The sequence below is a fragment of the Arachis stenosperma genome, chromosome 10 (genome assembly GCF_014773155.1).
Source record: "Arachis stenosperma cultivar V10309 chromosome 10, arast.V10309.gnm1.PFL2, whole genome shotgun sequence".
NCBI classification, from domain to species: domain Eukaryota; kingdom Viridiplantae; phylum Streptophyta; class Magnoliopsida; order Fabales; family Fabaceae; genus Arachis; species Arachis stenosperma.
Genome location: NC_080386.1, coordinates 3,812,928 through 3,883,467, shown reverse-complemented (window position 1 = coordinate 3,883,467; position 70,540 = coordinate 3,812,928). Strand labels below are relative to the sequence as shown.

The 70,540-nt window shown below is 33.5% G+C and overlaps 6 protein-coding genes and 1 long non-coding RNA gene across 21 annotated transcripts; 2 read left to right on the top strand and 5 right to left on the bottom strand.

The window, feature by feature from the left end:
* Nucleotides 1-2,824: 2,824 nt before the first annotated feature.
* LOC130955937 (receptor-like serine/threonine-protein kinase SD1-8) lies at nt 2,825-6,312 on the bottom strand. 3 transcript variants are annotated; one of them, XM_057882949.1, is made up of 7 exons: nt 4,919-6,310; nt 4,678-4,806; nt 4,362-4,564; nt 4,021-4,231; nt 3,669-3,909; nt 3,429-3,579; nt 2,825-3,332 (listed from the first exon to the last, which is right to left on the bottom strand). In XM_057882949.1, the coding sequence occupies exons 1-7, from the start codon at nt 6,198-6,200 to the stop codon at nt 3,039-3,041; spliced, it is 2,511 nt and encodes an 836-aa protein (XP_057738932.1). In that variant the 5' UTR covers nt 6,201-6,310; the 3' UTR covers nt 2,825-3,038. The 3 variants fall into 3 exon arrangements, with proteins under 3 accessions (XP_057738932.1, XP_057738933.1, XP_057738934.1); XM_057882950.1 differs by having other exon boundaries at nt 2,826-3,332; nt 4,362-4,561; nt 4,919-6,309; XM_057882951.1 differs by lacking the exon at nt 3,429-3,579 and having other exon boundaries at nt 3,095-3,332; nt 4,919-6,312.
* Nucleotides 6,313-12,459: 6,147 nt separating this feature from the next.
* LOC130955933 (receptor-like serine/threonine-protein kinase SD1-8) lies at nt 12,460-53,921 on the bottom strand. 5 transcript variants are annotated; one of them, XM_057882938.1, is made up of 7 exons: nt 52,331-53,921; nt 14,324-14,452; nt 14,015-14,214; nt 13,669-13,879; nt 13,317-13,557; nt 13,077-13,227; nt 12,460-12,978 (listed from the first exon to the last, which is right to left on the bottom strand). In XM_057882938.1, the coding sequence occupies exons 1-7, from the start codon at nt 53,613-53,615 to the stop codon at nt 12,667-12,669; spliced, it is 2,529 nt and encodes an 842-aa protein (XP_057738921.1). In that variant the 5' UTR covers nt 53,616-53,921; the 3' UTR covers nt 12,460-12,666. The 5 variants fall into 5 exon arrangements, with proteins under 5 accessions (XP_057738921.1, XP_057738922.1, XP_057738924.1 ...); XM_057882939.1 differs by lacking the exon at nt 52,331-53,921 and adding an exon at nt 14,559-15,881; XM_057882941.1 differs by lacking the exon at nt 52,331-53,921 and adding an exon at nt 14,559-14,628 and having other exon boundaries at nt 14,324-14,462.
* On the bottom strand, nt 16,227-19,945 carry LOC130955934 (receptor-like serine/threonine-protein kinase SD1-8). 5 transcript variants are annotated; one of them, XM_057882943.1, is made up of 7 exons: nt 18,641-19,945; nt 18,208-18,336; nt 17,936-18,135; nt 17,608-17,818; nt 17,262-17,511; nt 17,022-17,172; nt 16,227-16,921 (listed from the first exon to the last, which is right to left on the bottom strand). In XM_057882943.1, exons 1-7 carry the CDS (start codon nt 19,914-19,916, stop codon nt 16,610-16,612), a joined length of 2,529 nt encoding a protein of 842 aa, XP_057738926.1. In that variant the 5' UTR covers nt 19,917-19,945; the 3' UTR covers nt 16,227-16,609. The 5 variants fall into 5 exon arrangements, with proteins under 5 accessions (XP_057738926.1, XP_057738927.1, XP_057738928.1 ...); XM_057882944.1 differs by having other exon boundaries at nt 16,228-16,921; nt 17,262-17,499; XM_057882945.1 differs by having other exon boundaries at nt 16,228-16,921; nt 17,936-18,123.
* LOC130954532 (uncharacterized) lies at nt 24,255-28,122 on the top strand. The gene is made up of 3 exons (XM_057881282.1): nt 24,255-26,720; nt 26,779-27,385; nt 27,803-28,122. The coding sequence occupies exons 1-3, from the start codon at nt 24,255-24,257 to the stop codon at nt 28,120-28,122; spliced, it is 3,393 nt and encodes a 1,130-aa protein (XP_057737265.1).
* Nucleotides 29,529-32,769, top strand: LOC130955946 (uncharacterized). Its single transcript, XR_009076948.1, has 4 exons — nt 29,529-29,815; nt 29,898-29,953; nt 30,062-30,284; nt 31,926-32,769. It is a non-coding gene; the product is annotated as an uncharacterized LOC130955946 (long non-coding RNA).
* Nucleotides 31,787-35,645, bottom strand: LOC130955927 (receptor-like serine/threonine-protein kinase SD1-8). 4 transcript variants are annotated; one of them, XM_057882931.1, is made up of 7 exons: nt 34,210-35,644; nt 33,483-33,605; nt 33,195-33,394; nt 32,871-33,081; nt 32,531-32,768; nt 32,291-32,441; nt 31,787-32,191 (listed from the first exon to the last, which is right to left on the bottom strand). In XM_057882931.1, exons 1-7 carry the CDS (start codon nt 35,489-35,491, stop codon nt 31,880-31,882), a joined length of 2,517 nt encoding a protein of 838 aa, XP_057738914.1. In that variant the 5' UTR covers nt 35,492-35,644; the 3' UTR covers nt 31,787-31,879. The 4 variants fall into 4 exon arrangements, with proteins under 4 accessions (XP_057738914.1, XP_057738915.1, XP_057738912.1 ...); XM_057882932.1 differs by having other exon boundaries at nt 33,195-33,382; XM_057882929.1 differs by having other exon boundaries at nt 32,531-33,081; nt 34,210-35,645.
* A 10,672-nt stretch (nt 53,922-64,593) lies between the features above and the next one.
* On the bottom strand, nt 64,594-68,572 carry LOC130955930 (G-type lectin S-receptor-like serine/threonine-protein kinase B120). Of its 2 annotated transcripts, none has more exons than XM_057882935.1 (7): nt 66,933-68,572; nt 66,419-66,535; nt 66,054-66,283; nt 65,749-65,959; nt 65,417-65,654; nt 65,178-65,325; nt 64,594-65,061 (listed from the first exon to the last, which is right to left on the bottom strand). In XM_057882935.1, exons 1-7 carry the CDS (start codon nt 68,218-68,220, stop codon nt 64,759-64,761), a joined length of 2,535 nt encoding a protein of 844 aa, XP_057738918.1. In that variant the 5' UTR covers nt 68,221-68,572; the 3' UTR covers nt 64,594-64,758. The 2 variants fall into 2 exon arrangements, with proteins under 2 accessions (XP_057738918.1, XP_057738919.1); XM_057882936.1 differs by having other exon boundaries at nt 66,928-67,017.
* Nucleotides 68,573-70,540: the final 1,968 nt, after the last annotated feature.

Sequence of the window (70,540 nt, the reverse complement as noted above, 5' to 3'; positions counted from 1 at the left end):
TACCCGCGGGTAGGGTATGAATTGCCAGCCCTAGGTGAGGCGTTGGGATAAAAAGGTTAGGTTTGAATTTGGGAATGAGAACTTTGATTGGGAAAAAAGGGTTAGGATTTTTAATCTGGAAATTAGGGTTTTGATGAAAAAAAGAGCTAGGACTAATATAGATATTTTTAATAAAATTAGAATAATAAATAATAATTTAAAATTAAATTTAATCAAATAATAATATTTATAGAAATATTATTTAATTATTAATTTATAATTTATTTTTTAAATAAAGATTTTAATCTAATAATTCGATATAATTAAATTAATTTTTTTAAAATTATAAAATAAAATTTAAAATTTAATTATTTAAATTAGTGTATATAAAATTTTTATTATTTTTAAATTATTAAAATTTTAAATTAATAATAAAAAATTTAATTAATATAAAAATTTCTAAAAATATATTTTTAAATAAATAAAATAAATTATAAATAATTTATTATTTAGGAGAGCAATGTTAGGGGCCAGTAATATTTGTGATTGGTAGCCATCAACTAGCCATCAATGATGATTTGATGGTGTAAGATTGGTTTGAGATTTTATTCAATAACTCACCTTTCTCTGCTGGTTACATGTTGCCCAAAATGCAATAAAATTGCTGGCTCGTATACTTTTCCTTTTTAAAATCCGAGGTCTTACAAGAAGTGTTGACAGACTTGAGTAACTGATATAATGTTTTAAGTTTTTTAGCTTATAAAATTTGTATTATTTTGAGGATGGGTTTTACATAAGTTTCTCTTTTTTTTTCTTTTAACTTAATAAGATCTTAACCCTTACGGATGCGACGAAATTTATTGATGAGGCCCAATGAACATATCAGGACATATCGGGTTCGAGTCCTACCAACTGCAACCGAGAAGAAAAATTGGTAAGTATATGAGAAATGTGTGGGTGTGTATTGTATACCTAGGATTGGGGGTTGTCCAATCCATTAGGGTACCTAAGATTGGGGGTTGTCCAATCTACCGACCAAAAAAAAAAAAACATGTTAGTTTTGAATATATTAGGAAGATGACCATTATTTTACAAGACGTGACTTATCAACTAGGTCTTAATGTTGATGAAAATCTTGTTAATGGCTACATTGGTAAATGGGAGCAGTTTTACAATAGACATTCTATAAAAGACTTATGTCAGCACCTGCTAAGATATGTACTAGGTTCCAATCACAAACAAACGTAGAATAGGCAGACCATCAGCTTATCGTGATTCAAAGATATTATATGTGAATTTGAAAGAAGATACAATGGAAGAGCAACAACTATAGTACACCTGAGGATACATCATGCATATACGGCATTTTATTTCCAGATGGCGTCAAACTCCCACGTCCACATGAGATGGCTACCTCTTTTGGAGGATCTGGATTGCTGTGATCATCTGTCTTGGAATTTAACTATACTTATGTGATTGTTCCTTCAAATGTGTCATGCTACCAATAATAGGCAACTGAATTTGGATGAATGTGGGAAATTGCTTATGTCTTGAGCATATCATTACTTCCCTATGTGTCGACCCTACGGATTTGAGCAGCGACAATTTCTTTTGATTAAGAGGTATTATATACCTTTAAAGAATTTTGTTTCATTGTTATTTAAGTTAATGTTTATGATGTGTAAATTTTAATAGAGCAATGCTAGGGGGTCAGCAATTTTTGTGATTGTTAACCATTAACTAACCATCAATGATGATTTGATGGTGTGAGATTGATATGAGATTTTATCCAATGACTCACCTTCCCCTGCTGGTTACATGCTGGCCAAAATTCAATAAAACTGCTGGCCCCTAGACTTTTCCTTTATTTTAATATATCATTATATTGTAGGTAGGTGGAGAGCCGCGCAACAACAGTATGACACTGCGGAGACAACCGGACTAGAATTTTGGAGACAAATTTTGAACCATATTAAAAGTTATAACATATGTAATTAATTGCATTTTTAGTTAAATATCTTTATATATATTGTGTATCGACTATATTTTGCTATTATTTTGATATTAACTATATTGTTTTATTATTATACACAGATCTACTGAAATTTATATGTTAATTTTATTTGGTAGATGATTTTATATTTGTTCGGATTTTTTTTTTTTACAATAAAAAACAAAAAATGTTATATAGTTGGCATTACTTTTACGATTACAATTTATAAAAAATTATAAACTAATAGTATTATGAGATTTTTTTTATTATATTACTTAATTTTACATATTAAATACTAATTTATTAATTTAAATTCTATTGAAAAGTTTATAACAGATTAATAAATTACTGCATACATATAATATGATTATAGTAAGAGGATTTTAATCTCTTCAATATAGGGCATTTTTCACTTAATTCAACTAATTTTTTCCTTCTTATGTTAATGAGCATTATTTAGAATTCACACGACAACAACTAACTTTGTTCCATGTAGGTTGATTTTCTAATAAGGTTCTGTCCTTAATACAACTCCGATCCATAAAGTAGAGGAAGTCTGCACCCTTTAATTTGCTTTATTATATGCGAACTGTTGCATTAAGGTAAGATTTTAGGAATCATTGGAGGTTTGGGATTGTTACATATAAGTAGGCGGCTTATATTATTAAACTATGAGAAAACTATGAAATGTTTGACCAACATTGATATTTCAATATAATAAAGATCAATGCTGACATGCTGTTAAAACACCTTATAATATTCCTCAACAATGTTGTGTATGTATGTATGTCTTCTTTTTGTTTCAATAACGAAGTTCTCTCTTCTTACGTGCTACACCAAACAAGACCAAAGTAGATAGATATCAAAATAGAAGCTATAAGTTTGTCTCTGTATTCTGATGGAATCATCATTTTTATTACAAAAAGATTTATTAATTAATCAAATTTAACTTGATTAAAGAATAAAAAAGGCTACAACTTAAATAGAAGTAGAATTTGTCTTTCTTTTTTGTATGTTTCTGAGAATATATACAAAAATAGTGAATGATATCATCATTCTTCTTTAACTACCTAGCATCTAACATTGTGACGGTAACTTGATTTACACTACTTGAAGATGACTCGGTCTTTGGTTGATTTTTCTTTATGGAAAATCCAGGAGTTTTAGGATTTGGCAAAGATGGAGCTTCACTACTTAACATTAAGATCACGGAAGACATTGTTGGTCTATCTTCTGCATGTTCTTGGACACATAAGAGCCCAATATGTATGCATCTTACAACTTCAGCTTCTGTGTATGAATTGCCGATTGATGGATCAAGAAGTGTCAATGCAGTTCCTTCATGCCAATGTCTCCATACCTAAAAGAACATATAGTAATCATTATAATATAGCGATCAGTGTTTATTTTTACAGTTAAGAAGTACTCTTATTAAAGAGAAAATTTTTTCACCAACATTTCCCAGAAGATTCAATTCATCGTTATCACTGTAAAACTCTCTATTCTTCTTTCCAGTTATGATCTCTAATACCATAACACCAAAACTAAAAACATCAGATTTTACTGAAAAGTTTCCATCCATAGCATATTCAGGAGACATATAACCACTGCAAAATAAAAATATGTATAAATTAAAAATGAAACTACATATTTGGTTTTTCAAAAAACAAGTTAGTGAATTATCATGTATACTCACTATGTTCCAACAACTCTTAATGTTTTTGCTTGTGTTTGATCTTTGTCAAATATTCTTGCCATTCCAAAATCTGATATCTTGGGAATCATTTCACTATCTAGTAATATGTTACTTATCTTAAGATCTCTATGAATAATTCGAAATCTTGAATCTTGATGCAAATAAAGAAGTCCTCTAGCTATTCCATATATGATATTAAAACGCCTTTCCCAGTCAAGCAAAACTCTACTTTCTGATTTGTCTGCAACATTGTTATATAAAAATTAAGGATAACAAGCAAAACAAATGTATATGATAATTAAAAAAAAAAACTGAAAACATTCAATATACTGAAATAAATAATGCAAGTTACCAAACAAAATGGAATCAAGGCCTCTATTTTCCATATACTCATACACCAACATCTTTTCATCATTTTCAATACAGCAACCAAGCAATCGAACAAGATTTCGATGTTGGAGTTTGACAATTAGCTTGGCTTCATTCTTAAACTCCTCAATTCCTTGTCCAGAATTTTTTGATAATCTCTTCACAGCAATTTTTCGACCTTCAATCAATCTACCCTAGTATTATTATAGGCACAATTTGTTCGTTAGTGTATATATACATAATACAACGTACATTTACATTATGATCTGATATTTAATTTTAGTAACGCAGCTATGTACAAACTAAAGTATTAAAACAACTTACCATATAAACACTACCGAAGCCTCCTTCTCCAAGTTTATTATCTTGAGAGAAATTGTTTGTAGCCATTGTTAAGGTATCACAATCAAACAATGGCAGCTCTATATCATCCATGCTCCTTTCATCACCTAAGTATCCTCTTGAAGACACCAACTCATTCATCAAACTATCAGGACTTCTGTGGACAAAACCTGCTGGAATAGCTGCTATTGATAATAACCAAGGTAAATGATTTATTTATGCAGCACAAAAACCATATACACTACAGTACCATATATACTATATAAAGAGACATATGGGGGAGTTTATTATACATTACCTCTAGAACTTTGTTGTCTCTTCTTCCTTAAGTAACAAACAGCAACCAATCCCAAAACTAAAACAAGTGCAGTAAGTGTGATGCCAATAGCCAGAACCGCTCTATGATTCTTGTTGGAGCTAGTAGATCCTGTGTGTCAATAAATTGATCAGAATGAACTACTCAATCAATTAGGAAGGAACTTGCAATAATGTCCCCATCATGGCAAAAATGTGCAACCACTTAATCAATTAGACAGTACCTATATCAGCAGCTGCCAATCTGACAAAGAGATCTTGGCCATAGGTAGCGTAGACTCTAATGTCAATGAGTTGACCAAGCCACATAACACAGCCACTTCCTCCATTTCTAATATCGATGTTTGCATATGCAGTGCATGAACAATTCCTCTTACACAAACTCCCACATTCATCAAGTGTCATACTCTTATTTATAAACACGCTGCTTGTCTCCGGCAGCTTCATGTTCTCAAGATGCAAGAACTTATCAGTCGAACAATTCAAACCCGTGTTCCTTACACACCCATCAGATCCATCTCTCAGATTCCAAGCCTGAGGGTTCTTAGGGCTGAACCCTTTCATACATGTGCAAACCGGCGATGCATTATTGTCACACACTCCGTACGGACCACACTCCCTGTAATGGTCGCATTGATCCGCCGGTGCGTACCAGAACTCGTTCCAAGATTCGCTGCTCTCTGTCCACGTCCACCGTTGAAGTTCTCCGCCTGAATCTGACGTCATCGTTAGCCTCGATAACAAAGAGGCGTTCCCGATGGAGAAATAGTAGAACACGCCGTGCGCGTCATCGGAGAAGCTGAACACAATGGAATCAGTATCGGTGTTCATCTTTGGAACCCCGCTGAATCTCTCACCATTCCAAGGACCAGTTCGGTATATGATAGTCTGGTTTCTCCTCATAAAAATCTCAGGTAAACCGCGGTAATCTAGCTTGTAAGTGTAGTCACCGGAAGAAGGGTCTTCACCTGCGACCTTCCACGATGTTAAGTACTTCTCAATTCCCGTGTCGAAGTCCCAACCCAACTTCATCCCAGGTAGCAAGGTATCTGTTGGGTAATCGAAGCTCTGCCATAGGTAGTTATTGCTCTGTTCTGAATCTTTGAGAACAAGGTTACCGGTATCGAGGAGCTGGAGAACTGGATTCTTGGCGCTCGTTTGGTTGGAGGACCATGCGGGGTTGCCGGATGAATTGAGGAGGACAAAGTTTCCGTTTTCTCCAATCTTGAGATAGCCTGTAGAGTTGGCAATGGGGTTGTCTCTGTTTGCAACCCAAATTATTGTTTGAGGAATGATGTTGTTGTACCATATTCCGAGGTAATAGTTGGTGTTGGAACCTATGAAGAAGCCCAGCACGAAGGATTGGTTTGGTGATAATAGCGTTTGGTTGGTTGTGAGGTTTTGTGTTCCGGTTAAAGTATCCGAAGAGGTTGATGGAATGATGAAGAAGAAGAAGCTAATAACAATGATGATGAGGTAGTTAAGGTGAATGATGAAGATTCTCATGTTTGTGGAAAGTACAGAATAGTGTGTGATTGTTGTTGTGAGTTTAGAGGGTAATAATGTCGAACACGCCGAGTTCTTTTGACCGTTTCACTTACGTCTCATTCTCGAATAAAAAAGCAGAACAATCTAAGCTGACCGGCAACCATTTGCCTCTTTTTTATATATTCTTTTGCGGTTGACTTAATTTTATTATTTTTTTATTTTAAATTTTAAATTTTAATTTTTGTATTTTATATTTTTAATTTGGGAAAGTATGGGAAGCCAATAGAATATCTGGAGGTTTAGGGGGTATTGTTACCTTTTTTTATCAGTGTAAACCTCTAGGATGAGTGGTATAATGATATAGTATTAGAATTCTAAATTTAAAATTCTAAAATCAGCTTAAACTTTTGGGATGAGTGATTTTATGAATATTATGGGTGATGTTCATTTTGTAACTCATAAAACACAATTGTACAAATAAGCCATTATTTCTCTAACGAACTCTTTTAATTTTAATTCAAAATGTTAAATTTTTCAAAATAAAAAATATAATAAAAAAGAATAATGTTATAAAATTAAAATAATTTATTTCTTGTCAATAATTGTTTAATAATGTTTAAATGTATTGACTAAAAAAATAATATTAAACTATTAGACTAACCGTATTAGTTAATATAAATTAAATTGTATTTTTAAAATTTTCTCTTAAAAGAATAATTAACATTGATTATTTAAAAAAGTAATTCTCTGCATTTTTTTATTTCTTTTAATCATATATCAGACACTAATTATTGTATGATTAACTACTATTATTATTATATGACTGCTATCCCTGTTAACTAAGTTATTCTATTTAAATAATTAACTAATGCCCAATTATAAATTTTGGACACTTCGAAGGATATAAGGTATGGTGATTATTATGGTTTTTAAAATAGGAGACCATTTTAATAAAGACATTAAAAATATTTTTTTTTAAGATGTTTACATGTGTCATATTATTATTGGATATTTTTATTAAATCGATTAATAATTTATTTTTTAATAAATAAAAACAAAATCGATTTATTATAGTAACAATAATAAACCTAATTGTCGGCATTATAATTATTAGACCTAATTTGATCTGATCGAATTACACAATTTAAATCGAATATCTTTAAATTTTTTGATAAAAAGACAAATATATCGCTGACTTTTTGTTCGCGAACATTTAAATTCCTAAAAATTTAAAAATACAATTAAATTCCTAAAAAAATTAGGTTTATTATTATTGTTATAAAAAAATCGATTTTATTCTAATTTGTTAAGAAATTCAAAAATAACCGATTCATTAATACGTCTAATAATAATGCGACACGTAAACATCTTTATAAAAAGATGTTTTATGCATCTTTATAGGAGCATCTCCCTTTAAAATATAGTGTCTAGCTTGTTAAAAAAATATAATATTTAGTTTAAAAATTTTAAAAATAACAATTTTTAAATATTTAAAATTTATTATAAAAAATAAATTAAAAAAATTAGATACCAATTTATAAACACCACAAAATTTATCAATAGAGTATATTAATATTAAATTTGTAATGTGACCTCAAGTTGTGATACTTTGACCCTTTGAGGCTGCTTTTCTAGATCCTCAATAGTCACGACCAAAACGTGTGGTGAAAGTGTGAAACTCTTGAACCATTCCAAGAAGGATTTTTTTCTATAATAAAATAAAAAATTAGTATTTTAAAAAATAAATTAATCTAACAGTATACATTAGGATTTTTTTTTTTCAAATTTTTCCAACAAAACAGTGAATTTATGCAAGTGTATTAAAGTTCGCTTAATATATCGACAAATTTTTGAAAGTTGGATAAAATTTACTTAATTCAGGGGCAAATGTTAAACAAATTTTAGAATTTGTCTAATCATTCGACGAATTCGTCCAACTGTATAAACGATCCTCTCTTCTTCTCCCTCTTATTTTCATTTACCACGAAAAATTACTCCTCTTAAAATTTTACACTCCTTTTCTTTAAATAGACATCAACTTCTAAATAAGTTTTTTAAACGATTTTTTTTGTTTATATTTTTTTATGTATTTTTTATAATATTATTTTATTTAAATATTTAGAATATATTTTTTTTAGGAATCAGTATTAAATATTAGTATAGAGATAATTATTTAAATAATAATAAGGTAGATAATAATTAGAAAATATATCTACTTGAGATAATATATTGTTTAATTTAAATTATATTATATTAGATAATTTTACATATTGATGTATTTAAAGGATATTTAGTTTAATATTTCTTTTAAATTTTTTATGTAGATTTAATATGTTTTAATTTTTTTATTTTTAGTTTATGATTAATATGTTATAATTGTCTTGTCCCATTTGTTGGTTGTATTTATCATGGGTTCGTTTTTTAGATTAGCTTACTTTAATTATTGTTATTTGTAAAATATTTATTTTAGTTGAAAGTTATTGATAATAATCTTTTAGTATTTTATTTTAGTTATTTTTATGGAGCAAAACTTGCTAAGTTATGGGGAACTTTTATAAATTAGACTAGGAGGAATATATTACGGACAGACTTGAGTAATTGATATAATGCTTACATTTTTTTTAGTCTATAAAATTTGTATTATTTTGAGTATGAGTTTTAACATAAGTTTTTTTTTTAACTTAATAAGATCTTAATTCTCACGGATGCGACCGAATTTATTGATGAGACCCCGTAAATATATCAGGACGTATCTCAAACGTGGCATGCATGAGTTGAGTGGGATCATAATTGAGTAATAATTTTTATGTTGGTGGAGAGATTGCAGACAAAGTCTCATATTTTTCACCTATCCTGTGAAAAGATGATTATTACCCTACAAGATGTGGCTTATCAGTAGGTCTTAATGTTAATGAAAATTCTGTTAGTAACTATATTGGTGAATGGGATGAAGCAGTTCTATGATAGATGTTTCATGGAGGACCTATGTCAACAATTGTTAAAACATGTACTAAGTCTCAATCACAGATAGGCGTAAAAAATAGGCGGACCATCACTTACCGTAGTTCAGAAATATTATATATCGGAATTTGAAAGTAGATACGACGAATATACCTGAGAGTACATCATGCATAGATTATACGGGGCATTTTATTTCCAGATCCGTCAAACTCTCGCAGTCTCGCTTGGACATGAGATAGCTATCTCTTTTGGAGGATTGTGACCAGCTGTCTTGTGATTCAACTATACTTACGTGGTTGTTTCTTCAAATATGTCATGCCACCAATTATAGGCAACTAAATTGGGTAAATGCGAGAAATTGCTTATGTCTTCGGGATATCATTCCTTCCCTATGTGTTGACGTGATGGATTTGCCACAATTTCCTTTGACTAAGAGGTATTATATATTTATATGCCTTTAAAGAATTTTGTTTTATTGTTATTTAAGTTAATATTTGTGATTGTGTAAATTTTAATATATCATTATATTGTAGGTAGGGGTGGCAAGCGGGGAAGCCCGCCCTGCCCCACCCCGCCCCGCCCCGCCTAGCCTAATGAAACGGTCTTAGAATTTCAGTCCGTCCCGCCAATTTTTTTTTTATTTTTATTTATTAAATAATATATATAAAGGCATAAAAAAATCTTTTCTATTTTTTACTTTTAAATATTATAATTTTTAAAAATATAAACAAATTATAATTTTTATATTCACAAATATTAAAGTTTTTGTAATTATAAATATCTAATAAACATAATTATAAACCAAGTTTTCATCCAAAATATAATTATAAATATTGTTTCCGAAGTAAAATAAACATAATTCAAAACATAATTATAAATATTGTCTCTGAAACAAAATAAACATAATCCAAAACACTCAATTTTCATCTTCATTCTCTTGTAAGTTGGGTTGGGGGAAGTTGGGTTTTGACAAAAAATTGTAAAAGTATCCCTTGCAAAAAAAATACTAAGCCCGGCGGAGAAGCCCGCCTCACCCCGCCAAAGTCCGTCAAAATCTGCGGTTTAAGCGGTGTGGGTTAAGCGGGCTTTTACTATTTGATGGTCCCAATTTTCAAGTTCACCCCGCCTTTTTTGGCGGGTTACACGGACCGACCCGACAGGTTTAGGCCCGTTTACCACCCCTAATTGTAAGTAGGTGGGTCACCAGCCGCGCAATGATACTGCGGAGACCAAACTAAGATTTTGGAGACAAATTATAGGTAAATATCTTTATGGTGTACATCGACTTTATTTTGTTATTATTTTGATATTAACTATATTATTTTGTCACTATACACAGATCAATTGGATTCCATATGTTAATTTTATTTGGTAGATGATTTTATATTTGTTCGGATTATATTTTTTATAATAAAAAACAAAAAGTATTATATAATTGACATTACTTTTATAATTACAATTTTAAAAAAATTATAAATTAATAGTATTATGAGAATTTTTTTATGAGAAAGTATGAGGAGTCAATGGAATATTTGTATAATGTGTACAATAGAAATTTAGGGAATATTAGAGATATAATCATTAATGTTACCTTTTCTCATCAGCTGAAGTTATTGGGATGAATGATATATGGTATTAGAGCTCTAGATCCGAAAGGTCAAGAGTAATTTAAGTTTTTGGGAAGATGTTTATTATTTCTAGTACCCGGAGATGTTCATTTTGTAACTCAATAACCTATTGTACACATTGTATAAATAGTCCATTGTCTCCCTAACGGGATCCTTTTTTTATTATATCTTTAAATTTTACATATTAAATATTAATTTATTGATTTTAAGTTTATTAAAAAGTCTATCACAGACTAATAAATTATTACATACATCTAATAAGATTATAGTAAGAGGATTTTGATTGCCTCAATTTAGGGCATTTTTCACTTAGGCCAGTTTGGATAAATAACTTAAATAAGTTCTTTTAAAAAAAGAACTTAAAGCATAAGAACTTTTATTAATAGCAGCTTTTAAATAAGTTATTTTGTGTTTGAATTTTTAGTTATAAAAATACTTATTTTAAAGTTGTAACGTTTGGATAAATAACTCAAAAAATAATTTTTTTAAAAAAGAGAAGAAATATTAAAATAACGATAATAACAAATAATTTTTAATATTAAATGTTGATTTTACATAACCTAATCACTAATATTGTGTATGATATGGTAGGTAAAAATAAAAAAATAAATATAAAATGTGTGTCAATGTATATTTTGTTGCTATTTTTTATTTTTTTACTCCTATTAGAACTCCCTTCTCCTTTATTGAGGTCAAGAACTTGCTATAATTAACTATGAAAATAATAACAAGCTATAAAATCACATGTGAAAAAAATAAAATTAAAACTGAAATTTCATACCACAATCAAATACAAATTTAATAATAAAAAATAGAGTGATAAAATGATAAAAAAATACTTAGAAAGAATATATGCATTAGGTTGTTCAGATACAAAATTGTCTGAAAACGGTGGCGGAAGATCAATGGAAGAGGTTTGGAACATTGTGTGAGAATGATGGTGTAAGGCCAGTGCTTCTAGTAGACCTTGCGTGAAAATGGTGATGAAGTGTCAGTATTTTTCACAGAGTCAAAAAGAAAAGTAGATTTTTTTGTTTTGAAATTAATTTTTTTTAAATAAGTAGTAGAATGACTTATCGAAAAGTAGAGAAGCCATCTATTTTTACTTCTTCAAAAAGCTGAAAAATTAACTTTTTTAAAAGTTAAAAGTTTTTTTTTAAATTATACCAAACACACAGATTATAACTTTTCATAATTCAAAAGTAAAAAAAAGTTGCTTCTGCTACTTTTCAAATGGGCTCTTAATGCAACTAATTTTCTCCTTCTTATGCTAATGAGCATTATTTAGAATTCACCCGACAACAACTAATTTTGTTCCATGTAGGTTGATTTTATGGTAAGGTTCTGTCCTTATTACAATTGCATAAAGTAGAGGTAGTCTGCTGCAGTGACTCTGCACCCCTTTAATTTGCTTTATTATATGCGAACTGTTGCATTGAGGTAGGATTTTATGAATCATCGGAGGTTTGGGATTGTTACATATAAGTACGCTGCTTATATTATTAAACTATGAGAAAACTATCAAATGTTTGACCAACATTGATATTTTAATATAATAAAGATCAATGCTGTTAAAACACCTTATAATCTTCCTCACCTATGTTGTGTATGTCTGTCTTCTTTTTCTTTCAATAATAAAGTTCTCTCTTCTTAGGTGCTACACCAAACAAGACCAAAGTAGATAGATATTAAAATAGAAGCTATAAGTTTGCCTCTGTATTCTGATGGAATCATCATTTTTATTACTAAAAGATTTATTAACTAATCAAATTTAACTTGATTAAAGAATAAGAAAGGCTACAACTTAAATATATAGGAGTAGAATTTGTCTTTTTTTTTTTCAGTTTCTGAGAATATATACAAAAATAGTGAATGATGTCATCATTCTTCTTTAACTACCTAGCATCTAACATTGTGACTGTAACTTGATTTACGCTCCATGTTTCATCATTCTTACTTGAAGATGACTCAGTCTTTGGATGATTTTTCTTTATGGAAAATCCAGGAGTTTTAGGATTTGGCAAAGATGGAGTTTCACTACTTAACATTAAGATCACTGAAGACATTGTTGGTCTATCTTCTACATGTTCTTGGACACATAAGAGCCCAATATGTATGCATCTTACAACTTCAGCTTCTGTGTATGAATTGCCGATTGATGGATCAAGAAGTGTCAATGCAGTTCCTTCATGCCAATGTCTCCATACCTAAAAGAACATATAGTAATCATTATAATATAGCGATCATAGTGTTTATTTTTTCAGTTAAGAAGTACTCTTATTAAAGAGAAAATTTTTTTACTTACATTTCCCAGAAGATTCAATTCATCGTTATCACTATAAAACTCTCTATTCTTCTTTCCAGTTATGATTTCCAATACCATAACACCAAAACTAAAAACATCAGATTTTACTGAAAAGTTTCCGTCCATAGCATATTCAGGAGACATATAACCACTGCAAAATAAAAATATGCATAAATTAAAAATGAAGCCACATATCTGGTTTTTCAAAAAACAAGTTATGAATTATCATGGTATACTTACTATGTTCCAACAACTCTTAATGTTTTTGCTTGCGTTTGATCTTTGTCAAATATTCTTGCCATTCCAAAATCTGATATCTTGGGAATCATTTCATTATCTAGTAATATGTTACTTATCTTAAGATCTCTATGAATAATTCGAAATCTTGAATCTTGATGCAAATAAAGAAGTCCTCTAGCTATTCCATATATGATATTAAAACGCCTTTCCCAGTCAAGCAAAACTCTACTTTTTGATTTGTCTGCAACATTGTTATGTAAAAATTAAGGATAACAAGCAAAACAACTGTATATGATAATTTAAAAAAAAAAAACTGAACATTCAATATACTAAAATAAATAATAAAAGTTACCAAACAAAATGGAATCAAGGCCTCTGTTTTCCATATACTCATACACCAACATCTTTTCATCATTTTCAATACAGCAACCAAGCAATCGAACAAGATTTCGATGTTGGAGTTTGACAATTAGCTTGACTTCATTCTTAAACTCCTCAATTCCTTGTCCAGAATATTTTGATAATCTCTTCACAGCAATTTTTTGACCTTCAATCAATCTGCCCTAGTATTATTATAGGCACGATTTCTTCGTTAGTGTATATACACATAATACATAAGTACATTTACATTATGATCTGATATTTATTTTTAGTAACGATGGCAGCTATGTACAAATTAAAGTATTAAAACAACTTACCATATAAACACTACCGAAGCCTCCTTCTCCAAGTTTATTATCTTGAGAGAAATTGTTTGTAGCCATTGTTAAGGTATCACAATCAAACAATGGCAGCTCTATATCATCCATGTTCCTTTCATCACCTAAGTATCCTCTAGAAGATACCACCTCATTCATCAAACTATCATGACTTCTGTGGACAAAACCTGGAATAGCGGCTATTGATAATAACCAAGGTAAATGATTTATTTATGCAGCACAAAAACCATATACACTACAGTACCATACTATATAAAGAGACATATGGGGAAGTTTATTATACATTACCTCTAGAACTTTGTTGTCTCTTCTTCCTTAAGTAACAAATAGCAACCAATCCCAAAACTAAAACAAGTGCACAAACTGTGATGCCAACAGCCAGAACTGCTCTATGATTCTTGTTGGAGCTAGTAGATCCTGTGTGTCACTAAATTGATCAGAAAGAACTACTTAATCAATTAAGGAACCTGCAATATCATCATCATAGCAAAAATGTGCAACCACTTAATCAATTAGATAGTACCTATATCAGCAGCTGCCAATCTGACATAGAGATCTTGACCGTCTGTACGGTGGACATTCATGTCAATGAGTTGGCCAAGCCACATAACACAGCCACTTCCTCCATTTCTGATATCAATGTTTGCATATGCAGTGCATGAACAATTCCTCTTACACAAACTCCCACATTCATCAAGTGTCATACTCTTATTCACAAACGCGTTCGTTGTATCCGGCAGCTTCATGTGCTCAAGTTGCAAGAACTTGTCAGTGGAACAATTCAAACCCGTGTTCCTCACACACCCATCGGATCCATCTCTCAAGTTCCAAGCTTCTTGGTTCTTTGGTCTGAACCCCTGAATACAAGAGCATACCGGCGAAGCATTATTATCACAAACTCCATAGGAACCACACACTCCATAGAAATCGCATTGATCCTTTGGTGCGTAGGAGAACTTGTTCCATCTTCCTTGTATCCACATGTAGCGTTGATACTGGCCATCAGAATCAGATGACAGAATTATCCTTGACAACAAGGAAGGGTCTGTAACGGAGAAAGAGAACCACACCCCATGCTCATCATAAGTGAAATTGTACTTGAGATCATTGGTGTCGTCTTTCATCCCTGGGATCCCACTGAATCTCTCACCATTCCAAGGACCAGTTCGGTATGTTATAGTTTGGTTTCTCCTGAGGAAGCCCTCAGGTAAACCATGGTAATCTATCTTCAAAGTGTAGTCACCGCTTGAAGGGTCTTCACCTTCGACCTTCCATGATGTTAAGTGCTTCTCCGTTCCTGTATCCAGGTCCCAACCGACCTTCATCCCCGGTAACAAGGTATCCGTTGGGTAATCGAAGCTCTGCCATAAGTAGTTATTATTGGTCTTGTCTGATGAATCCTTGAGAACAAGGTTACCTGTATCGAGGAGCTGGAGAACTGGATTCTTGGAGTTGGTTTGATTGGAGGACCATGCGGGGTTCCCGAATGAATTGAGAAGGACAAAGCTTCCGTTGTCTCCGATCTTGAGATAGCCTGAACTATTGTCGATGGGGTTGTCTCTGTTTGCAGTCCAAACTATTGTTTGAGGACTGATGTTGTTGTACCATATTCCGAGGTAATAGTTGGTGTTGGAATCTCTGAAGAAGCCCAGCACGAAGGATCGGTTTTGTGATAATAGCGTTTGGTTAGTTGCGAGGATTTGTGTGGCGGTTAAAGTATCAGAAGCGGTTGATGGAGTGATGAAGAAGAAGCTAATAACAAAGATGAAGAGGTAGTTAAGGTGAGTGAAGAAGACTCTCATGATGGCGAAAAGTTAAGAGTAGTTTGTGATTGTTGGAGGGTAATATAGAAGAAGCCAAGTTTTTTTTACTTTTCATGAAATTCTTGATAGAATTGTGCATCAAGGAAGAGCAGAACAAGCTAAGTTGACCCGCATCCACTTGCCTCTTCATAAATGTGTGTTGACTTTTGAACATGGTAAACGTTTCCCATATTATATATCAGAGATATAGTATATTCAAAGGGTAACTCAAAGAACCCAAGCTGTGATACGTTGACAAAAACGGTGGTGAAACTTGGTCCATTCCAAGTAGGAAGCTTAATATGCTGAACAAAATGACTATTGAAAAATAGAATTTTTGTTTTAACATTCTTAAATTCACCCACCAGCAACTGATTTTGTTCAGGGTAGGTTGATTTTATGTTGAGACGCTATCATTAATGAGTGGCAGAACTTGAAGAGATATATATGACCAACTGAGATGATCAAATTCTTTAAACTAACTTTATTATTTATTTATAAAAAATTTGGAAGGGCCAATAACCCCATTGTTTATGAGGAAAGTTCCACCATTGTCCTTTAAAACATGGGGTAGTCATGCACCTCAAATTTCCTTTTATTGTATGCGAAATGTTGCATCCAAATTTATTATATTCAGGTTTAATCATCCAAATTTAATTTTTAACTTGATTAAAGAATAAAATCCGCCGTAGCTTAAATAGAAATTCCTTTTTTATTTTCTATGACTATGAGAATATATATAAAAATAATGGATAATGCCATTTTTCTTTAACTATCTACCATCTAACATTGTGATAGTGACTTGATTTACACTCCATGTTGTATCTTGTTTGCTTGGAGATAAATCTATCTTTAAATGATTCTTTTTAATGGAAAATCCAGGGTTCTTAGGAGATGGCATTGACAGAGCTTCACTGCTCAACATTAAGACTACTGAAGACATTGTTGGTCTATCTTCTGCACATTCTTGAACACATAAGAGACCAACATGTATGCATTTTATAACTTTAGATTCTGTGTATGAATTGCCAATAGATGGATCAATCAGTGTCAATACAGTTCCTTCATGCCAATGCCTCCATACCTGCACGAACATATATAGTGCAATTATTATAATATATCACTTAAAATATTATTTTTCAATTAAGAAGTACTTGGATTTAGGAGGAAATTCTTTCGCCTACGTATCCCAGAAGATTCAATTCATCGTCATCACTATAAAATTCTCTATTCTTCTTTCCAGTTATGATCTCCAATACAATAACTCCAAAGCTAAAAACGTCAGATTTTGTTGAGAAGTTTCCGTCCATAGCATATTCAGGAGACATATAACCACTGCAAAATAGTAACACATAAATTAAAAATGAAGCCATCGTATTTAGTTTTTCAAGTAATATTGTGATGAATGATCATGTTATACTCACTATGTTCCAACAATTCTTAATGTTTTTGCTTGGATTTGATCTTTGTTAAGAATTCTAGCCAATCCAAAGTCTGATATCTTTGGATTCATTTCGTTATCTAGTAATATGTTACTTGTCTTAAGATCTCTATGAATAATTCGAAATCTTGAATCTTGATGCAAATAAAGAAGTCCTTTGGCTATTCCATAAATAATATGAAAACGCCTTTCCCAATCAAGCAATGATCTTTTTGATTTGTCTGCAACATTAGCTATTATTAATGAGTAAAAACTACGGTTAACAAGCAAAACAAGTATACATAATAATTAGAAAAGGAAAATATTGAAATAAATAATGCAAAAGTTACCAAACAAAATGGAATCAAGGCCTCTATTTTCCATATATTCGTACACCAACATCTTCTCATTTTTCTTAATGCAGCAACCAAGCAACCGAACAAGATTTCGGTGTTGCAGCTTGACAATTAATTTGACTTCATTTTTAAATTCTTCAATTCCTTGTCCAGAGTCTTCTGACAATCTTTTCACAGTAATTTCTTGGCCTTCAATCAATCTGCCCTGATTATACCATATGCACGATCTGTTAGTGTGTATATATAAGTGTGTTTATGTTATGATTTGAGACTTAATTTTAGTGATGATGGCAGCTATGCATAAAGTATTAGAACAACTTACCCTATAAACACTACCGAAGCCTCCTTCTCCAAGTTTATTATCTTGAGAGAAATTGTTTGTAGCCATCATTAAGGTATCAAAATCAAACATTGGCAACTCTAGATCATCCATGTTCTTTTCATCACCCAAGTATCTTCTAGAAGGCACCACCTCATTCATTAACCAATCATGATTTCTGTGGACAAAACCTGAAATAGCAGCTATTGATATACAATTCAGTACCATACTATACATAAGCATTCATATGAGAGAGATTAATTATTGTACATTACCTCTAGATCTTTGTTTTCCCTTCTTCCATAAGTAACAAATAGCAACTAATCCAAAAACTAAAACAAGTGCAGCAAGTGTGATGCCAATAGCCTGTACTATTCTATGATTCTTGTTGGAGAAAGTAGATCCTGTGTGTCACCAAATTGATGGGAAAGAACTCCACCTTAAATACTTAATTAATGAGGAAGGAACTTGCAATATCATCATCTTAGCAAAAATGTGCATAACCACTACTATTTAATGTTCATGTTATAACAATTATATGTGATTATTTAGGCGGTTGAATTATTTTGAAACCAAAGGACTTAATTAGGCACTTTGTAATAATTTCAATATAGTTATTGGATAAAAAACTTAAAACTCCCCTCATTGAAAAGTCAATTAAAACCAATTAAAATTCAATATTGAATTAGTGTTCAAATAGAGAGATACCTATATCAGCTGCAGCCAATCTGACATAGAGATCTTGGCCATCCGTAGGGTAGACACTCATGTCAAAGAGTTGACCAATCCACATAACACAGCCACTTCCTCCCTTTGTGATATCAATGTTTGCATATGCAGTACATGAACAATTCCTCTTACACAAACTCCCACATTCATCAAGTGTCATAGTCTTATTTATAAACACGCTGCTTGTCTCCGGCAGCTTCATGTTCTCAAGATGCAAAAACTTGTCAGTCGAACAATTCAAACCCGTGTTCCTCACACACCCATCAGATCCATCTCTCAGGTTCCAAGCCTGAGGGTTCTTAGGGCTGAACCCTTTCATACATGTGCAAACCGGCGATGCATTATTGTCACACACTCCGTACGGACCACACTCCCTGTACTGGTCGCATTGATCCGACGGTTTGTACCAGAACTTGTTCCATCTTCCTTGTATCCACAGGTAGCGTCGAAACTCGCCATCAGAATCAGATGTCACAATTATCCTCGACAAGGAAGGTCTTGTAACGGAAAAAGAGTACCACACACCATGATCATCATAAGTGAAATTGAACTTGAGACCATCAGTGTTGTCTTTCATCGCCGGGTTCCCACTGAATCTCTCACCATTCCAAGGACCAGCTCGGTACGTTATAGTTTGGTTTCTCCTGAAGAAGCCCTCAGGTAAACCATGGTAATCTATCTTCAAAGTGTATTCACCGCTTGAAGGGTCTTCACCTTCGACCTTCCATGATGTTAAGTGCTTCTCCGTTCCTGTATCCAGGTTCCAACCGAACTTCATGCCCGGTAACAAGGTATCCGTTGGGTAATCAAAGCTCTGCCATAAGTAGTTATTATTGGTCTTGTCTGATGAATCTTTGAGAACAAGGTTACCGGTATCAAGGAGCTGGAGAACTGGATTCTTGGCGTGGGTTTGGTTGGAGGACCATGCAGGGTTCCCGGATGAATTGAGAAGGACAAAGTTTCCATTGTCTCCAATCTTGAGATAGCCTGTGGAGGTTTCAATGGGATTGTCTCTGTTTGCAACCCAAACTATGGTTTGAGGATTGATGTTGTTGTACCATATTCCGAGGTAATAGTTGGTGTTGGAACCTCTGAAGAAGCCCAGCACGAAGGATTGGTTTTGTGACAATAGCGTTTGGTTGGTCGTGAGGATTTGTGTTCGGGTTAAAGTATCGAAAGAGGTTGATGGAGTGATGAAGAAGAAAGCAATAACAATGATGATGTAGTCAATATGGTGAGTGAAGAAGATTCTCATGTTTGCGGAAGGTCAAGAGTAGTGTGTGATTGTTGTTGTGAGTTTAGAGGGTATTATAGAACAAACTCAGTGCCTTTAAATTATTTATCAAGCTAAGAAGAGCAGAACAAACTGACCGGCATCCATTTGCCTTTTTTGTACGTTCCTTTTGATCATGTGTTTTGACTTTTGAACAAAGGGATAGCGAGTTTCCCATATTTGAAAAATTAATTATTATCACTTGATGATGCTACTCAATTCTTATATTAGTATATTCAAAATGAAAAAGTTTATGCGCACAATTTTTATTAAAATTTCGTCGGTATTTAATTAATAAAAAAAATAATTTTATATTATTAAATATAATTTTATTTTATTAAAAATATTAATAATGATTAATTAATAAATATAAATTATAAAATTTGTTGATTTAATTTATTTTTAATATATATTTATATTTCAATACGTATTTTATACTGGTAGTTAATTTTAGTAATCAATTTTAGTGTATATATAACATAATCATATATAAATAATTATTATATTAATTATATTATGTATATACTAAAATCACCTACTAAAATTAGCTATCAGTATAACATATATATTAAAATATAAATATATATTAAAAACAAACTTTTAATTTTCTACTAAACCAGTCCATTGTTTGAATAAAAGTTAGTCCATTTATTAAATTTCTAATTTATTATTTTTTCAAAGATTATTCATAAGAAGCGCTTGACTACTTATATATTATATATATTTGTATATATACTTGTTTTTCTACATTGTTTTTATATATCATTTTAATTTATTTTATAATTTATTAATTGAATGTTTAGAATTAGCAAAAACTGAAAACTAATTAAGGTGCTAATTAAGATGAGGTCTAGAGATTAGAGTTGTATATATCCATGTAAAATTTTATAATATGCGAGCGAGATTATAAAAAAGATAAACTCTTAAGAACAGTAACATTTAGTATTTTTTTACAATAATTTGATTAATATAAATATTAATTTTTTTAATAAATAAATTTTATTAATTTATGTGTATAAATTTTAAAAATATAAGTATAAATCATATTGATTTATGTGTATAAATTTTGATAAATATAAATAAAAATTATATATTTTTGTGTATAAAATTCTTATAAATATAAGTATAAATTATTGTTGGTTATGTAATATTAATTGATGAAAAAATTGATTATAGACAAATTAGTGAATCATATATTAGATATTTTATAAAACTAGTAATTTATGTATCTCTAGATATTATCAATAAATTTTTTGATTTAATTTGGAACTTTTAATTCTTAAATCACAGAATCAGATGGAATTAAGATGTGCTTTTTTGTTGTTATTGTCATGTAATTAGAATTGGGGACCTAAATTTTATAAAGCTAATTATTCATACCCTGATCCAACACTAAGACCTAGGATTAAATAAGACAAAGAGGCCCAATCCAAAGATTAGCCTCCCTTCGCAACCGACCTCCATCCAAGAGGTCGGACTCGACGCAAACCCCGCTTAAAGGAAGTCGGGAGTTAGATTAGCTGGCAGATAATATTTATTCAAATAAGTAGCTGCTCCTAAAATCTCTCAACCCACTTCTAGGAGTCAAAACTCAACCTCCCTAAGGACGGTTATCCTCCTTAAAAGGGGAACCACTCCAACGGTGGTTATGAGTTCACCACTATAAGTACACTGACAATCCTCAGGTATTTCGAAGTCTCCATACTCTCTAAACTTGCTTAGACCCTTGCTGACTTAAGCATCGGAATGTCTTTGCAGGTACCACTCCCCATTCTCTCTCATACGTAAGTCGGAAGGAGGCTCCCAGGAGCGAGCCCGCTCGAAGGCTTCTTTCACTAGACGATTGGGCCAACTTAACAAGTCCAGCACATAAATCTCCGGTTACCCACCGTAACACTAATGATGAAGAATCGTGTTTTTTCCATAAAAAAACAGAGCGACTACCAATATAATTAATGAATAATTATAACAATACCCAAACTAATTTCTATATTAACAAATTGAACCAAAATCGTCGTATTTTTTTATTTCTTTTTGCTCAGTTCTTGTCGTTTTTGAAATTCTTTGAATATCAAATTTATGTTTTTCAATTTTACCGCTTTCTTTACTTTTTGAACGTTTTCTTTTAATAACAAAAGGTAAGGATGTTCGACCTAAATAGTATAAATATGATAACAAATAAAAGAACACTAAAAAATTGAGCCATAGAAGTTCAAAATTATGATGAAATGCACTTCTTAAAATAAATACCTTCATTAGATTTAATAACATAACAATTAGAATAAAAATTCTAACACCACAGACAACATTTATAGTTGGTCCATCCTATGTGACAAATTTTTTAGTTTTCTTTTTATTATCTGAATTATTTACAAGGTTTGAAAAACCAGATCGGTTATCAAACTGCTTTAGTTACTGATTCATTGGTTTACTGGTTCAACCGGTACAACTGGTGGTTCAACCAAAAAAACCGTTTTAGAATAAAATAATAAATAAATTATAGATAAACATCCTAAAATATCTTCCAAATTTAAAACACTACACAAAAAATCATCAACCAAATTTATATAATCTTATCAAAATACAAACTCAAAAGTTAGATAGTAAAAAGAAATATCTAAATATTAAATTTTGACCTTGAGGGTTAACATGATCACTTAACATCTCAAATTCTAATTTAGAAATATCAGGAGACAAAAGATTATCAATTTCAAAAGAATGTTGAGCTAATTCAGTTAGAAAATGTTGATCATTATGTGGTATTATGCTAACTGAACATGAACCTGAATCTTGCAAGATGACCTTTTCGGTCTAATCTTAGGCAGCATTGCGCTCATCTGTTGTAAGAAAGCTCTCTTAGCAACAGATTCTTCTTACTGAGCAAGCCATAAACATGATGTAGTGTTGTTTCTAAGTTGAGGTATCAACATAACAAGTAGTCATTGAATAAGAAAGCATAACATATCACCACCCTACTCATTCAACAACAACCAGCATTTGATTTGATTTTCATTTTTAGCATTCAGCAACAACCAATACAAAACAGCAGCATAACAATAACAGTGCCATAACAAAACAGCAGCATAACAACAACAGCAGCTTAACAAGTCATTAATTACAAATTCCAAATTCCAAATACTGATCAGTGATCACACAATCACAGTGTCATAACAAAACAGCGGCATAATAACAGCAGCTTAACAAGTCACTAATCAAAAATTTCAAATTCAAAATACTGATCAGTGATTGAAGAATCACAGTGCCATAATAAAACAGCAGCATAACAACAACAGCAGCACAATAAGGGAGAAAAGAACAATGAGAGTCACAAAAGAAATTGGCAATCCTATTCCTGTTTGTACATTTAATTACTCATAAACAAAACTCAACTCCACCCGAATTGTTAATTTAACCTTGGTCTTATGGAATTATAAATAGGAATACATTACATTGCTCTTTCTTCTAAAATTCAAGCAAAAACAAAAAAGAATGGTTTTAGTAGTTTAATTCTTTGCAGATCTCACTGCTCAGAATACATTGTAGAGGAACAAGGCAGCCTTCTCTAATCATTGATCACAACAGGTAATCAGATAAATAAGAACAAGTTTACAGAGTTGAGTGAGAAAACTTCTTGTTGAAGTCATCGACTTGGGCTAAGTGAAATCCTCCACATTAGAAATATAAGGAGAGGGTAAGCAGATCAAACTACATTTGCAGCTTAATGTCACGGTAAATTTTTAGAATGTTAGATTTAACAGTGTTTGTATAGTTTTCTAGAGTATTTGAGAATACTCTAGATGGTTCCGGAACATTCTAGAATGTTCTAGAAGGTCCCAAAATACCCTAGAAGGTTCTAGAAGACTTTAGAAGATCATAGAATATTCTAGAAGAGTGTGGATTGATATAAAAGTATGAAGAGTTGTATGGAACAATCTAGAAGTATTTAGAAAGTTATGGTAGGATAGATTTGTAAAGAAGGTTCTGGATGATTAATCTGGACCGTTAATTAGATTTAATCCTAACCATCCATTGAGAAGGTGGATGGCTATAAATAGGAGGTAAGAGTTAGTGTGAGGGTGTGTGAATCATTTGTAACAAACACTTGAGTAATAAAGTGTTCTTCCACCAAAGCTTCCTTTCTCTTGTGTTCTCCTGTGTTCTTAGCTTTCTTGCTAAGTATTGAGGGTTAGGCTGACTTGGTCTTAGCTCAAGAGGTTGAGTAAGTCCGAGTGCCGGCACGGTAGCATTGGAGTGTGTCCAAGGCCGTGACAATTTGGTATCCGAGCAAGGTTCGAGAGGGAGCACAAGTGGTTTGTGGGTATGGCTTCTAATATCACCATGGAGCATGTTGAGTCTCAAAGGGGAAGGGATGCTATTCCTTCTCAATGGGGAGGCAAGAAGATCCGTTCTTCAAGTGAGCCTAGAGGTAAGGACTCTAACTTCTTAGAAGAAAGAGTTTCTATGTTGGAAGATGTTCTATCCTCTATGGATGAGCAGTTCCAAAGGATAGAACATGACAAGGAGACCCTCGAGGCTCACGTGTTAGGAGAACTAGATGCTTTCAAAGAAAGCATGCTCCAAATCGAAGAGAAGCTTGAGAATTCCTTGAAGCTATTTGAGGAAGTTCGAGTTTGGTTCGAGGAGGCAAAATCTCGACCAACCATTATAAGGGAGACGACAAAGATTGATCTCCCCAAGCCAAAGGAATTCAAGGGCGTAAGGGACGCTCGTGAGGTGGAGAACTTCCTATGGCAAATGGAGAGGTACTTCGAAGGCCAAGGGGTAGTCGAAGAAACAATAAAGGTACGCACTGCAGCTCTCTACCTTTCTGATAATGCTACTTTGTGGTGGAGGAGAAAGTGCGTAGATATGGAGAAGGGTACTTGCAACATAACCACATGGGAAGATTTCAAAAGGGAGTTGAAAAGACAATTCTTCCCTGAAAATGTGGTTTATGAAGCAAGGAAGAAGTTGAGGGAGTTGAAGCACAAGAGTACGATTAGCGACTATGTAAAGGAGTTCACTACTCTCACACTTCAAATCCCCAACTTAGCATCAGAGGATGCATTGTTCTTCTTCATTGATGGACTCCAACCTTGGGCAAAGCAAGAACTACAAAGAAGGAATGTTAAGGATGTCGATGAGGCCATCGTGGTGGCCGAATCACTCACTGAGTATCATAGGGGAGACTCTAAACCCAAGTCTTCTTCCAAGCCTAGTTCTACTAAAAGTGGGGGAGACAAGGGGAAGAGTTTCTCAACCAAGAAGGAAGGAAAATACTCTTCAAAGAAAGAGTACGAGGAAAAGAAGAAGGCTTTCGTACCTAAAGGAGGATGCTTCGTGTGCAAGGGACCACACCAAATGAAGGACTGTCCCAAGTTAGGGACTCTGGCATCTATCGCCAAGGAACGAGAGGCCCAAACTCAAGTAACTGAGTGTGTTGGATCCATCCAACACATAAATGCTGTGAAGGGCAAAGAGGCAAGCACTGCAGAAAAGAAAGGCTTGATGTATGTCAAAGCCTTTATCAATGAAAAACCTGTCATGGCTATGATCGACACTGGTGCTACACACAACTTCATCACGCCTGATGAAGCAAAGAGGCTTGGGTTGAAGATCACCGAAAAGAATGGTTGGTTCAAACCCGTGAACACCAAGGGTGAACCCCTTAAGGGAGTAGCAAAAGGGGTTGAGATGACTCTTGGTTCTTGGAAGGGCCTTGTAGATTTCTCAGTAGCACCCATGGATGATTTTAAAATAGTCATCGGGCTCGATTTGCAAAGGAAGGCAAATATAATACCTATGCCATACTACGACGTAGTATGTGTCATGGAGAAAGGGTCTCCATGCATGGTCCCTACAGTATCTAAAGTTGGAGGACCACCGATACTCTCTGCTATGCAACTCAAGAAAGGGTTCAAAAAGGGAGAGATTACATATTTGGCTCTATTACAAGAGGAGTCAACATCTGAAAGAGAAGACGTTCCTCCCAAAATCAAGGAAATCCTTGAAGAAAATAAGGATGTGATGCCTCCCGAGTTGCCAAAACAACTACCACCTAGGAGGAAGGTGGACCACAAGATCGAATTGGAGTCAGGAGCAAAACCGCCCGCCTCAACTCCTTATAGGATGGCACCGCCAGAACTTGAGGAGTTGAAGAAGCAACTCAAGGATTTGCTAGATGCTGGATTCATCCGTCCATCAAAGGCACCTTATGGCGCACCAGTCTTGTTCCAAAAGAAGCATGATGGTTCATTGAGACTATGCATCGACTATCGAGCACTTAACAAGGTAACCATCAAGAACAAATACCCTATTCCTTTGATAGCCGATTTGTTTGATCAACTTGGTAGAGCCAAGTGGTTCTCAAAGCTAGATTTGAGATCAGGATATCACCAAGTGAGAATTGCTGATGGTGATGAGCCTAAGACCACGTGTGTCACGAGGTATGGATCGTATGAGTGGTTGGTAATGCCTTTTGGCTTGACCAATGCTCCTGCGACCTTCTGTACCTTGATGAACGAGATCTTTCGACCTTACCTTGATCGGTTTGTAGTGGTCTACTTGGATGACATTGTTGTCTATAGCAATACTTTGGAGGAACATGTAGAACACTTACGAACCGTGTTCAAGATCTTACGAGAGAATAACCTATATGTGAAGAAGGAAAAGTGTTCCTTTGCAAGGGACGAAGTCCACTTCTTAGGACACATCATTAAAGGTGGAACTCTCTGCATGGATCAAGGAAAGGTGAAGGCTATCAAAGAGTGGGAGCCGCCAAACAAGGTAATCTGAATTGAGGTCATTCCTTGGGTTGGCTAATTACTATCGGAGGTTTATCAAGGGATACTCCGCCAAGGCTGCACCATTAACTGATCTTCTCAAGAAGAATCACTCTTGGGAATGGTCAAAGGAGTGTCAAAAGGCCTTTGATGAGTTGAAGGCTGCTATCACAAAAGGACCAGTACTAGCATTACCCGACTATTCAAAGGTGTTTGAAGTCCACACTGATGCTTCTGACTACGCTATTGGAGGAGTTCTGATGCAAAAAGGACATCCTATTGCCTTTGAGAGTCGCAAGTTGAATGATACAGAAAGGCGATACACTGTCCAAGAGAAGGAAATGACCGCAGTGGTGCATTGTCTGAGAACTTGGCGTCACTACTTGCTTGGTTCACACTTCATCGTCAAGACAGACAATGTGGCTACAAGCTACTTCCAAACTCAAAAGAAGTTAAGCCCCAAACAAGCTAGGTGGCAAGACTTCTTGGCTGAGTTTGATTTTGAATTTGAATACAAGTCAGGCAAGACTAATGTGGTAGTTGATGCGCTGAGTCGCAAGGCTGAGTTGGCGGCCATTTCTATGGCTGAAGGAGATATTGTGCATACCATCAAGGAAGGGTTGCATCACGATCCACTAGCCAAGAAGTTGGTGGAGTTGGCTAGAGAAGGTAAGACCAAAGATTTGGTTAGAAAATGACCTTCTCTACACAAAAGGGAGAAGATTATACGTTCCTAAGTGGGAAATCTGAAGGAAGTTAGTAAGAGAATGCCACGACACCAAGTGGGCTGGTCACCAAGGTCAGCGAAGGACCTTGGCACTCATTGAATCTTCTTATTATTGGCCTCAAATGAGAGATGAATAGAGAGCTATGTGAAGACTTGTCTTGTTTGCCACAAGATAAGATTGAAAACAAGACACCAAGGGTTGTTGGAACCTTTGCCTCCATCAGAGCGACCGTGGGAAAGTGTCTCTCTAGATTTCATCTCTGCCTTACCGAAGTCTGAGGTTTGGATCTATTCTCGTGGTAATGGATCGATTTCGAAGTATGCTACCTTTATACCTGCCCCTACTGACTGCACTGCAGAGGAGGCAGCACGACTATTCTTCAAGAATGTGGTGAAATATTGGGGATTGCCTAAGAGCATCATTAGTGATCGAGATCCACGCTTCACAGGACGACTATGGACAGAGATGTTCAACTCCTTGGGTCGGAGCTTCATTTCAACAAGCTTCCATCCTCAAACCGATGGGCAGACTGAGAGAGTGAATGCCTTACTCGAGTGTTACTTGAGGCATTTTGTAAGCGCTAATCAGAAGGACTGGACAAAACTCCTCGACATTGCTCATTCTCATACAATTTGCAAAGGAGCGAGTCCACAGGGAAGAGCCCGTTCGAGATTGTGACTGGACAACAGCCGCTTACACCTCACTCTCTTTCTTCTTCCTACTCAGGGAAGAGCCCTGGAGCTTATCATATGATTAAGTCTTGGGAAGAACAAGCAGATGTCACTCGTTCTTACCTTGACAAGCTGCAAAGAGGATGAAGAAATGGGCTGATAAGAAGAAGAGGCATGCAAGCTATCAAGTGGGAGACAAGGTAATGATTAAACTTCTTCCACAACATTCAAACCTTCGCAAGGTTCATAAGGGCTTAATTCGCAAATAGAAGGGCCATTTGAGATCATTGGACGTGTTGGGAGGTTGCTTACAAAGTACAACTCCCCCTCTATGAAGATCCACCCGGTCTTCCATGAGTATGCTTAAACCATATCATGAAGATCAAGATGAACCGAGTAGAGGTGACTCGAGTCGTGCTCCGCCTGTGGTGATTATATCCTTTGATAAAGAAATCGAAGAGATCTTAGCTAATCGCGTCGTGCGACGAAGAGGTACCACCAAGTATTCAATATTGATCAAGTGGAAAGGGCTCCCGATAACTGAAGCTAGTTGGGAAGCTCGTGAAGATCTGTGGCAATTCCAAGAACACCTAGAGCGCTATCATGAACAGAACGCGACGAGGACGTCTGCGCATTAGGTGGGGGAGAATGTCACGGTAAATTTTTAGAATGTTAGATTTAACAGTGTTTGTATAGTTTTCTAGAGTATTTGAGAATACTCTAGATGGTTCCGGAACATTCTAGAATGTTCTAGAAGGTCCCAAAATACCCTAGAAGGTTCTAGAAGACTTTAGAAGATCATAGAATATTCTAGAAGAGTGTGGATTGATATAAAAGTATGAAGAGTTGTATGGAACAATCTAGAAGTATTTAGAAAGTTATAGTAGGATAGATTTGTAAAGAAGGTTCTGGATGATTAATCTGGACCGTTGATTAGATTTAATCCTAACCATCCATTGAGAAGGTGGATGGCTATAAATAGGAGGTAAGAGTTAGTGTGAGGGTGTGTGAATCATTTGTAACAAATACTTGAGTAATAAAGTGTTCTTCCACCAAAGCTTCCTTTCTCTTGTGTTCTCCTGCGTTCTTAGCTTTCTTGCTAAGTATTGAGGGTTAGGCTGACTTGGTCTTAGCTCAAGAGGTTGAGTAAGTCCGAGTGCCGGCACGGTAACATTGGAGTGTGTCCAAGGCCGTGACATTAAGCCTTATAACAAGGAAGTATACTAAAATGTTAATAATACTTAAGAACAAACATGTTCCTGTTCAATTTATCATGTGGTTAATGTCTGAATTGGAAACATAGATTCATAGTAAATAGCTATGCACTAATTTGATATATTTAAAACTTAGTATCTCATGTGTCTATAATCATCTATATTTAATTTATTTATCGATTAGCCTCTAACTTTCTATATTAAAAAAAAAAGTAATGAACTAATCAATGGCAAAGAGAGTTCCAACTTTCTGAAATAATGTTCTCAAAGACAAAGAGCTTGCTGGCTTTCCAGCTATTCGAACACAAAATACCCAAAAAGGATTGCTTTCTACTGCTCTCAATGTCTTGGCTCAGGTTCTCTTCTATTCGAAGAAGGTTTCTCGATCATCTGAAGGGGCTTAATCGCCATATCTCCACATCGGTGGAGGCAGTGAGCGATGATGTAAGGTTAAGGGGAACCGCTTATGCAGGAGTTGTAGAACAGGTAATTTTTCGTGTAGTGCCTTCCAATTTTTTTTTATTATTATTATTTCTGTTGGATTTTAGGGTTCCGTATTCCTCTCCAGGTATCTCTTTGCTCCATAAATTGGGAGCAGAGGTTAATGGCAACATGGTGAAAGATGTAAGCCACTCTATACCTGAAGCTACATCATATTGCCCTAATTTGTTCAATGGCCCGTGGATTTTGACACAGTTTTCTCCTGGTTTAATTATCGAAATTCTTGAGCAGATTTCTGGTGAGAATAAAGCCTCTACCAATGGCTGGCTCCATTTCCGATTGATGCTGTGATTGATGAGGTTGGTGGATGGTGTCATGGAGATGTTAAAACGGGTGGGGTGGTTTGTAGCCAAGAGTCATTGAAGATGCAAATATTATTAACGGATCCAACTTTTCAGCTCAGCCCCTTCAATTACTATACGCTCTTCCAAGATGCTCCTCCATCCCCAGGAAGGTAATGTATCTACTCTCTGCACTCAATAATATTATTGTAGCGGAAGAATTTGCCCCTAAGAGTTTGTGCTACGATAGAGTTAGGTTGAGTTAGAATCTTTCAACATTGCTTGCCGGTTAGAGTTAGGTTATGAGTGTCTAAGTCTTTCAAACCAAGACCTTCCTCCTTTTTAGGTATGGACATTTTTCTCTCATTCTATCCATGTCATTCGCCATTCTAAGCCTTTCTAACTCCACCATCATTTAAATAAATACTAGCATGCTGTCCGGAAGTTTAAAGCTGGACAAAGTATAAGATGGGATTGCCTCCCTTACTTCCTTAATCAGCATTTGATTGTGTTGTTTTGTTCTGCTTTGTGTAGTAAGAAGGAAAATTCTTCTACACACAAAAAAGAGAGGTATGGGGATAGGAGGTTACTTTTGGCAGATGCCCTTATTTAGTCTGAAAAACACAGAACAATTGACCTTCCACAACAACAAAATAAAAAACAGGAGTTACCAATTTATTCATTAAATGATATCATGGTCTAGAACAAATCTCTGTTATCTATATAGTATATTAATATTAATTTTGTCATGTATTTATAAAGAACCCAAGTTGTGATGTTTTGAGGCTAGTTTTGTCGATCCTCAGGAGTCAAGAGTCACAACGAAAACGGTGGTGAAACTTGGACCATTCCAGGAAGTTTATAATATGCTGAATCAAAACACTTAACACGGATAAATGATGAATTATCAAAGAAGCTCTCTAAATTAAAAAAAGAGAGAAAAGAAATAAAATTATATATTAATAAGGACTAGATAGTAATAATAACCATTCATTGATCATTTACTCTGAATGTGCCTAACCAGTTAAACTACAAGTCGGGATGTCCTAAAATAACAAGACTGGTATCCTAATATTCATTTTCTGCTGAAAGTAACAAGGAAAACGAAAACTTTAATTCTCCAATATCCTTGTCAAGTGTGTCAATGATGATGCAAATTGTTCTGCTCTTGATGAGAATAGTTGAGATATAACTCGTTTTTATATTAGAACGAGTTTTTGCTTCTTTATCAGATGAGAATACTTAAACCAATATGATAACTGTATTCTATAACATTAATATAGTTCATAATTCTTATCAAACATAAAGTGGAGTATCTATACTTCGGAGAAAATTGGTAGTTTTTATTTATTTTTATTTTTTTATAAGCAAGATTTGGTAGGTTACTTTAGGGTTGATATTTTTTCTTTGTTAAGCAACGGAAAAAACCCAAAGAATTAAAAAAAAAACTTTAATATGATTTGAATTACTTTTAAAGTTATGACTCTTAAAAAATTATAAGCTAATGGTATTATGAGATGACGGTATTTCCGAGTCCAATAGATCAAAAACTAATTTGTCGTGGATCTAAACTTCATTTAAGCTATCAATTTTTTGTCTATGTATTCTGATTGAATCATCCAAATTTGATTCTTATTACTAAAAATCTGACTCATCAAATCTAACTTGATTAAAGAATAAAAAGAACCATAAATGGAAGTAGAATTTGTCCCTCTTTTTTTTTTTAAGAATATATACAGAAATAGTGGATGATATCATTCGTTATAAACTACCTAGCATCTAACATTGTGATTGTGACTTGATTCACACTCCAGATATCATTTTGCTTGTTTGAAGATGAATCAATCTCTGGATAATTTGTCCTTGCGGAAAATCCAGGAATTTTAGGTTTTGGCATTGATGGAGCTTCACTACTCAACATTAAGATCACTGAAGACATTGTTGGTCTATCTTCTGCACGTTCTTGTACACATAAGAGACTAATATGTATGCATCTCATAACTTTAGATTCTGCGTATGAATTGCCAATGGATGGATCAATTAGTGTCAGTGCAGTTCCTTCATGCCAATGCCTCCATACCTATAAGAATACATAGTGTAATCATTATAATATATCAATAAGAATGTTTATTTTTTAGCTAGGAAGTACTCAGATTTAGGAGGAAATTCTTTTACTTACATTTCCTAGAAGATTCAATTCATTGTTATCACTGTAAAACTCTCTATTCTTTTTTCCGGTTATAATCTCTAATACCATAACTCCAAAGCTAAAAACATCAGATTTTATTGAGAAGTTTCCGTCCATAGCATATTCAGGAGACATATAACCACTGCAGGATAGAAATGTGCATAAATTATAAATGAAGTCACAGTATCAGTGTTTTCAAAAAGCATTGGTGAATTATCATGTTATACTCACTATGTTCCAATAATTCTTAATGTTTTTGCTTGCATTTGATTTTTGTCAAAAATTCTAGCGATTCCAAAGTCTGATATTTTTGGATTCATTTCATTATCTAATAATATGTTACTTGTCTTGAGATCTCTATGAATAATTCGATATCTCGAATCTTGATGCAAATAAAGAAGCCCTTTAGCTATCCCATAGATAATATTGAAACGTCTTTCCCAATCAAGCAAGGGTCTTTTCGATTTGTCTGCAACATTAGTTATTATTAATACATATAAACTAAGGATAAGAGCAAAACAAATATAGATCATAATCAGAAAGAAGAAAATATTGAAATAAACAATACTACCAAATAAAATGGAATCAAGGCCTCTATTTTCCAAATACTCATACACCAACATCTTCTCATCCTTCTCAATGCAGCAACCAAGCAACCGAACAAGATTTTGGTGTTGCAGCTTGACAATTAACTTGACTTCATTCTTGAACTCTTCATTTCCTTGTCCAGATTTCTTTGATAATCTCTTCACAGCAATTTCTTGGCCTTCAATCAATCTTCCCTGATATTGTCATAGGTACGATTGATTAGTGTGTGTATACAAGTGTGTTTATGTTTTGATGTGAGAACTTTTGTAATGGTGGCAGCTATGCACAAAATATTAAAACAACTTACTCTATAAACTCTACCGAAGCCTCCTTCTCCAAGTTTATTATCTTGAGAGAAATTGTTTGTAGCCATTGTTAAGGTATCGAAATCAAACATTGGCAATTCCAGATCATCCATGTTCCTTTCATCACGTAAGTGTTTTCTAGAAAACACCACCTCATTCATTATCCAATCATGACTTCTGCGGACAAAACCTGGAATAGCGGCTATACATTGTTTACCACCAAGGTAAATCTACTTATACTGCACAACTATATATAGGCATTCATATGAGGGAGATTAATTATACATTACCTCTAGATCTTTGTTTACTCTTCTTCATTAGGTAACAAATAGCAACCAATCCCAAAACTAAAACAATAAGTGTGATGCCAACAGCCTGTACTACTCTATGATTCTTGTTGGAGCTAGTAGATCCTGTGTGTCACCAAATTGATAAGAAAGAACTTCCACTTAATCAATTAGGAAGGAGCTTGAAATGTCATCATCATAGCAAAAATGTGCAAGCACTACTGCTTAATATTTATGTTACAACAATTATATGTAATTATTTAGGCAGTTGTATTATTGTAAAACCAAAGGACTTAATTAGGCACTTAGTAAGAATTTCAATATAGTTATTGGATAAAACCTTAAAACTCCTATTATTGAAAAATGCACTTAAAAATTAAAATTCGATATTGGATTAATGTTCAAATTGACATTTTAAAAGATTTAACGCCTCGATTTAGTCTTAAAAAAAATACTAATATGAATCAAATTGATCCTTTCTATTTATACATTATATTTAAATGCCACACATAAAAAAGCACATATCATGCTTTACACATCCATAATTATTAATGAAACGTTAGCAAAAATTTAACAAAATTACTAACCCACATTGATATCTTTTCAGTAAAAAATATCCACACTGTTAATGTTACAAGTAAATGCACGTCTCACTTTCTTTTGATTATTTTTCTACAACTAATAAACAGCACATAGGGTGATTGATAATAGATAATAGATAGATATATACCTATATCAGCAGCTGCCAATCTGACATAGAGATCTTGACCATCCGTACGGTAGACGCTCATGTCAAAGAGTTGGCTAAGCCACATAACACAGCCACTTCCTCCATTTGTGATGTAGATGTTTGCATAGGCAGTGCATGAACAATTTCTCTTACACAAACTCCCACATTCATCAAGTGTCATACTCTTATTCATAAACACGCTGCTTGTCTCCGGCAGCTTCATGTTCTCAAGATGCAAGAACTTGTCAGTGGAACAATTCAAACCCGTATTCCTCACACACCCATCAGACCCATCTCTCAAGTTCCAAGCTTCCTGGTTCTTAGGCCTGAACCCCTGCATACAAGTGCAAATCGGCGAAGCATCATTGTCACACACTCCATACGGACCACACTGTCCATAGTAATCGCATTGATCCGCTGGAAGGTACCAGAACTGGTTCCAACTTCCTTGTATCCACATGTAGCGTTGAAACTCACCATCAGAATCAGATGTCACAATTGTTCTAGACAACAAGGAAGATTTTGTAATGGAAAAAGAGAAAAACACACTGTGCACATCATAAGTGAAATTGAACTTGAGACCATAGGTGTTATCTTTCATCGCCGGATGCCCACTGAATCTCTCACCATTCCAAGGACCACTTCGGCATATTATTGTTTGGTTTTTGCTGAGGAGAATCTCAGGTAAACCATGGTAATCTACCTTCATAGTGTAGTCACCGCTTGAAGGGTCTTCACCTTTGACTTTCCATGATGTTAAGTGCTTCTCCGTTCCTGTGTCCAAGTTCCAACCGATCTTCATCTCCGGTAACAAGGTATCTGTTGGGTAATCGAAGCTCTGCCATAAGTAGCTACTACTGATCTTGTCTGATGAATCTTTGAGAACAAGGTTACCAGTATCAAGGAGCTGGAGAACTGGATTCTTGGCGTTGGTTTGGTTGGAGGACCATGCAGGGTTCCCGGATGAATTGAGGAGGACAAGGTTTCCGTTGTCTCCAATCATAAGATAGCCCGTGGAGTTATCAATGGGGTTGTCTCTGTTTGCAACCCAAACTATTGTTTGAGGATTGATGTTGTTATACCATATTCCAAGGTAATAGTTGGTGTCGGAAACTCTGAAGAAGCCCAGCACGAAGGTTTGGTTTTGTGACAACAGGGTTTGGTTGGTTGTGAGGATTTGTGTTCCGGTTAAAGTATCCGAGGAGGTTGATATAGTGATGAAGATGAAGCTAATAAGAATGATGATGAGGTAGTTAAGGTGTGGGAAGAAGATTCTCCTCATGTTTGCGGAAAGTTAAGAGTAGTGTGTGATTGTTGTCCTGATTGTTTAGACGGTAGGATAGAAGAAGCTAATTGCTTTTGACTTATTAAGAGTGTACTCCTGTGTGATTGTTATTCATCAATTTTTTCATAGATTTGTTCATAAAGGAAGAGCTTAACATGCTTACCAGTACATTTGACTCTTTTTATATTCCTTTTGGTCATATATCTGTTTTGACTTTTGAACAAAGAGTTAGTGTTTTCGATAAGTCGAAAGTTAAGTATCATCAGTTGATGATGCTAGATCAATATAATATTGTATGTTGAACGGGTTATTCGTTTCACAATAAAATAGGGATGCTTGTAAACCAAGTTTATATGAATGTATCAAAACTTGTAAATATAATAATGGGGAGTCTGATTTCTCTTTTGTATTGGTTTCTCATTTAGTTCTTTTAGGTCGGATATAAAACTCTCATTCAATTAGCTAATACTTTATTTCTTATGGTACATTTTTTTAGTTCATTATTCTTTACATATCTCTCATCTGAGTTCCCTTTTCAAGTTTATAATCCATTTTGGTTATTATTAATCTTCTGTCAAGTTATTATTGAAGATTTTTGTGATAAATGTTTTATATTATGTTCATGGTTGTGTTTCAAACTTAGTTTTATATAGAAGGGAATCATGAAACTTGAAAGTTTTATATAATGGAATGTCGTGTTTACAAACAAAAGAAATTCGAACGACCTTATAGACTTTTGGATGCACATACACGGTATTTCCAGTCCGGTCAATGTCCCAGTCGTAGAGCAAACTTAGACCACTATTTGAAATTAGAAGATACAAAAAAGTATAGGAAACTAATTTTTACTTAACCACCATTATCTAATTTTAGTGTTTAGGTTTATAATTTAAGATAAATAAAATAATTAAAAAAATTGATTAATATTGGCAAAAAAAAATTGGTTACTTAACATTACTCAGAAAATATATATTGATTCTTACTCTTATAAACTATTTTCTTTTGATGTTAATACAAGTAATATTTAAAAATGATTTTTATTTTACTTCATGTTGTTAACTTGTTTCATTAAGTAGTACTTTTGTGACAAATTAAATATTGACATAACAAATTAATGATTAATAAAATTTTACATCCAAACAAAATCATTATCCAAGTCTATCTAAGTTGTTGTAACAACTTTTTAAACCACATACTCTTTTTTTTCTTCTTCTCCGTTTCTTTCTCCTAATCCTTCTCCTCCTTCTCGTATTTCTTCTTCTTCTTCTTCTTCTTCTTCTAAATTTGTGCAGGTTCTTCTTCTTTCCTTTTTCTTGTCATCCTTCTTCTCCTCCTCTTTCTTCTTCTTCTTCTTCTTCTTCTTCTTCTTCTTCTTCCAAATTTGCACACGCAGGTTTTTCTTCTTTCCTTCTTCTCCTCCTCTTAGAGATTATCAATTCAATTCAATTTAATTCAATTTAGAATACCTACATTCATTCAACTCAAAACAATTAAATTCAATTCAATTCATAGTGAACCGAACATGTTATTAAGGTGAAACCATTGTATAGTCCTAAATGAACGGAACATTATCCATTAAAATCAAATTCAAAACAGCTTTCTGCATAATGAACCGAACACGTTATTAATGTGAAACAATTGTATTGTATTAAATGAATGGAACATTATCCATTATATAAAATCAAATTCAAAACACCTGTGTCTACAATTTAGAGATTATCAATTCAATTCAATTCAATTCAATTTAGCAATTGCATTCCATTCAATTCGATTGAAAAAATAATCCATTAGCAAAATGTTGGTGTTGTTGGTGATGATGATAACGAAAGAGGAAAAGAAGAAGAAGAAGAAGAAGAGGAGGAGGAGGATGAGAAGTAGAAGAAGAATCTGCGTGCGCGAAGGAGGAGTAGGAGGTATGCGTGAATTTGAAAAAAGAAGAAAAGGACGTATGGGTGTATTTGAAAGCGTGGGGGAGGAGAAGAAGAAAAAGCACGTGTAATAACGCCCTTTTAATGAGAGTGGTTTTTGTTGGTGTTGGACCTACTTGGATAAACTTGGATGAAAAAAATACTTGGATGTGTAGCAACAACAACAACAAAGCCTTGTCCCACTAGGTGGGGTTGGCTACATGAATCAAACGACGCCATTGAGCTCTATCATGTATCATGTCTACAGAGAGACTGTTTACATGTAGATTTCGTTTGACCACATCTTGGATGGTCAACTTAGGTCTTCTTCTGCCTTTCACCTCTTGTTCATCTTTCATCTCATCCACCCTCCTAATTGGGTATTCTGTCGGTCTTCTTCTCACATGTCCAAACCACTTGAGACGTGATTATACCATCTTTTTCACAATGGGTGCTACTCTAACTCTCTCCCTTATATCTTCGTTCCTTATTTTATCCAATCTCGTATGACCACTCATCCATCTCAACATCTTCATCTCTGTCACACTTAGCTTATGTTCGTGCTCCCCTTTTCCCGCCCAACACTCCGTATCATAAAGTATAGCCGGTCTTGTACCAATGCAATAGAATTTACCTTTAAGTTTTAAAGGCACTTTTTTGTCATACATAAAACCAGATGCACTCTACTATTTTGACCAACCTGCTTGGATCCTATAATTTACATCATGTTCAATATCTCTATTATCCTGTATGATGCATCCAAGATATTTAAAACTTTTAACTTTTCGCAGGGTGTTTTCTCCAATCTTCACCTCTATATTAGGATTTTTCCTTCTCAGACCGAACTTACATTCCATATATTCCGTCTTTCTACGGCTTATGCACAGACCATACACTTCTAGAACTTCTCTCCATAAGTCCAATTTCTTATTTAGGTCTTCCCTTGACTCTTCCATAAGGACGATATCATCGGTAAAATGCATGCACCATGGCACAGACTTTTGGATGTATCTTCTTTGAATACTGACATGACTCAATCTCACAAATGGAAAGTCTAGCCTACGGAATTTCCTCTAGGTGCTAAAGGAGAATCTTCATTGATAGTCCCCTGATCAGTGAATAGACGGGCAAAGCTCAATTGCAACTTCATCAAATAATAGAGCTGTGTGTAAGCCTTTAGACTTGCTTTAAGGGATTCCAAAGACTGAGTCTGACTTTGATTCTCAAGTACGAGCTTTTGCCCTAAGAGAAAAGACTATCAATCTCTGACTTCCTCTTCTCTTAGGCTTCAGTCCCCTGTAACTGCTAAGTCTAATTCCATACTTGACTAACTTTCTACATCCGGGCTTGAAGAGATAGAAAATCGAATCCGATCGAGCTTGTATTAGAGGAAGCTTGCAGCTCAATCTCCTTAGGTGGGGAAGCTTCTATCAACAAAAGAGAAAGAAGAAGAAAGACTGCTTGCTGGTCATACTTGCTTGCCTGAATCAAGGTGGGTTAGAAAGTCAATCTGAGTAAGGAGAGGGGAAAGTCTCGAACTTCTTCTTCCTGATTTCCTCTTAGGCACCTAAGCTCTTTCTAACTTTATTGCTTCTCAATCTACTAAGTATTTTCTTGCAAGACTATGGGCCCGTTTGGAAAACTTTAGAAGTAACTTTTTTTAACTTTTGACTTATGAAAAGTAGTAGTATTAATGTCTGGTGCAATTTTCAAAACCAAGTTGCAACTTTCTAAGAAGCTATTTAGGAGCTTATAGAGAAGTTAAAAAAATGACTTCTCTCATAATACTTCAACTTTTCATCATATTTCTATAAAATAAGCACTTTTAGAGTTAAAAATCTAAACACAAAATAATTTATTTATAAGTTACTTTTAACAGAATCATTTATTGTTTAAGTTATTTTATCAAAAGGAGCTTAATTAAGTTGGTTACCCAAACTGGGCCTAAGTTTATATGCCTTTTTCCTCAAGTTTAGTGACCCGAGGACTAATGAAAGCTAACTGTCTGACTTCCCAGGATAGGAAAGAGGCTTCTATCTCACCTCAATCTACTTAATCTTCTATTTTCACGGTCGGGACTTAGCCTACTTCACGATTGAGATTAGATTCTATCGTTATTGTAGATTTATTTACGACTTTTCTTGGATGAAGACCTTATTCTCACCCTCGCCTCACGGAATTGGCTCACATTCCATTTTATCTTCGATTGACTTTGAGCTAACGGGAGAAGTCCACTAAAGAACTTATCTAAAGAAGCCTAGTGAATATGAAAGATATGAACTTAAGGATGATCTCTGGTGTAATCATATACCAATGAAAAGTTCTTCTGTCACACCACCTTGAGTCTTCACACTAGTTGTGGCCACATCATACAGGTCTTTAATTGCACGAATATATGTGATCCTTACTCTCTTCTTTTCTAAAATCTTCCATAAGACCTCCCTTGGAACCCTATCGTATGCTTTTTTTCAAATAAATAAACACCATATGTAGATCCCTTTTATTACTACGATACCTCTCCGTTATCCTTCTTAACAGGTATATCAATTCGGTGGTAGATCTGCCTAGCATAAATTCAAATTGGTTCTCTGTTACTTGTGTCTCTTTTCTCAACCTCCGTTCTATCACCATTTCCTATAACTTCATAGTATGGCTCATGACCTTGATCCTTTTATAGTTTCCACAACTTTGTATATCCCCTTTGTTCTTGTAGATAGGTACCAAGGTGCTCTTTTTCCACTCATTAGGCATCTTCTTTGACTTTAAAATCTCATTAAAAAGTTTGGTTAACCAATTAATGCCATTTCCTCTAAGGCCCTTCCAAACCTCAATCGGGATATTATCAGGTCCTATTGCCCTGTCATTTTTCATCTGCTTTAAAACCTCTTTTACCTCGAAGTCTCAAATCCTTCGATAGTAGTCAAAGTTTTGATCTTCTTTCCTTGTGCATAACCGACCAAGGCTCAGAAAAGTCTTATGTCCTTCATTAAATAACTCGTAGAAGTAGTTCTTTCACCTTTTTTTAATCTTCTCCTCCTGAGCCAACACCTCTCCATCTTGATCCTTTATGCACTTAACCTGATCCAAATCTCTTGTTCTTCTTTCATGACTCTCTGTGATTCTTTATATACTTTTTTTCTCCTTCTTTCGTACCCAAAGACTGGTAGAGACCCTCATATACTCTCGTTCTTGTTTTACTTACAGCCACTTTTGTCTCTTTCTTACCTGCCTTATATTTTTTCCAATTATCTGCATTGTGAAAAAAAAAATCAAGCACTCCCTTTTTATCTTTATCTTTTTTTATACACTCGGATTCCACCACTAGGACTCCTTGTCTCTTGGTCCTGTCCCTTTAGATTCACCAAAACTTTCTTTTGCTATTCTTCTAATAACTTTTGCCATCTCCATCCACATCTCTTCCGCGCTTCCATTTCCATCCCACTTTGCCTCTTCTCCTACTTGTCTTAGGAAGCTTCTTTGTTCCTCACCTTTCATTTGCCACCACCTCGTCCTTGGGTTCTTCGTATGATGTCTTTTTCTCAACTTTTGTTCGATGAAAAAATCCATGACGAGCATCCTATGTTGTGTTGTTAAACTCTCTCCCGGGATAATTTTACAATTAATGCAAAATTTTTTGTCAATTCTCCTCAACAAGAAGAAGTCGATTTGAGAGCTTGTCATGCTACTCTTATAGGTTATAAGATGCTCGTCTCTCTTTTTAAAACATGTATTTGTGATGAGAAGGTCAAAAGTTAGATGTGTAGCAATCTTAATTAATGATATAAACTAAAATGAAATTTTTTAACTTTTATTATATCAAAATTAAAAAAATATATAAGAAATATTTTATGAAAAACGCTTTTTCTCTTTTAAATTCTTTGGCTGAGGAGGGATGGGGTTGAGTGTATTGGTATTATAGGTGGGTGTTGGAGAGGAAGATCATGTGGCAGAGATTTCAAGGAGAGTGGGATGAAATTGTGGTAAAGAGTTTAGGATTTGAAATTTAGATTAAGTTAAATAAGGTGAGGTAGTTTGGAAATTTTGAGTAGTTTTGTTGTAAGAACTAGCATAACCGTTTTAAAATAAAATAATAATTTTTAAGTGATCGGAGTAAATTCAAAATTTAGAATTTTTAATTTGAAATTTTAAAGGTGAAATTTGATTTCAATGAATTTTTCTAAGTTGAAAAATGTATTTTCTTTCGAAAGATTTTTGTAAAAATGCATATTGGCGCTTAAGCCGACAGTACCGGCTCTAGTCTGTCCAATACCGTGTGTTCTGGAAAATAAGATTTTAAAAATTGATTTATTATTTTGAATGGATAAAAATAGTTTAAAATTAAAAATCGGGCACTAATCTTAAAGCTTTTGGCCCAAAGTGGACCAAACGGACCTAAAACATTAATGAGTTGGACCGGGCGCAAATTTGGCTCAAGTCCAACATATATAAACCCTTTTTAATGAGCATTCAGCTCATTCTTGCCCTATTTTGGGGAGAGGGGCGCTGATGGTGATGAAGGGAGAAGAGAAGAGAGGTTACTATTCATCTTCTCCTTCATTTGACCATAACTTGAGCTGCGGAACTCTGATTGACGAGCCATTTGCGGCCACGCGAAACTCTCATCGAGTTCTTCGTTTCTATTAGGCTTTATTGGTAAGAACTTGCAACTTAAGCTCCAGTTTCCTTCCCTAGTTTCTATGTATTTTTTGTTATAGTTTTTGAGTAGATTTTGTGGTTTTGATTATTTAGGGGTGATCTAGTATTGGAATATTGTTGGGTTTTGCCCCTAATCTCTTTGAGTAAGGTAAGTCTCTTCAAACTCTTGTGGTTTGATATTTTGGGTTAGCCCTAGTGATGTTTTTGTATGTACATGATATTAGATTGAGTTTTGGAGTTTGTTGGAGCGATGATTATTGGTTTTGAGCTTGGTGGCTTTGCTTGGTATTATAAGTTATGTGAGAATCGGCCAAAGTATGATTTCAATTTTTTTTATGTAATATGTAATGTTTCTGGACACTTAGGCTAGTGACCTATAGGATATGATTGAATTGGATGTGATATATGCATGATGATGGAGATTGAGAAAAATGTATATGTTGAGGTATGATTGTAGTGGATTCTAATATGATGATGGATTGATGTTAATTGCTAGTGGTTATTGATTTTTGTGGGTGATGGTGATTGTTGAGGAATTATTGGTGTTGATGATATTTGATGAATTTTAGATGTTTGTGATGATCTTGATAGACTGGAATGGTGATTATTTATGTTGGATTATGAATGTTAGTGATGATAATGAGTATGGAATATTGTGGTTTGTGTTGTTAGCAATTGGTGGTGAATGTGAGCTTCGATTTTGATTGAGTTGAGGAAGTGAGGAGGTTGATAAAAGTCTAAGTAAGTTAGTGAGGGTTAAATGGTTTTAATAGTGAATGATGGGAGATGGTTGAGAAATGTTGGTATGAGGCTTTGTGTTGGTTTTGGGTATGTTTTAGTTTGGTTTGGCCGTAAAATTTGGAGGTTTGAGAACCTTGTCAATTTTTGGTAAAAGCCAGTTTTTGGTAAATTTTGACGGATCATAACTTGAGTCTAAATTTTTAAAAATTGCTGAAATTTATTTTAAATTAAAGTTCATTCAAAGATCTTTAAATTGATATAAAGTTTGATGAAAATGAATTTTTGTAGAGGAAGTTATGAACGTTTAAATTTTGGGATTTAAAATTGATTTCTGCAACTTTGCAAAATTTTCTAAGTCTGGGAGTGCATGCGTACGCATACCACCCATAAGCATACGTGACATTCTGTTTGGCACCTATGTGTATGCGAACGCCTGTATGCGTACGTGAAATGGGCCAAAATATATGTATGCGTACGCATACATAATGCATGCGTATGCATACACCCTGTTTTGCTGAAAAATTAATTTTCTTCACTTTTCAAGGATTCTCTAGCTTTCCAAACTTCTTTATCCATAGTTTAAGATTGCTATCTAGTAATTAGGCCTTAAGATTAATAAAGATGGGGTAGTGAATTATATTGGTAATTTTTCTGTATGAGTTTAGAAGACGGAGACTTAGGTTCTGGAATGTTGTGAACAAAATTAGTGTATGTTGAGTTATGAAGTATGTCTTGGGGAAAAATTTGAGAAAGGAGAAGGATTATGATGAAAATTAAAAGTTGATGATGGTTATGATGAGTTGAGAACTTGGAAAGGAATGATTGAATTATTGGATTATATGGGAGTGTGCGGAGCCTATATCTCCGGCATGGTAGATTTCTCTGCTGCATGAGTAGTTGTTGTTAAGAGTGTGCGGGACCTATATCCTGATGTGGCAAATTTTTCTGATGCATGATTAGTTGTGGTTGTTTCCTTCTCTGCTTCATGAAGTGTGCAGTGCCTATATCCCTAGCGTAGTAGACTCCCTACTACATGAGTGTGCAGGACATTATATCTCTGCCGTAGCAGATTGGCTACTGCATGAGTGTGCATGGCACTATATCTCTGGCGTGGCAGAAAAGACTACATCCGAAAAGATGTGTCGGGTTGGCATTTACGGACCGACAAGTGATATCACGAGCTAATAGGACAGACATTCATCATATGCATCTCTTATATGCTTGTTTGCTTTGATTACTTGAGTTTGCCTAATTGTACAATATGTCTACTTGCTATTTGATTACCTGCTGCATATGTATATTATTTGTGCTTTACTTGTATGCATTATCTGTGTCTTCTGCTGGATTTGAGGAGGCTTGGTAGGCGGTGGCGATGGGATCGCACAGAGGTTAGGTTGGTGAATGCTGTGGGATATAGCTGTGTGATTAGTATTAGTTAGAATTCCCCTAAGTTTAGATAACCTTGTTTATGGTTTAAGTCCTTTATTTATTTTATTCTAAGCTTGAATATCTGTATTCGATGTGAAGTTCTAGGATTGCCTTCGGCGTCCCGGAACCTTACATCTTACGTTTTGGGCACTGTTACCATACTAAGAATCTCCGGTTCTCATACCATATGTTGTTGTTTTTCAGATGCAGGTCGCAAAACCACCTCGGTGTGTTTGCAGACATGGTGACAAAGCGGAGTATGGTTCTCCTTTATTTCATTATGCTTTATTTTGTTGTAGTATTCTCTCAGCTTTTGTGTATATAACTTCGTTGCCTTAGAGTTTTTTGCTTTAACTTTGAGAGATAGGTTATATAAGCTATTTTAAACTTTAAAACTCCGTCGTAGTCTGTTTGAGCTAGACTGCCTAAACTCCACAGACTGTGGCTAATCTTCTTTTGTATAATATATATATATATATATATATATATATATATAATAATATATATAATATATATATATATGTATTTACTTTGTTGATCTATTAATTAATACTTGTATCTTGGAGCTTTATTGCAAGGTTGTATATATTATGTTTTGTATCTTTTCGTGCCTACGCGTTTAGTTACTGTGTGTGAATATTTCGCGTTTCGTAATTTCGCTTTATGCGATTTTGAGCTTTTATTCCTTCATTGGGCTTCTAGTTATATAAATTCTTGGATATATATTATATATTATAAGTTTTAGAACTGTCGTGACAGTTTGTTATTCTTTGTTTTACGGCTAGAAATAAGGTTTAGAATAACGAGATGTTACATTTGTAGTATGAACAATTTTGTCTACTAAAATTCGTTTTTCATGAGTACAATGTGTCCGTTGTTTTTTCGTAGGTATAGTTATCATCGATTTAAACATTTGTAGGTAGAAATTATAGTTTTAATATTCTTAAAGTATTCTTTAATTTTCTTTTCTTTTCTTACATTTTTTCCCCTTCTTGTATTAATGAGCATTATTTGAAATTCACCCGCCAATATGTTGAGTGAAGGTTGATTTTATGACAAGGCTTTGTACTTAATTGATGGCTTAATGCAACCCCATAAGGTAGGGGTAGTCATGCACCTTTTAATTTGCTTTATTGTATGTGAACTGTTACATAGGCCGTGTTTGTTTGTTGGAATACGGATACTAATTGTTAGATATGGTGGTACATATTTATCGTATATTTGTTAAGGCACAAATTTGGATAGATATAGTGGTACATAGATACTCATAAAATACATATATTTAGTGTTCTTTTTTAAAATTGGAACACAGAGACACAATGTATAAGACACAAAATCTGACCTTTTTATTCCTAATTATTTTTTAAATTACCAATACATAAGACACAATGCACAAGACACATAGGATAAAATTGAAATATAATTTAGGAAAGTTTTCATGTGTTACACTTACTTTATTGGAACTCCAATGTTCCATGTACGATTAAGTTGCAGGTTAAATTTTTGTCTTATAGTTATTTATAAAAAGACGAAAATAGCCCTTCAATCATAAAATAAAAACTAAAAAGACAAAAAGAACCTTAAAGAAATTTGCACTGCTGTACAGGGAAATCATGTGCAGAAATTTTATTTCTTTATTTATTATGAGTTATATTGTTTGTGAAATCTCATATAAAAAAGAATTTTGTTTACAAGATGTTTAAAAGTAAAATTAGTTGCATTAATTTGAGCTAAATGTATAAAAATAAAAAATTTATTAAAAGAAACAATACTTTTTTATATTCTAAAAATTATATATATCATATTATTATATATTGATTAAATAATTATGTATCTATTTTATATATTATTTTTTAATTTAAAAAATTATAATTTATATAATTGACACATTGATTTTAATTGAAAAAAATTAAAATAATAAATTTTAATCTTATTTTATACATGATACATGACAAATTATTAAATTAATAAAGACTTACATTTAATATTTGTAAATATGATAACATTATGTTGCTATAATTTACTTCTTCATTGTTCAAATAAAATTATTCAATTTGAGTAATTTATTTTTTATTTTTAAAAGTATAAATTGTAATTATTAATTTTGATAAATGATATGCCTAGTAAAAAAAATAATTAAAACTTATTTTACTTTTATTTTTTTAAAATCAAATTATTATTGGTTTTTAGAACAATCAAATAATATTTTTTGGTAAAAATTTTTCTTTCAAATGTATCAAATACGTTTAAAATTTAATAAAAATACTTTATTATTTTAAAAAGTGTTTTTTCACCAAAAAATTCTAATCCAAATAGAATATTTTTTGAGTAATTGTACACATTCAATTTTTTTATGAATAAAGTCAAACCAAATTAAATAATAAGATTTGGAATAATACTAGTTATAACTGATTTTTGTTATTTTAAACTAATTTAGTTATACTTGGTTAACAAAAATACTTAGATGTATAGTATTATTTTTTTCTTTAGGTTATTCAATGTATTTAATATTAATATTATTTCTCTTTAATAAATATAGATGAACTAAAAAGACAATCATATTTGCCTTACATATAATGACTTCTTTCTTATATAATAGTATTTAAATATAGTATAAATATATCGATTTAAAAATATTTTTATAATATATTATTGAAATTTATCTTTTTACTATATTATTTTAAACAAGAAAAACAAAGATAAATAGAAAAAAAACTGGTGATAAATATTAAATAGATCTCTATAATTAAAAATATTTTTTTTCATTCTTTTCAAATTTTCTATTTCTTTGCTTTTGTTTATCTACTTATTTATAATATATTAAAGGTGAAATTAAACATTGTTATCTTGAAAAACTAACACATAATATAAGTAAAAAATATTGCACATACATCTTAATAATAAAATTGATATATTTTTTTATTTAATATTTTTTTCGTCCATCTTTAATTTACTAATATTAAGATCTTTTCTCTTCGTTTACTTTTCTTAATTATCATAGGGTATGAAAAAAATATTAACAACAATACTTATTAAAATCTAAATTAAAAGATGATTATTCTAAATAGATTCTAAAAAAATCACAACAAAAAAGTTCATATGTACTCATTTATTTTTTGATAAGAATTGTCATTATTTTTTAAAATATTAAACTAAATTTTATCATAAAATAAAATAGAAAAAAAGAGTCAAACAAAAGAATATTAATTTAGGACAATTATGATTCTAAAAAATTTCTCATTTAATCAATTATAAATAGCATAAGTAATTATCATTAACTTACAAGTGTAAGCAATTAGTTAATAAAACTTAAGGAAAATAGATTTATTATTAATTTTAAATTTATTTATTAAAATAGTTTTTTAAATACAAAAAAATTAATTCATTATGCCTTTACAAAATTTGTGAGTCTATAATTTTAGTTTTTTTTTATTTGAATACGGTTTGGTTTAGTAAAATTTTTTGAAGAAGTGTTTGTGCTTTTTAAAAGTACAAACTCTTCATTTTGTGTTTGAATTTACCGTTTAAATTTATGTCTTTTATAGTATTTTTAAATTTTAAAAGCAATTTTGCCTAACATAATTATTTTTGTTTGTGTTTATTAAAAATAATTTTTAATTTAATTTTGCAAACATAAATGATACACTTTTAAAAAGTAGAACCGAACGGATCTATTGGCGCCGACGTCGAAAAGCAGCGGCGAAGACCGAACGACGAGGAGCAACGATGAAATCTAGCGACCGAACGATAAAGAGCTGCGGCGATGGCGAGGAACAGCGGCAGCGGATTCCCTTCCCCTTTTCTTTCCCACATCCCCTCTCCCCTCTTATTCCATTAAAAATCCACCTCCCGAACATGATTAACTCTTCCCCTGCTTCCTAACCTTTAACCAGTTTTTCTTTTTCTTTTTTTTATATTTTTTTAATTAAGGATAATTTAGTAATAAAAATTAAAGTTTTGGTAAAAATGACGATTTTAAAATTAAGATAAACGTTTGAGACCATTTTGTAGCAAAAAAATATCAGAGATAAAATAAATTTTCAGTTTCTACCTTAGAGACCAAAATCGTAAACCCTTTTACCGAGTAAATTCCTATAGTGGTCCCCGAGATTGACGCTGTGCACCAAAATTGTCCCTGAGATTCCAATTGCACCAATTACGTCCCTGAGATTGGAAAAACTGCACCATAGTAGTCCCTGACCTGTTTTCCATTAACAGCGCGCTGACGTGGCTTGATGACGTGGACCTTTGGTGACACGTGTCGCCTCATGGTTTGGCCACATGTAACGGTATGATGACGTGTCGGTCAACGACACGTGTCATGCTGACGTGGAAGGGTATGCCACATGTCACAATGCTATTTTGCCACGTGTCACAGTGCTATTTGAAAAATGGTATTGTGACACGTGGCATACCCATCCACGTCAGCATGCCACGTGTCGTTGACCGACACGTCATCATGCCGTTACACGTGGCCAAACCATGAGGCGACACGTGTCACCAAATGTCCACATCATCAAGCCACATCAGCGCGCCGTTAATAGAAAACGGGTCAGGGACTACTATGGTGCAGTTTTTCCAATCTCAGAGACGTAATTGGTGCAATTGGAATCTCATGGACAATTTTAGTGCACGGCGTCAATCTCGGGGACCACTATGGGAATTTACTCCCCTTTTACCAAATTAAGCCTCCATATATCTTTCACTTAAAGATGTTAATTAATGACTTAATAATTTATTTTTTTAATAAATATTTTTCACCAATACTATTAATAATGCACAAAATTTATTATTTATTTTTTCTATCAACCCTTATTATTTATTTATTATCAATTTTTAAGTTATTCTTGATAAGTCCTGCTCATGAAACTATCCTATATCGTAATTTAGTTAACAAGAATGATGAAATTAGTTTTTTTCCTAAGATTTATCATTAATTAATTATTAAAAAAGATTTTAATAAATTTATTTTTTTAATTAATAAATATCAGATAAAATTAATTTATTGTGAAATTCTATTTTATTGTTAAAAATTTAGCACATTAAATTTAATACTTATATTTTGAAATGAGTTTAGTTGATAAAATTAAAATATGAGTAATATTATTTTTGTACAATTTTTTATTAATACTATTATAATGGTGCTTACTTGAGCAATTAAATTTAGCTTATACTAGTCTTAAAATTGTCCTATTTATTATTCTAGTCATTTAAAATATATATTTTTTTTAACTTATTTTACATTCAATTAATTAAATTAAAAATATATTTAGTGACAATTACAGTTAATATATCATTTTTTTTCAATAAAACAAATTAATAAACTTACCTTACTAGTAAAGTATTATTTTCTATTAAGCAACTTTTTTTTATTAAGCAAATATGTAAGTTCATTTTTTATAAAAGAATAGAAATCTTACAAAGCCTAACTCGCCCAATGATGCAGTTTTAAATACATCTACTCAAACTAGCTTGAAGCTAATTTGGACAAAAAAGACATTTTCAAATCAATTAAACTGTCCAAAGAATGTAACGGTTGCATGCCTACCATATAGTTTCTTTGTGAATGTCCACAAATTTTTTTTCTTAAATCTAGACCATTTGTATTTTTTTTATATTAAATCTGATTGGTTACAAACAATAAAATAGTGATATTCCAAAAAGTACAGTGGAACAGGTGAAAAGCTTCCTATAATTTATATGTGTGTTTTATACATTATTACCAAATACATTATAAAATTTGTGTATTTTTATGTCTATATATCTTTGTGTATGTATCTATGTGTCTCAAAGACACTAACAAAATACAGCCTTAGGTACGGTATAGTAGGAGTCATTGGAGGTATTAGAATGAGATTGCTAGACAGAGAAGACATAACTAGGCGGCTTATTAAAGTTTCTTGTGTATGTATGTCGGCTATATATCACAATAGAAGCAATAATTTGTCTCTGTATTCTGATTGAATCATCCAAATCTGTGACTAATCAAATCTAACTTGATTACAGAATGAAAAAGGCCACACTTTAAATGGAAGTAGAATTTGTCTCTGTTCTTTTATGTTTTGAGAATATATACAAAAATAGTGGATGATGCTATTTTTCTTTAACTATCTAGTATTTACCTAGCATCTAACATTGTGATTGTGACTTGATTCACACTCCATGTTTCATCTTGTTTATTTGACGATGAATCAATCTCTAGATGTTTTTTCCATGTTGAAAATCCCGGATTTTTAGGATTTGGCATTGATGGAGATTCACTACTCAACATTAAGACCACTGAAGACATTGTTGGCCTATCTTCTGCATGTTCTTGGACGCATAAGAGACCAATATGTATGCATTTTACAACTTCAGCTTCTGTGTATAAATTGTCGATAGATGGATCAAGAAGTGACAATGCTGTTCCTTCATGCCAATGCTTCCATACCTTAAAGAACAAATAGTACAATCATTATAATACATCAATCAGAATGTTTATTTTTTAGCTAAGAAGAACTCTGATTAAGGAGAAAAAAATTTTCACTTACATTTCCCAGAAGATTCAATTCATCATTCTCACTATAAAACTCTCTATTCTTCTTCCCAGTTACGATCTCCAATACCATAACTCCAAAGCTAAAAACATCGGATTTTATTGAGAAGTTTCCGTCCATAGCATATTCAGGAGACATATAACCACTACAAAATAGAAATATACATAAATTAAAAAGAAGTCACTTTATCCAGTTTTTTAAAAAATACTCTAGTGAATTATCAAATTATACTCACTATGTTCCAACAATTCTTAATGTTTTTGCTTGCATTTGATCTTTGCCGAAAATTCTAGCCATTCCAAAGTCTGATATCTTTGGATTCATTTCATTATCTAGTAATATGTTACTTGTCTTGAGATCTCTATGAATAATTCGAAATCTTGAATCTTGATGCAAATAAAGAAGTCCTCTTGCTATCCCATATATAATATTGTAACGCCTTTCCCAGTCAAGTAAGGTTCTTTTTGATTTGTCTACAACATTAGTTATTATTAACACATAAAAATTAAGTATATATGATAATTTGAAAAGAAATAGTGAAATAAGTATGCAAGTTACCAAACAAAATGGAATCGAGGCTTCTATTTTTCATATACTCATACACCAATATTTTTTCATCCTTCTCAATGCAGCAACCAAGCAACCGCACAAGATTTCGGTGTTGGAGCTTGGCAATCAACTTGACTTCATTCTTAAACTCTTCAATTCCTTGTCCAGAATCTTCTGATAACCTCTTCACAGCAATTTCTTGACCTTTAATCAATCTGCCCTGATTAAACCATATACACGATCTGTTAGTGTGTATATATATGTGTGTGTTTATGTTATGATTTGAGACTTAATTTTAGTGATGATGGTAGCTATGCATAAAGTATTAAAACAACTTACCCTATAAACACTACCGAAGCCTCCTTCTCCAAGTTTATTATCTTGAGAGAAATTGTTTGTAGCCATCATTAAGGTATCAAAATCAAACATTGGCAACTCTAGATCATCCATGTTCCTTTCATCACCCAAGTATCTTCTAGAAGGCACCACTTCATTCATTAACCAATCATGATTTCTGTGGACAATACCTGAAATTTGTAGCGGCTATATAATGATTACATACATCAAAGGGAAAATTATTTATGCTGCACAAAAACCATATGCACTACAGTACTATATATAGGCATTACAAGGGTGATTATTATGCATTACCTATAGATCTTTGTTTTCTCTTCTTCCTTAAGTAACAAATAGCAACCAATCCCAAAACTAAAACAAGTGCAATGAGTGTGATGCCAATAGCCAGAACTGCTCTATGATTCTTGTTGGAGCTAGTAGATCCTGTGTCACCAAATTGATAAAAAAAGAACTTCACTTAATCAATTAGGAAGGAACTTGCAATACCAAATCATAGCAAAAATGTGCAACCACTACTATTTCATAGGCTGTTGTATTATTGTGAAACCAAAACACTTAAACAATATGCAAACACGTTACAACTGAAAATGTGCATGTATCACTTTCTTTTTATTATTAAAGGGTACAACTAAATATATGGCGAGATAGATAGATATAGATACCTATATCAGCAGCTGCTAATCTGACATAGAGATCTTGGCCATCCGTACTGTAGACTCTCATGTCAATGAGTTGACCAAGCCACATGACACAGCCACTTCCTCCATTTCTGATATCGATGTTTGCATAGGCAGTGCATGAACAATTCCTCTTACACAAACTCCCACATTCATCAAGTGTCATACTCTTATTCATAAACACGCTGCTTGTCTCCGGCAGCTTCGTGTGCTCAAGATGCAAGAACTTGTCAGTGGAACAATTCAAAGCCGTGTTCCTCACACACCCATCAGATCCATCTCTCAAGTTCCAAGCTTCTTGGTTCTTAGGCCTGAACCCCTGCATACACTTGCAAATAGGTGAAGCATTCTCGTCACACACTCCATACGGACCACACTGTCTATAGTAATCGCATTGATCCGCTGGCTGATACCAGAACTTGTTCCAACTTCCTTGTATCCACATGTAGCGTTGAAACTCGCCATCAGTATCAGATGTCACAATTATCCTCGGCAACAAGGAAGGTTCTGTAATGGAAAAAGAGTACAACACACTGTGCTCATCATAAGTGAAATTGAACTGGAGACCGTCGATGTTGTCTTTCATCGCCGGGATCCCACTGTATCCCTCACCATTCCAAGGACCAGTTCGGAATATTATAGTTTGGTTTTTCCTGAGGAAAGCCTCAGGTAAACCATGGTAATCTAACTTCATAGTGAAGTCACCGCTTGAAGGGTCTTCACCTGTAACCTTCCATGATGTTAAATGCTTCTCCGTTCCTGTGTCCAAGTTCCAACCGATCTTCATCCCCGGTAACACGGTATCCGTTGGGTAATCAAAGCTCTGCCATAAGTAGTTATTGTTGGTCTTGTCTGATGAATCTTTGAGAACAAGGTTACCGGTATCGAGGAGCTGGAGAACAGGATTCTTGGCGCTGGTTTGGTTGGAGGACCATGCAGGGTTCCCGGATGAATTGAGGAGGACAAAGTTTCCGTTGTCTCCGATCTTGAGATAGCCGGTAGAGTTGTCAACGGGGTTGTCTCTGTTTGCAACCCAAACTGTAGTTTGAGGATTGATGTTGTTGTACCATATTCCGAGGTAATAGTTGGTGTTGGAACCTCTGAAGAAGCCTAGAGCGAAGGTTTGGTTTTTTGACAACAAGGTTTGGTTGGTTGTGAGGATTTGAGTCCCGGTTAAAGTATCCAAAGAGGTTGATGGAGTGATAAAGAAGAAGCAGCAGCTAATAACAAGGATGATGAGGTAGTTAAGGTGAGTGAAGAAGATTCTCATGCTTGCGGGAAGTTAGGATCAGTAGTGTGTGATTATTGTGGTGGGTTTCGAGGGTAGTATTGAAGAAGCTGAGTGTTGTTGACTTATTCATGAAGGAAGAGCAGAACATGGTGACCGGCATCCATTTGTTAGGTATAGCATAAGAATGTTGATATTAATTTTGTCATGTATTTTCAAAGAACCAATGATGTGATATTTTGAGGCTAGTTTTCTAGATCCTCAAGAGTCACGACGCAATCGGTGGTGAAACTTGGACCTTTCCAAGTTGGAAGTATGGTGAATCAAAACACGCCACACAGATCAATGATGAAGGACACAAAACAACAACAAAAGGCCAAAATATTAAGAACTTTAAAAGCTACAGAGGCTAAATAAATATCAGAAAGGTAGAACGACGTCGCGGAAGTGCAATAAATTGTCATTCCTCTTAAAAAGATTGAAAGCGTCATTGTAACCCTGTTTCTAAAGACTACTGAAAGCATTGCTAATTCAAAAATAATATTCGTCGCTATTATTATCAGGTAATTAATATTTTAATGGCCTTTAAATTTTGTGACATAAGTAGGTCAATGTCCCAATCGTAGAGGTCAACATTAGGCTATCAACTTAGACCACTACTTGAAATAAATATATACATATATACTTAGACCGCTACTTTAAAACACAAAATTTGAAGGTTTTTTTTTTTTTTTTTTGAAAAGTTTGTCTTTATACAAGTTTATATATTCACAATAGAAAATAAAATTAAAAATTAAAAGGTTTTTTATTTTAGTCTATATTACTTATTTTTTTTATTAAATGTTGACGTCACAGATTAAAAGCTGACGAAATAAACTAGTACTAAAAAAGTATCTTTTAAATTTTACTACAATAAAATTTAAAAAATTAAAAAATAAATATTTTATAGAAATTACTATTGGAGAGTAGGTCTAAATTGATGTAGCTTTTGTATAGTTAGTTAAATTAGAAATTGGCAAGATGGCCATGTTATTATTAGGATTAAGTACTATTTTTGTCTTTAAGATATAGGCCGAAATTTTTTTTCGATCTCAATCTTTTTTTGTGTAATGTCCTAAATTTTTTTTTAAAAACATTTTGCATTTGATTTTTTTTACTATCCAACCTTCCAATTTTATCAAAATTCCTATACTACCTTTATTTCTTTTATCAAACCCTAACCTTAATTCCCAAATTAAACCCACTAACACTCACTCTATCACGTACATCCCACCCCATAGACAAAAGACAACAAAAAAAGAGAAAGAGGAAGGAGCGGGGGAGTGATGGAGGAAGGAAGAAGAGAAGAGGGGAAGAGAGAGGCGGCACTGGTGGGAGTCACTACCACCGCCGTCACCATACTTGAGAGGGGCCAGAGGAGTGGGAGAGAGAGGACGTCATGGCCAGAGAGAGAGAGAGAGAGAGAGAGAGCAGTGCCGCTGCCGTCGCTGTTGGGGCTGTCGCGGTGGTTGCCGTTGTCACTAAAGGAGCTCGTCGCTGAGCTGCTATATCGTCGTCGGAGGAGAGCTCATTGGAAAGCTACTATCCTGTCCGGCCATGCTCTATCCTCCATTCTTCCTCCACTGGTTTCGCCACTATCCTTGTCCTTTGAAAATGTCATAAGAAGCGTTTCACATCTCTGTCAGCTCTGTTTCACCACCGTTCTAGCCTGGTTAGTGGTTGCTTGTTCTATTTTGTTTCCGCTACTATTTTATCACAGTTGTTGATGTTGTCGTTGTTGCTCTGTCTTTAGCCGTTGTCGATTCTGTTTTGTTGTGCCCCTGTTCGCTGTTTTGCTTGCCTATTGGAGCTGCCGCTGCCTCCGTCCAAATTTTGCGCTCTTTCGTACCCTTTAGTTTGTCTCTTTAGTCCCTTGAGATCAAGTTGTGAGTAGGCTTTACATTTATAATTGTTTGGCTTTGTATTTACGATTATTTTGATATACGGTGCTTTGAACTTATAATTATACTTATAAGATTACTATCAAAGGATTTTAAATTGGCTTAAATATTTGATTTGTTAAAGCTAAATGGTTATTCTTATTAAGCTCATTTTAATATGCACATGAGACTATATGTTTTTATGAGACTATATATATTCTTGATGAAGTTTTATATTATTTTAAAATATTTGATTTTACTCGAATATGTATTTTTGAAGCATTGAAGTATTGGTTCATTCTTATTTTGGAATTGTGAAATATGTTTAAAATACCTTAAGGTTGAGAAAATATGATTGAAAAGGGATTTGGATGAGAAAGTATGAGTTGATTTGATTTGATACCTTGGATGTTTGCAAGACTGAAAATTTTGTTATATTTGAAATTATATTTTGAATTGGTTTGGGAGGCTCGTATTAGAAAAACGTAGTTAACGGCGGTTATAACGTTAATTTAGATGCATCTAACTCAGACTCCAACTAGCAGTGGTGTTGCTAGCCTAACGTGTAGGCCACACGTTAGATCTGTTATTCTGTTAGGACACACAAGAGGAAAGGGCTACCCATAATAGAGGTGGAGCCGCCCAAGTGTGGACTTTTGATTTGATTTTGTATGAAAACTCCCTTATTAATTCACTTATTCATATAAATTATTATCTTCTAACTAAAATTATTTTATAATAATGTTTATATGGTCTCATGTGAATTATAGATGTACTCTCTAGTAATTAAGTTGCGAAACTCACTCCGTTTTTCTAAAAATATTTTTCAGGAATAAATGTTTGATTATGTGAGCATTTCTATTCAAGAGTAATGATCTGCAATGGGTATCTATTCTTTGTTAAGTTCTTAGACGTCATCTGCTTCATATGTCACAGGCAGGATTCATCCATATTTATTTTATTTTTGTTTGTTAAAAATATGTAATTATTTATTTTAGAAATTGAAAATTTATTTAAACTATTTGTAATTTTCTTATTCAACTTATATTTGAGTTGCTTAGACTTGTTTGGGGATTATTTTCCTGAGCGCCGGTCATGGCTCATTTTCGGTTGTGACAAAGTGGTATTAGAGCTTAGGTTTAATCTGTGTAATATGGAGCAAGTGTCCTATGGTAGGATCACAATTGTATGAATAGAAGCGCGCCTATTTGTACGAATTGTGACACTATCAAAGGCCTATAGGAATGTCCTCTTTGTCCTCTATGTCATTGTTGTCTTCTGATTAATGTGATCATGCGTCCTCTGCCGCTTCTTACTACTTTTGTCCTTTTGTACCCAATCTTGACTTATCCTTTGGTAGCTTTTCTTGAGCTTACTTTTGCAATGACTTCAGTTTTGATTTCGGTTCGCGATTCGTGCCTTGTAGCTAGTTCTAATCTTCCTCGCTTTTGTGAATATTTGCTTTAATCTTCTTCATCTTCATGTTGTTTTCTATAATTTCTTATTTCAAGATTTTATCCATTATCTAAAAGATTCGATATGTTTTTGCTGTGAATTATTATCTTATTCCTTTTATAGAACTGTATTTAAATTTGCGGATTGTGGATTTACTTAGCTGCTGATTGAGATGTTTTGTTTTGGATTTCGATAAAACAAGTTTGTTCTTCTTATGTTGATGATTTTTGAAGTTAACATAATTTTAAACCACTTGTGATTCTTTCTTTCGAATTAATAATTTTAAAAATTGTTATTCGGTTTCTCAGGTAGAAGAACTACGTGACGAACATATGCATGGAGTGTTATTCTTGTTTGCTGGATTGGAATTATAATTTTTTCTGTTTAGGTGTGGCAATTTTTTTTTTATGATCTGTTAGTTGAACTGAAGATCTTTTTCGATCTGAAAGTTTGGTTGAGCTTTTTTTTGTTTGATAATCTGTTCTGCTATGATTTTGTTTGTTGAACGTGGCTTTTCTTTCAAGGGCACTATTTCTTCTGGAACCTTCAAGTTCTTCCCTTTTTAATCTTAGGGTTCCTTTAATTCTAAATTTTTTGTATTTCAATTTTGACTCATTTTGCTTCTTCTCGGTTACTGACAGCACTTCATATTTTTCAGGGTAAGAAGACTCAAAATAGCATGCAAATTATGGGACATGAATTTTGTGCATAAAAATGTTTGTGTAGTAATCACTTTTTTTAAAATCCGTGCTTTCTTTTTCTTTTTCTTTTTCTTTTTCGTTTTTCTTTCTTTGTGTAGTAATCACATGAAAAACAACTCAAACCAGTTTAGTTTATTGTGTATGAAATATTGTATTGAATTCTAAATAAGGATCTTTCTTTTCCCCTTCATTTGTTTTTCAATCATGTTCTGAAATCTAAGATTCTTTGTTGTTTTTCAACACCCGAGTTGAGCATTATTTTCAATGCCTTTCAAAAGTTTTGAACTTATACTTGTTAGTTAGTTCTCTCTTTTTATGCATTTTATTTGTTTGATTTTTTGAATACTGTAACATTATTTATTTTATGGGAAAGTGCTTTGAATGTTCAAGTTTTCCTTCCTTTATAGACCTTTGTTTTAAAACTTTTAATCAATGCAAGTTTTATCCTTGCGCTTCTGCAATGCTTTGCTTGTTTGGATTTTCATTGAAGATCCTTTACTCACAAGTTCCTATTCCGTTTACTGATTTTCAACTGTTTCTTTATTCCAAATTTATGATCCAAAAAAAAAAATATTTTGCTCAAAGTTACTTTATCTTGTGCAAGTTAACCATGTTCTGATTTGAACTTTGAATTGTTGTATATGTTGGGGGGTTCTACTGTTAAGTGTTATGTTAATGGGGTGCAAGGGATAATGTTACTTTTTATGGGTAAACCTTTTTTTTTTTCTTCTTATTAATTCTTACCACAAAAACATTGACACGGACCACACTTGTCATGGCTCATGCCACTCATGTGATATAGTTGTTTTTTTTTTTTGTATTTTGTATATATACTTAAATGCTATTCTTCTGACAGAAAATACAAAAATGATTGACCTGAAATAGAGAGTTGCCAATAAATCTACTATACTTTCTAATACATTGAAATTGCATCTTTTTCAGTTTGTCTTGCCAGATCTTGTACCTTGATTTTGATAATCTAAGTGATACTTTTATCTCAATTTTATTATAGTATTTTTAATGTTAATTTTACAATTTTGACTGATTTTCTTATATTCTGATAATAAGATAATAAAATCCAACATGGGTTAAGTATTCCTTAAAAAGCGACAAGCCCATAACTCGTATATATGGGAATTCAAAACAATGTCTATGAAGAGAATAGTGATAAGTGGGTTCTTACTATGATTGAATCCAAAATGGGGTTATATGACATTAATAGAGATCATTGAGATTTTTTAAGTAACAAGCAAATCAATTTCTTTTGTGATTGAACTTTTGGGTTTCTCGATTTGTATGTAGTTGTTATTTTATGTTTCCTAACCTCTCCCCGGATTGAAATTGTGAAAGACTTTGTATATAAAAAAAAAATTTTTTTCTTCTTATGATATTATATTTTTCACAATAGTATAATACGACAAGGATTTGGGATATATATATATATTTGAGTTTGTCCTTAGTTCATGAGCTTTAAGTTTAATTAACTATTTATAGAGGTGAATTTTCTTTTTGGTTTTTTTATCTTTATAAAAAATATGATCCCATACCAATTTTATAAAATTCTTTTGCTATGTGCTTAGATTATGTTAAAAGCCAAAAAAAATTTGTTATTATAATTGTTCTTAGTGTGTTAATTGCCAGTATTTCAAGTTTTAGTTTTATTATTATTATTTTATATGCGAATTTAATTTGCAACTTCATACTAAGTCATGTTGTATAATTGTAGGAAATCATTTAATTTTATTTTACAACAATGACAAGAATGAGTTAAATGTATATGTAAATTTTAGCATAAAGGACGACAAGGAGATCAATTACAATTCTTGCCATACTTTACATAACCTATTTACTATTTAAAGTCATGAGATATTAAATTTTATAATGACATAGTTACTTAATATCCAAGGTCATGATAATAATTTAAAGGACAATTAGTTGAAGATTTCTATAGAACGGGAAAGGAAGCATACTAATTTTTGTGACACTTGCTGTTTTCAATTTTTTATGACTGTCAAGTTGGCTATTCTAAATTGTGTTATCATAATTTTAATTTATGTTTTACTTTGCTTTCTCTATTGTTGATTTTGTCATTTTACTTATACATATTCTTGCTTGATTGTGCAGCTAGGTATCCTCTAAGGTTCTTGAGAAAAAAAACCTTTGCCCCTGATCCTTATTAATATTCAATTCATAAACCTTGTACCTTTTGTTTCAACTTGAATTTATTTGACGTAATAGCATTTATACTTTTATCATTTCTTTTGAAATATTCGTTTCATATCTTTTCCTTTGAGATTGGAAATGATTCTCTCTTAGTTATATCCATTGTTGATGGATATCTTGCTTAATTGTGTTCTAAATCATTCTCTTAAACCTTCGTGAACATTGTTATCGACTTTAGTGGTCATCTCTTGTGAGCTAAGTACTTTTTTTATTCAGCTTGAATTTGTTTTGATTTAACACTCCAGCCTTCTTTTATTGCTTCTATCAAAGTTCATTGATTCAGATTTTCTTGTTAGGATACGATTGACTCTCTTTTTGGCACACTTTATTATTTTTGTACAGCTTAATTGCGATCTTATACATCCTTCCAAGTTCTTGCGAACACCATCTATGATGTTTTCTTTTTTCTTCGTAAGTTTTGTATCTTTTTTAGTAAACTTGAACTTGTTTTAGTGTCACGTGCGATTCCTAGATATAGCAAGTGATACGTTAGTTTTAGGACACAGCTAGTAGGCTCGAAAGGTAAAACTTGTAAGTGTGCGACGTCATAAGAAGATTATGAAGTAGGAGTGTTATGAGGAGGAATTTAAGGAAATTTTGGTACAAGTTGAAAGGTTAGTCCTGATGTTTAACGTTTGGATGTACTTTGGGAGTGATGAACAGTGTAAAAAGTGCTATGTATGTCTGAGTCGTCAAGGGAACGAGAGTAGATGAATGTCAACCGCATCGTTTTAACACAAACCTACTTTGTAACTTTTGCATTCCACTTTACTACTTTCTCATGTTTGATAAAGTGTTAAAATCACATAACATTTGCATACTATATCAATTTTTGTGGGCGAAAATTTTTATAAAGGAGATAGAATGTAATGTCCTGAATTTTTTTTAAACATTTTACATTTGATTTTTTTTTACTATCCAACCCTCCAATTTTATCAAAATTCCTACACTACCCTTATTTCTTTTATCAAATCCTAACCCTAATTTCCAAATTAAACCCACTAACACTCACTCTATCACATACACCCCACCCCCACAGACAGAAGACAACAAAAAGAGAGAAAGAGGAAGGAGAGGGAGAGTGATGGAGCAAGGAAGAAGAGAAGAGGGGAAGAGAGAGGCGGCACCGGTGGGAGTCACTACTACCACCGTCACCATGCTTGAGAGGGGCCAGAGGAGTGGGAGAGAGAGGACGTCATGGCCAGAGAGAGGGAGAGAGAGAGAGAGAGAGAGAGAGAGAGAGAGAGGGAGAGCAGTGTTGCTGCCGTCGCCGTTGGGGCTGTCACGGTGGTTGCCGTTGTCACTAAGGAGCTCATCGCTGAGCTGCTATATCGCCGCCGAAGGAGAGCTCGTCGGAAAGATGCTATCCTGTCCGTCCATGCTCTATCCTCCACTCTTCCTTCACTGGTTTCGCCACTATCCTTGTCCTTTGAAAATGTCGTAAGAAGCGTTTCACATATTTGTCAGCTCTGTTTCACCACCGTTCTAGCCTGGTTAGTGGTTACTTGCTCTGTTTTGTTTCAGCTACTATTTTATCACAGTTGTTGATGTTGTCATTGTTGCTCTGCCTTTAGCCGTCGTCGCTTCTGTTTTGTTGTGCCCCTGTTCGCTGTTTTGCTTGCCTATTGGAGCTTCCGCTGCCTCCGTCCAAATTTTGCGCTCTTTCGTACCCTTTAGTTTGGTACTTCGGGTTTGGTCTCTTCAGTCCCTTGGGATCAAGTTGTGAGTAGGCTTTATATTTATAATTATTTAGCTTTGCATTTACAATTATTTTGATATACGGCGCTTTGAAGTTATAATTATACTTATAAGATTACTATCAAAGAATTTTAAATTGGCTTAAATATTTGATTTGTTAAAGCTAAATGGTTATTCTTATTAAGCTTATTTTAATATGCACATGAAACTATATGTTTTTATGATACTATATATATTCTTGATGAAGTTTTATATTATTTTAAAATATTTGATTTTACTTAAATATGTATTTTTGAAGTATTGAAGTATTAGTTCGTTCTTATTTTGGAATTGTGAAATATGTTTGAAATACCTTAAGGTTGAGAAAATATGATTGAAAAGGGATTTGGATGAAAAAGTATGAGTTGATTTGATTTGATACCTTGGATGTTTGCAAGACTGAAAATTTTGTTATATTTGAAATTATATTTTGAATTGGTTTGGGAGGCTCGTATTAGAAAATCGTAGTTAACGGCAGTTATGACGTTAACTTAGATGCATCTAACTCAGACTCCAGCTAGCAGGGGTGTTGCTAGCATAACGTGTAGGCCACACGTTAGATTTGTTATTTTGTTAGGACATACAAGAGGAAAGGGCTACCCATAGAGGTGGAGCTGCCCAAGTGTGGGCTTTTGATTTGATTTCTGTATGAGAACTCCCTTATTGATTCAGTTATCATATAAATTATTATCTTCTAACTAAAATTATTTTTTAATAATATTTATATGGTCTCATGTAAATTATAGATGTACTGTCTAGTCACTGAGTTGCGAAACTTACTCTGTTTTTCTAAAAATATTTTTTAGGAATAAATATTTGATTATGTGAACATTTCTATTCAAGAGTAATGATCTGCAATGGGTATCTGTTCTTTGTTAAGTTCTTAGACGTCACCTGCTTCATATGTCACAGGCAAGATCCATCCATATTTATTTTATTTTTGTTTGTTAAAAGTATGTAATTTTTTATTTTAGAAACTGTAAATTTATTTAAAATATTTGTAATTTTCTTATTCAACTTATATTTGAGTTGGTTAGGCTTGCTTGAGGATTGTTTTCCTGAGCGCCAGTCATGGCTCATTTTCGGCCGTGACATTTTGCATATGAAATCGTCATTAAAGTTTAACTTAGTTTTAAAATTATTTTTCAGACCAAAATACCCTTCTCCTTCTTCACCAAAATATAGTTTCTATTCTTCTCCATCACAGCAGCATCTCTTATTTTTCTTCTTCTTCAGCAACAACAACAATAAAGCAAAAACAATATAATAAACATAAAAAACAAAAACAAAAAATAAAAATAAAATCAGAAGCAGAAGAAACAGAAGCAAAAGCAGAATTAAAAACAGAAGCAGAAGTAGAATTTGAAACAGAAATAAGAGCAAAAATAAAAATAGAATCAAAAGCAGAAAAAATAAAAACAGAAGAACAATAGATTAACAAAATAAAAAGCAGAATCAGAATTGGAACACAATGTGATTAACAATAGATTAACAAAATCAAAATCAGAATCAAAATTGGTGTATTAACAAAATTAGAATTAGAAACCATGTGATTAACAATCTAATTAACAAAATCAGAAACCGAAACAGAATTAGAACACTAGGGAGGATATGTTTTCCAAATCTTGCAGAAATCAGCGGTGGTGGTGATGGAGAAGACCTGGCCGAGGACATCGCTGTGGCGACAGCGACGTAGGAAGGCGAGAGTGCGGTCAAGGGGGAGCTCGTTGAGGGGCTGGGCAGTGGCAGCGTGGATGACGGAGCGGAGGTTGTCGCAGAGGAACTGGACCTTCTTGGTGAGTTTGGCGCAGTCGTGTCTCCTTTCTCCCTTGCGAGCTCTCTCTCTCTCTCTGGTTCTGATTCCCGACAGCGACGATGGCTCCAAACCTCGCCGGCACCATCCTCCCTTTCCCCCTCTTCCTTTCTTTCCTTTCTTCTTCCCTTCCCCTCTCGCATGATTCCGTTCTCTTTCTCTCTTTTTTTATAATTTTTTTGGTTAAGGGTAATTTGGTAATAAAATTTAAAATTTAAGTAAAAAGAACATTTTAAAACTAAGTTAAACCTTAGGGGCGATTTTATATGCAAACAAAGGTTAGGGACAAAAAGAATTTTTGGCCTATACTTTAAGAACCAAAATCGTACTTAACCTTTATTATTATTGAGTAGTTAGTTGCATTTGATGGTTACCAGACTAGGATGAGTTAGTTACACACTTACACTAATAGTACGGTAGGAGTAGTTTTCTGTTAAGAACTTACTAGGTATAGTTGTGCTCTGTATTGTTATTGAGATCCATCGTAATTTCAAAATCACTTTCCTAATCCCACATACTTTTCTCATTCAATTTCTCTCTCATTTCTAAGAGTACACACGAATTCATCTCTCTAAGCTCAATTTCATCAATTACAAATTTATTTAAACCCATTTCTTTTAAAGAAATAATATACAGTAGTTAATTGTAGGATTTTCTTTTTTTTTTATCATTATAGGTATTAGATTGTTTCTTATCAGATAGTTTTATTTATATAACAGTATTACTTGATCGCTCACTTTTTATTCCTTTATTTATTTGTTTTTTTTTCTCCAGTTTAACTAAAGATATTTACTAAAAAGTATTAGTCATTAGTCATTAATATTAAAAAATATGAGATAAAATATGTTATTAGATTATTAAACTTAAAAAATTAAATTAATAATAAATAATGACAAAAAATAATAAATTATGATGCTCCTAACATTTCTCTTTTCTAAATTTGTTATCCCAAGGTTTCACCCTCATTTTTCCCCTAAGCTCTTTTGAAAAAATATCTCATGACTTAATTTCAATGAAAAGTCTAACTTTGTTGACTTATATGCACATGGAACATGCACAAATGACAAAACTCCGAGTCACCTATGTCAATGTAACACAATATTCATGTCAACCTTCACTTTGTTACAGCAACTTTAGCACAAATCCCAATTTGCATTTTTCCTTTACGGCAATAATGTTAAATTCAGTCTAGCCTCTATTCTTATTTTTCTTTTACTGAGTCTCAAGATAGATACAAATTTGATATATACAGTGTCTTCAAATTTAATTAAGCATATATTTCCAAATTTTCAAAATAAGAACAAAAAACAGCATACAATGATTCCTTCATTTTCATTCTATCTTCCAACCACCATTGTGACAGTTAAATCATTTGAAACATCAAGACCTTCCATATGAAATTCTCTGTCCTCAGATCTCCTCATGGAAGTGACCAAAGGTTGTGAAGGTAATGGAAGAGTGGTTGTCTCACTTTCTAGCATCAACACTACATTGGACATGTTTGGTCTATGAGATGCTGAATCTTGCACACACAACATTCCTATGTTTATGCACCTCAAAGCTTTGTCTTTAGGACTTGATTCACGTATGCAAGGGTCTACAAGCTCCATTGCTCTGCCTTCATTCCAAAGATGCCATGCCTACATAAATTTCAATCCCATCACAAGCACAATCAGCATTTTAGAATCTTTGAGAAAACTTACTAAGTGTTGCTAAATGATTTATGTTTATAAATAGTATGTAATGAGTTACTCACATATCCAATGAGACTTGTGTCATCCGAGTGACGAAAGCTAGTGTTCCTCCGACCACTCACAATCTCTAATAGTAATACACCAAAACTATATACATCCGATTTAACTGAAAATAGACCTTCCATTGCATATTCTGGAGCCATATAACCACTACAAATACCACGAGGTTAGTTTAGTTCAAGTAAGGATTGGATAAGTGGTTGAATCAACAATCAAACATGCAAAATTGAAGCATACTTACTATGTACCAACCACTCTGGTTGTATTGCCTTCGTTCTGGTTTCCACCAAATATCCTGGCCAGCCCGAAGTCTGAGATTTTTGGGTTCATGTTTTCGTCCAATAAAATATTGCTTGCTTTTAGATCTCGATGAATTATTCTTAGTCTTGAATCTCGATGTAGATAAAGTAGTCCTCTTGCAATGCCTTCAATGATATCATAGCGTCTTGCCCAGTCTAACTGTGTTTGCTTGACCGGATCTGTCATGTTTACCAGAAAGAGCGAAATTGTTAATAAAGTGTGCTGATTATTGCTTTCCATAATGGTTTTCAATGAAGAAACTTATTAACTTACCAAATAAAAAGCGATCCAAGCTTTTGTTTGGCATGTACTCATATACAAGCAATTTTTCTTCACCGCGAATAGAGCAACCCATTTGTCTAACCAAATTTCTGTGTTGTAGTTTGGCTATCAGCATCATTTCATTCTTGAACTCCTCCAAACCTTGGCAGGAATGCCTTGAAAGCCTTTTGACAGCTATTTGTTCTCCACTTGGAAGCTTTCCCTGGTAAATGGAATAAACAACTTTTATTAGATCTTTGAAGCCTTATATAGTTATTATATTCCTAAAATTTTAAGATTAACAGAAGAACTTTTACCTTATAAACAGGACCGAAACCCCCTTCCCCAAGCTTATTTCCTTGTGAAAAGTTGTCTGTGGCTATGGAAATGCAATTAAAATTGAAAAGTGGAAGTTCTGGTCCACTTAGCTCATTACCCTCCAAACTAAGATCAGCTGATGCTGAAAATTCTGTGGACATCTCTTTACTCTTGCTTGCATCATAAATTGGTATTACATCACTATTCTTGCGACATGAAGCGGACGAAACTGCAGCCAAAAAATAGGAGGAGGAGGGGGGCAGAAAAATGCAACACATATGAAGTTAACATCTAAAACAGCATATTATACCTTTGTCATTCATCAAAGAGTGGAAGAAAATAATTAGGAGGTCAAATATCTTACCTTTGAGTTTGAGTTTTGCCTTGCACCTCCATACTATAAATACAAAAATCCCTATAGAGATTAATCCTGCTATAATAGCTGTTACTATCACAACCTTGTTCTTTTTCCCTCCATCTTCTGTAATTGAAGAAATAGAAGGCATATGTAATTAGAAGCTTGTGAGAGATTTAGAAATTCTGTCCTTCTCATAATTGTCTAGATAATAAAATTAACAGCCAAAAAGTAAATGAAACCAATGTTAGTGGCTAGACTTAAGAATTATCATTCTGATTCGTTCTTATTAAATTTTACATGGTAGAAACAATATATTGGGTTAGAATATGGTTTCTCCCTGATACCAAATTCAAGATATTAGGTCTGATAGTGAAGCTAAGACCAGTTGAGGCAGTTTCTCAATAACCTTATATAGAAAGTAGTACTAATAATTCAAATCAAAATTGGACAAATAATTCAAATCAAAATTGGACACATTGATCAATGGAAACAAACAATTAAAAGGATTGTTTTACCTTACCTAAATCAGAAGCAGCTAAACGAATGAAAAGTGTTTCTCCTACATTTCCTCTAAAATCTTGAAGATCAACCAACTCCCCATACCAAACCATGCACCCAATCCCACTAACTTCAGCATAAGCAGTGCAAGAACTATTCTGCAAGCAAAAGCTCTCGCAGTTCTCGGCGCCAACCGGGTTTCCTTGCTGCGCAAAATCCGGCAGCCTCAAGCAGCGATGCCTCTTGAATCCATCTTCTTTGACACCAACCTGAGAGGTTGTCTTTTCAGCTTTGAGTGGTGTCACCCTCTTACACCCACCACCAACACCACCTCTTTGTTGAAACCCTCTTAAGCACTTACAAACAGGTGAACCTGAACTAATATCACAAGCTGAGAAACTACCACACTTGTTGTAAACCTCACAATCATTAGAAGGCCCTTTCTGTGTCTCATTCCATTGTTTCTGAGATGGATCCCACTTCAAGTCTTTCTCATACCCATCCCAAGTTATCTGAAACCTTACCTTATCACTACCATTGGGCACGCTATAAGAAAAGTAAGAGCTTTTATCGCCTTTGTTAATAGTGAAACCGTTAAGCACGCTTCCTGTCATGTCCACACCAGTGAAGACTCCTCCATTCCAGTAACCACTCCTCCACCTTCTTTCCCCTGCTTCCCAAACCACAATCTGAGGCAAACTCTCAGGATCAACCCCCATTGTGTATTTCCCAGGTGAAGGGTCCTTGGCTGATTTCCATGAAGTGAAGACAAAGTTGTTCTTCCCCTTTGAAGGATTCGCTGGAACCTTCATACCCGGTAAATACGTATCGCTTGGATCCTCAAAGCTCTGCCATACCTTTTTCCCAGAATCTGCGAGTGTAAGTACGAGGTTTCCATCATCACCAAGAACAGCTTCAGTGGTCTTGTTATTCGCAGAAATTGTGACATTACTTGACCATACTTTGCGCTTTTGTCCATCGAAGATAACCAAGTTTCCATCTTGTTGGATAGTTATAGCGCCACCATCGCCTTTGATGGGGTAGTCTCTGTTAGCGACCCATATGACGTATGGTTGAGGAATGGTGTAGTACCAAATCCCAACGTAAGTGTTGTTATAATTATCGTAAGTGAAGAAACCCATTTCGAAGTTGTTTCCATCTGAGATGAGATTATCACGGTTCCTAATGAACTGAGCGGTTGTGATGCTGGACCTTGCAGCTGCAGCAGAAAACATAGCACAGAAACAGAGGAAGAAGAAGAAACAGAGCAAAAACAGAATAGACACGTGTTGGTAAAACACAGTAGCCATAAAAGCGGTCCAGATTTCAAAGGGAAAAAAATGGGAATTGAGAAGAATGAAAGGAAATGATTAATAATAAATAATAAATGGAGAATGCGAAGAGGAGGAGGTTCAAGTTTCAAGAGTGTCGGCTCAAATTATGAAAAAACAGGGAGAAACAGAGTATTGTAAATGAGAAGGTTTCTGAGGCATGTGGATTCCGAAGGAAACACGGTTTTAGGGGGTAAAGAGAGCGTGGGAGGAAACTCTGATGGCGGTAGTGTTGTTGTTACGGTTGGTGAAGACGCCGTGCAAAGATTGGAGAACATGAGAACAAAGTTGAAAATGGAAGAAAACGTCATAGTCTTCATAAAATAGTCATAAGAGGAAGGTGTACCATACTGACTTTTTTAGTCTTTATTCTACTATTATAACTTTTTGTTTTGTTTTTTATTTAAAAAATATAGGTAATCAACAACATTTTTTAACAATGTGTGAATAATATGAATTAATAAAGTTAAAAGAGTAAATTAATCTTAAATTTAATTTGTAACATTAAATTAGAATATAATGTATTTTTATTTGATTGATAATTATTCATATTGTTCAAGATGGTCATTGTTTACCTAATACTCTCTTATTTTTATTTTTCGATATTCCTCCTTATAAAAAACCTCTTTTTTTGCACGACTAAAAGTTAGGTTCAGAATTCAGATTCTTTGATAAAAATACAATTTTTTTTTTAAGAATTAAATGATTTATAAAAGTTATAACTCTTCGAATACTCTTCAAAAGCACTTGCTTAAATTATAATATAGATTAATCATTGACTTAATGTATCCCACTGCGAGGAGACGACCCCATGTTTGGAATGTTGAGCTTTCCAGCCGATTCACATTATACTTTTGAGTTTTGACCAATTTCTACGCCCTATGCTTTGATCCTACCACCACTTTCCTTCTTTCCTTTTTCCTATTTCTATTAAAACTCTAGGCTTAAAACAAGTGAAAATAATTATAATTAGATTAGACGACTATTATATTTTATAAGGAAACATCTAATATGAATTTGAATTGTAACATATCTCTAGCAACTAACCATAAATGTGGTCTTTGAATAACTCTCAATTCTCTGAATAATTCAACAATAATAAATATATTGTCTTAAACTGCAAAACTCTCACAGTTTTCTCGAGACAAAAGGCCTGCTATGATATCATGAGATCAAAACTAATAACTATAGGAAATTATTTTTTAATTAGTTAATATTAATTAATTTTTTATTATGAAATTATTTTATTAATCCTTATTTTTTAGAAGACTTAAAATTTAGTATTATAATGTAAAATTTAAAATAAAAAATAATTAAAAAAATAGTTTCGCGACTTACATCCGAGATACAAAAGTGGAGATTATGAGTCTTTGCTCAGAATTCTTTGCTAAGGAGAAGGTGATTACCGAGGCCTCTAACCAAATTAAGGAATTCAATAACTCAGTTACTCCTCTTCGGGCTAAGCAGACATTTTTAAAAGATGAGGTGAAAACTTTGAAGTCAGCTCAAACTACTTCGAATTTGAGAAAAACAACCTTAAAGAAGCAGGTTTCGAACTAATGAAAAAGATTGAGGAACTTGATCTTACCTTTCGGAGGGTCGAGCAAGCGGTTATCGATGGTGTGTTTGATGCCGAGACAAATATCAAGGAGCAAATTAAACTGAAGGCTCTCGATTTGGACGTCTCTAAAATTGTGCCTTTAAAAAAGTCGAGAATGAGAATGTTATTTCTCTTTTATAATTTACATATAATTCTTTTTTACTTATTTTCTAAGTATTTTAAGGTTAGTACATCGGTATTTATGACATTTTTTATAGTTTCGTTCTCGTTTCTTTTTAAGATTTAATGTTTTATTTATCCCTATCATATCGGGTTTATTGGATGCTTAGTATTTTATTTTGTATTATTTGTCGGGTGCCTTCTCCTTCATTAAATTGTTTGCTTCGAACTTTACTTTTAGTCCGACTTCAATTTTAAACGAGTAAATTAACATTTTAAACGAGTAAAATAAAAAATATTTAAAAAAATAGTTCCGTTCAACTCCCTTGAAACTAGTTTAGAAAGTTGGTGAAGATTATTAGTTGCATATGCACTTCATGTTAAGTATAGCTAGCTAGATATTCCATACTGGCATACTGCGCAAGACAAACGTGGGTTCTCACCGTGTTACTTGCATTGCAAGTTACAAGCCACAATATCCTTCATCAACACACCTTCGATTCTGGCCCGTGATGAACTGATGATACATGCTTGCATCCTAATTAACATTATAGTACTTTCTCTTTATAAGATTTTCAC

Bases quoted from the DNA above. Each gene is read 5' to 3' on its own strand.
- LOC130955937 (XM_057882949.1), bottom strand. From the start codon at position 6,200: ATGAGAATCTTCATCATTCACCTTAACTACCTCATCATCATTGTTATT. The intron at 4,807-4,918 runs GTACTGTCTAAT...ATTGACACACAG, and splicing joins ATTGGCAGCTGCTGATATAG to GATCTACTAGCTCCAACAAG. The intron at 3,910-4,020 runs GTAACTTGCATT...ACAATGTTGCAG, and splicing joins CCTTGATTCCATTTTGTTTG to ACAAATCAGAAAGTAGAGTT.
- LOC130955934 (XM_057882943.1), bottom strand. From the start codon at position 19,916: ATGAGAATCTTCTTCACTCACCATATTGACTACATCATCATTGTTATT. The intron at 17,512-17,607 runs GTAACTTTTGCA...CATTAATAATAG, and splicing joins CCTTGATTCCATTTTGTTTG to CTAATGTTGCAGACAAATCA. The intron at 16,922-17,021 runs GTAGGCGAAAGA...ATGTTCGTGCAG, and splicing joins AATTGAATCTTCTGGGATAC to GTATGGAGGCATTGGCATGA.
- LOC130954532 (XM_057881282.1), top strand. From the start codon at position 24,255: ATGGCTTCTAATATCACCATGGAGCATGTTGAGTCTCAAAGGGGAAGG. The intron at 26,721-26,778 runs GTAATCTGAATT...AGGTTTATCAAG, and splicing joins AGTGGGAGCCGCCAAACAAG to GGATACTCCGCCAAGGCTGC. The intron at 27,386-27,802 runs GTAAGACCAAAG...ACTGCACTGCAG, and splicing joins GGTGGAGTTGGCTAGAGAAG to AGGAGGCAGCACGACTATTC.
- LOC130955927 (XM_057882929.1), bottom strand. From the start codon at position 35,491: ATGAGGAGAATCTTCTTCCCACACCTTAACTACCTCATCATCATTCTT. The intron at 33,606-34,209 runs GTATATATCTAT...GGTGACACACAG, and splicing joins ATTGGCAGCTGCTGATATAG to GATCTACTAGCTCCAACAAG. The intron at 33,082-33,194 runs GTAAGTTGTTTT...TGACAATATCAG, and splicing joins GCTTCGGTAGAGTTTATAGA to GGAAGATTGATTGAAGGCCA.
- LOC130955933 (XM_057882938.1), bottom strand. From the start codon at position 53,615: ATGAGAATCTTCTTCACTCACCTTAACTACCTCATCATCCTTGTTATT. The intron at 14,453-52,330 runs GTATCTATATCT...AGTGACACACAG, and splicing joins ATTAGCAGCTGCTGATATAG to GATCTACTAGCTCCAACAAG. The intron at 14,215-14,323 runs GTAATGTATAAT...TATTATCAATAG, and splicing joins GAGACAACAAAGTTCTAGAG to CCGCTATTCCAGGTTTTGTC.
- LOC130955930 (XM_057882935.1), bottom strand. From the start codon at position 68,220: ATGGCTACTGTGTTTTACCAACACGTGTCTATTCTGTTTTTGCTCTGT. The intron at 66,284-66,418 runs GTAAGATATTTG...TTTTGGCTGCAG, and splicing joins GGCAAAACTCAAACTCAAAG to TTTCGTCCGCTTCATGTCGC. The intron at 65,960-66,053 runs GTAAAAGTTCTT...TCCATTTACCAG, and splicing joins GTTTCGGTCCTGTTTATAAG to GGAAAGCTTCCAAGTGGAGA.